This window comes from Paroedura picta, chromosome 3 (genome assembly GCF_049243985.1).
Source record: "Paroedura picta isolate Pp20150507F chromosome 3, Ppicta_v3.0, whole genome shotgun sequence".
Classification (NCBI taxonomy): domain Eukaryota; kingdom Metazoa; phylum Chordata; class Lepidosauria; order Squamata; family Gekkonidae; genus Paroedura; species Paroedura picta.
The window spans coordinates 89,377,561-89,449,649 of NC_135371.1; the positions used below are offsets into that span (position 1 = coordinate 89,377,561).

General features: G+C 44.6%; 1 protein-coding gene across 1 annotated transcript; it reads right to left on the reverse strand.

Moving 5' to 3' along the window:
- Positions 1–11,099: 11,099 nt before the first annotated feature.
- TGFBI (transforming growth factor beta induced) lies at positions 11,100–57,410 on the reverse strand. The gene is made up of 17 exons (XM_077326766.1): positions 57,201–57,410; positions 53,600–53,698; positions 36,950–37,014; positions 35,055–35,212; positions 33,936–34,100; positions 33,465–33,611; positions 33,182–33,323; positions 29,737–29,949; positions 28,365–28,502; positions 26,024–26,160; positions 24,908–25,044; positions 23,390–23,520; positions 20,464–20,588; positions 18,850–18,952; positions 15,889–15,968; positions 14,979–15,003; positions 11,100–12,891 (listed from the first exon to the last, which is right to left on the reverse strand). Exons 1-17 carry the CDS (start codon positions 57,317–57,319, stop codon positions 12,845–12,847), a joined length of 2,031 nt encoding a protein of 676 aa, XP_077182881.1. The 5' UTR covers positions 57,320–57,410; the 3' UTR covers positions 11,100–12,844.
- Between the last annotated feature and the right edge of the window lie 14,679 nt (positions 57,411–72,089).

Here is a 72,089-nt window from a genome sequence, read left to right on the forward strand (position 1 = left end):
AGAAAACAAAGATATAAATGAATATATGACTTGAAATTACTGTGAGGACAGTTTAGGCAGCTGGTTTACCAGGTAGCTGCATGTACTTCACAGTAAATTGTTATTTTATAAGCTATTTGTGACACTTTAAATGAGATGATTATGTTTTTCACATGATGGAGAAGCAGGAGCATCCTCTACCCTGACCCTTGTACCTAATGTCATATGTAATGTGGGAGCTACACATGAATTCAAATCAGAAATCCATGTGACTAGTTATCTAAATGTTAACTCTAGTAGAAGGAAAGGAGTTTGCTGGGTCTTCTACCAAACCAATACCTAGAGGAGGCCATTATTCAAGGTCTTTCACGCTTTATGTGAACTGAAGTGAGAAGATCAGCTCCAATGCTGTTGTAGATGTGAATGGGACCCCAGTACATTCCTCAAGTGCAGAAATATAAATTCTTTTGATATGACTTCTGTAATCAGTAACACATTTTATCAGGACGAAATCCACCCAAACCTTAGTTACTTGTGTCATTATTAACTAATTTTTTATACCACCCCTTCCCATGGATGGGCTTCATGGTGGTTCACAACATAAAAGCAAACATGTCATGTAGAAAAGAAACCCAGACCAAGGACACACAAAAGGAGCAGAAATGATTGCTAGTAAACCTGCACTGAAGAGCATAGCAGGTTTCTCCAATGTGCTAAATGATTTTTCTGTCAACTATGTGACACTGCTGCAGGCTACTTATGGGATTTATTGATGCAGTCATCAAACCATGGATGAAATCACGCGACTCTGGATGGTATTGGCTTAGATCCTTGGGAGGAAAGGAATATAGAAGACTTCTGTGGCTATGAGTTACTTACAGAAAAGAAGAACTGAAACTCAGTAGGATAGAAAAAGATAGCTTTCTTCTGAAGCTGGAGTAGAATAATGATTAAGGTTTTTATGAAGAATGCAAATGTTTGTTCCTCTTTCATTTCCCTCTTTAGCCTAAAAACATCTGTGACTGAACGTATTTTGCTGGGCTGTGATTTTTTTTTTTGTGAAATTTGGGTACATCCTGTTTCGTCTGCTCTTAAATGTATATTATTCTTTTGAAGATTAGGCTGGTTTTATTGTTCCTCCAAAGTGCTGTAACACAGAAACGTTTTTTTCCACAGCTATAGTTTACCAGAATTCTACTACTTAATAGCTCCATCCCCATTTTCCACTCGGCTCCCCTTTTTACAAATTTCAGTATTTTCAAATTAGAGTATTTCATATTTTCCTCTGTCTCTGGAAGTACAAGGAAGATGTGCGGTATATACCATACCTTAGAAAACCTGTACACAGTGGGTTTCTAGAATCAACTCTTCAGTTTACAAAACGAGTTCACTAAAGTTATCTGAAGAATATAATGACACAATATTTCCTATTAAGTTTAGATCAGCTTATACCATCAAGTGAAGCAGATTGGACTTCAATTTCAGGGGGTTTGCTTGTTTTAGATCCCCCCCCCCCTTTTTTTTCTTTAATAAATAAAAAAGGTCTCTTTGTACATCCAAAGCTAGCATTTCAGGTCAAATGATTCTGACTAGCTTTTCTTCTGATATGTTTTTTTTTTTTTTTTTGTGCAAGGAGGATTTTTGATGTAGAAACAATTCTACTGGCATGGCCCCTGAAACAGGAATGATGACGAATGTGATGTCCATTTGTCCCACTCCAGGGAGTGTGCCAGTAGATGGACGGTGGCTGGCCAGGCCCGGCACTGAGCCCTGCTCACAGTGCCACTGCTGCCGCCCATCTTCCATAGCCAGTCCCTCTGTCAAGAGTGTGGGGCTGGCCTCGGAAGATGGGTGGTGGAGGTGGTGGCAGTTCAGCAAGTAGAGCTCAGTGTTGGGCCTCAACAGCTGGCCCAACATCCATTCATCCTGTGGCCAAGGAAGACAGGCAGCAGAGGCATTGCATGGCGAGACCCAGCACTGAGCTCTGCTCACTGCACTGTCACTGCCACCCATTTTGCACAGCTGGTCATGCTGTCATGAGTGCGGGGCCAGCCACAGAAGATGGGCAGCAGAGGTGACAGCTGGCCCAACCCAGCACTAAGCCCTGATCGCTGCACTGCTGCCACTGCTGTCACTGCTGCCCATCTTGCAAGGATAATCCCACTGTCCTGAGTGCCGGTCTGGGCATGGAAGATGGGCAGTGGAGAAGGAGGCAATGCAATGAGTGGGGCTTAGTGCTTGCCTTGCCCAGTCACCGCTGCCTCCACTGCCCGTCTTCCGTGCCCGGCCCTGCACTTCTTCCAGAATAAATTTGTTGTAGATTATGTGTTTCTACATAATCTGCGACAATCTGATTTTCAGAATTTATTTTTAATGAAACAGCATTTGAACAGTACAATCTAGGAAAAGCTCTGCCACTTGTTGATTTTTTCTTTTTAAAAAGGGAGGTTGTATTTAAAAAGTAGTATGACAGATTATATGACCCGGACAACTACTGCCCACTCATGCATCTTGTGTTTCTGGGCAAGGTTGAAAAGGCCACTGTGGACCAGCTCCTGGCTTCCTTGGAGGAAACTTTGATGCTCGATCCATACAAGCCTGGTTTCCATCCTGGCCACGGGGTGGGGACAATGCTTGACAGATTATCTTAGGCGCCAGCTGGATAGGGGTGATTCAGCTGTCCTCATGTTAGATCAGTCGGCCATGTTTGATGTGGTTGACCATGAGACAAGCCTGCCACCTTGTCAGAGCTGGGATTCGGGGGACAGACCTACAATGGCTGTGCTCCTTTCTCCAGAACCAGATACAGAGGGTGGCAGTAGAGGAAAAGCTGTCGCATCCCTATCAGTTCCCTTGTGGGGTTCCTCAGGGCGTGGTCCTCTCCCGCACTCTATTTAAGGTCTGTAGTTATGGGCTGGACTGTCACCAATATGCAGATGAAACCCAGCCCTCCCTCCTGATGGACGACCTGCTGGATTCCCCACTGGATACATTTGCAAGTTGTTTGGAAGCTGTAGCTGGATGGTTAGAGCAGTCACCGGAAACTCAACCCCTCCAATACAGAGGTCCTGTGGCTCAGCAGGAAGGTGACAGACCAGGAGGGTTGTTTATCCATGCTTGGTCAAGAATTTTGGGAGTGATCTTGGATGCTTCCTTATCAATGGCCCAGATCATGGGACTAGCCCATATGGCATTTTTCCACCTGCGCCAAGCAAGGGTACTAGTGTACTACCTGTCATTGGATTGCTTTGCTACAGTCATCCATGCAATGGTCACCTCCAGACTGGACTTCTTGTAACTACCCTTGTCCCTGACCTGTAAATTGCAGCTGAAATTGCAGCTACTGGGGAGAGTTGATGCTGACCAGGTGAGGCTATTGTGCTGCCTAGGTGAGGTGATTGCTGGGTAATTGTTGGGAGGATTAAAAAGGGCTGCTCCTCGCCAGTGGCAGAACTCAGACAACTGAGAGCACGTGGAGAGAGCTACTGGGGAGAGTTGCTGCTGACCAGGTGAGGCTATTGGCAGGAACCTGGGGAGATTCATCAGGAGAGCTTTAAACTAAAGCCACTAGGGGAAGGAGACGATCAACATAGGGAGTGTATGGAAGGAAAACGATCGGGGGCAGCCCAACTGGCAAGGCCAGCTCATAGGGAACCAAAAGTAAAAGGATTCAGATGTCTTTATACTAACGCCCGAAGCATGAGCAATAAAAAGGAAGAGCTGGAACTTCTCATGCTGATGGAGAGGTATGATCTAGTAGACATCACAGAAACTTGGTGGAATGATTCTCATGACTGGAATGTAATGGTGGATGGATATGAACTGTTCAGAAAAAAACAGAATAGATCGAAGAGGTGGAGGAGTGGCACTGTATGTGAGGAAAGGGATTACCTGTCAGGAAATTCTAGTGAAGGAGAGCATATCTACAGTGGAAAGCATCAGGGTGAAAATAAGCGAGGGGAAAACAAACAGTGTGGTGGTTGGTGTCTGCTACCGACCGCCTGACCAACGAGAGGATGTGGATGCTGCACTTTGTGAGCAGCTTGAGAAAATATCCAAGCGTCAGGACCTTGTCATCATGGGTGACTTCAATTTCCCAGATGTGTGCTGGGAAACAAACTCTGCGAAGCGTCCTCAGTCATGCAAGTTTCTGACCTGCCTGGCTGACAATTTCACTTATCAAATGGTAGATGACCCCACAAGAGGTTCAGCAATACTGGACTTAATACTGACCAACAGGCAAGAGTTGGTGGATGAGGTGAAGGAGGTGGGGACCCTAGGGCGAAGTGACCATGTCCTCATAGAATTCCTTTTGAGATGGGGAGCCAAGGAAGCTTGTAGCCAGACGCGGATGTTGGATTTTCGTAGGGCAAACTTTAATAAACTCAGAGACATGATGAGTATCACACCATGGACGAGAATGCTGGAAGGGAAGGGAGCATGTGAAGGGTGGGCGCTACTCAAACAAGAGCTATTGCATGCTCAATCAATGACTAACCCAGAAAGACGAAAACACTGCAGGAGCTCTAAGAAGCCTATTTGGATGAACAGAGAACTTCAAGAGGAACTAAGAAAGAAAAGGAAAATGTTCAGGAAATGGAGGGAAGGACAGAGCTCTAAAGAAGAGTACCTACAGGTTACTAGGCACTGTAGATCAATCATAAGAAAGGCCAAAGCTGAGAGTGAGCTAAGATTGGCCAGGGAAGCCCATTGTAACAAGAAAAGATTTTTCAGTTATGTGAGGAGCAAACGTAAAGTAAAGGTGGCAATACGCCCACTGTTGGGTGCAGATGGACAAACTCAAACGGAAGATGCAGAGAAAGCAGAAAGGCTTAGTGCCTATTTTACATCTGTTTTTTCCCACAGGTCAAAGTGTTTAGGCACATCTAGAGATGGCCAAAGCCAAAGGACAGTGTCTGGGTGGCAGGTTAACATGGATAGAGAGGTTGTCAAGAGGCATTTAGCTGCACTGGATGAGTTTAAATCCCCTGGTCCGGATGAAATGCACCCGAGAGTACTCAAAGAACTTTCCAGAGAACTTGCACAGCCCTTGTCCATCATCTTCGGAACCTCTTTAAGGACTGGAGATGTCCTGGAGGACTGGAAGAGAGCAAATGTTATTCCGATCTTCAAAAAAGGGAGGAAGGATGACCCGGGAAACTACAGACCAGTGAGTCTGACCTCTGTTGTGGGGAAGATAATGGAGCAGATATTAAAGGGAGTGATCTGCAAACATCTGGAGGACAATTTAGTGATCCAAGGAAGTCAGCAGGGATTTGTCTCCAACAGGTCCTGCCACACCAACCTGGTTTCCTTTTTTGACCAAGTAACAGGTTTGCTGGATCGGGGAAATTCGGTTGATGTCATTTACTTGGATTTTAGGAAAGCTTTTGACAAGGTTCCCCATGATGTTCTGATGGATAAATTGAAGGACTGCAATCTGGATTTTCAGATAGTCAGATGGATAGGGAATTGGTTAGAGAACCGCACTCTTGTTGTCAATGGTGTTTCATCAGACTGGAGAGAGGTGAGTAGCGGGGTACCTCAGGGCTCGGTGCTTGGCCCGGTACTTTTTAATATATTTATTAATGATCTAGATGAGGTGGTGGAGGGACTACTCATCAAGTTTGCAGATGACACCAAATTGGGAGGACTGGCAAATAATCCGGAAGATAGAGACAGAGTTCAACGAGATCTGAACACAATGGAAAAATGGGCAAATGAGAACAAGATGCAATTTAATAAAGATAAGTGTAAAGTTCTGCATCTGGATCAAAAAAATGAAAAGCATGCCTACTGGATGGGAGATACGCTTCTAGGTAACACTGTGGGCCTTTTCGCACAGGGATCTTTGTTGCAAATTGTTTGCGGAATGAAAAATCGCCATTTAAAATAGTGGAATTTGTCGTTATGCATACCTGCCTTTGTAGTGGAATCAGTTGCGTTTTTTAGCGTTTCCCACAGGCTTCCGGTCTCGGCAGAAATCGCTAGAAAGGAAGCGCTATTGCCAAGCTCGTCCCGCCCCTGTCCGTCAAGCAGCCAATGGGCAGCCGTTAGCATGCTCCCAAACAGCCCCTTTCCCTTTAAGAAAGGTTTTAAAAAAAAAAAACGACCCATAGCAACGAATCTAGGTAGATTCGTTGCTACGGAGAGACCCATCCAGCTGCCTAATGTGAGCTGTCGTTTGATTGTATGATCGTTTGCACGCTGCCTCGAGTGATAAAAAAAAAATCCCCCCCCCCCTCTCACGGGCCCGATTTTCGGCTGAATTTATTTGTAAAAAATAAAGGGACTTTATTTCAGCAAACGGGCTTTTCAGTGGTTTGTGCTTAGTGACTAAAGGTGAAGGACTGTAGCCAGGGAAGCCTCTAAACAGAAAGAGGCTCGCCGGTGCGTTTATCCCCGCTCGCTCGGAGAAAAAAAAATGGCGATCGCTTCGCCGGAAGTTTGGAGGAGAGAGCCAGGGGGAGGGACTTTGAAGAACCAGCAACAATGGTAACGCACAGGTCTTTAGCGCTACTGTTGCAGATTGGTTGCAGGAGTGTATCGCTATCCGGAGGGTGAATCCACTTTTCTGGATTCCCCTGAAAGCGCCACAACGAAGCGCTTTTTGCTGATTGGTTTCAGGATTGTTGCAGATTGTCTACAACGTCGTGGGTTATGGCAAATTAGTACCGTTTCCAAATAGCAACCATTGTGCTACTTTGAAGCCGTGCGAAATGGCCCTGAGTGTGAACGAGACCTTGGGGTGCTTGTGGATTGTAAACTAAACATGAGCAGGCAGTGTGATGCAGCGGTAAAAAAGGCAAATGCCATTTTGGGCTGTATCAACAAGGGCATCACATCAAAATCACAAGATGTCATAGTCCCATTGTATATGGCACTGGTCAGACCACACCTGGAGTACTGTGTGCAGTTCTGGAGGCCTCACTTCAAGAAGGACGTAGATAAAATTGAAAGGGTACAGAGGAGAGCGACGAAGATGATCTGGGGCCAAGGGACCAATCCCTATGAAGATAGGTTGAGGGATTTGGGAATGTTCAGCCTGGAGAAAAGGAGGTTGAGAGGGGACATGATAGCCCTCTTTAAGTATTTGAAAGGTTGTCACTTGGAGGAGGGCAGGATCCTTTTTCTGTTGGCTGCAGAGGAGAGGACACGCAGTAATGGGTTTAAACTTCAAGTACAACGATATAGGCTAGATATCAGGAAAAAAATTTTCACAGTCAGAGTAGTTCAGCAGTGGAATAGGCTGCCTAAGGAGGTGGTGAGCTCTCCCTCACTGGAAGTCTTCAAGCAAAGGTTGGATACACACTTTTCTTGGATGCTTTAGGATGCTTAGGGCTAATCCTGCGTTGAGCAGGGGGTTGGACTAGATGGCCTGTACGGCCCCTTCCAACTCTATGATTCTATGATTCTATGAAATCCAGCCTGTTCTGGTGCTAGCCATTAATGCCATCTGTGGCCTGAGTCCCATGTATTTGCAGGACTGCCTCTCCTTATGCCTCCCACAGGGTGTTGTGCTCTGCAGGTGTGAATCTGATGGAGGTCCTTGGCCCTTGGGAGGTTTGTGTAGCCTCGACTAGGGTCAGGGCTTTGTCAGTCCTGGCCCTGACCTGGTGAAATTAGCTCCCAGGGGAGCTGAGGGCCCTGATGGAAGTAGCCCAGTTCTGCAGGGCCTGGAAGACAAAGCTCTTCTGCCAGGTTGAGCCCAGAGCAAGGAAGATCTGGTCCCCTCCCAACATCAGCCAATCCATGGGGCTACCTGGCGTTTTCCTCCTGAGGCATTTTTAAGGAGTCTGTTGAGCAGGGGAGAGTTTTAACTGTTTTAATGTGATTTTATGGTGGGGAAGAATGTTACCTGCTATGAACCACTGTTAGTGGGAGTCGCAGGATACAAACTGGAAAATAAATGGATAAATTAAATAAGCCAGTCTGAGTAGACAATACTTGCTCTAGGGCTGTGTGCTCCGGCATGCTCCGGCTGCTTCAGTGATCACTGAACCCAAAGTGGCCAGCGCCACAGCATGGAGGGGAGGGGGGTGGCAGCAGGCTCTGCTCCTGCAGGTGGGCACCGGCTGGCACGCCACCACCAGCACTGCCCCTCCCCTCCATGCTGCAGCGCTGGCCGCTTTGGGCTTCAGTGATCACTGAAGCAGCCGGAGCACGCCGGAGCACACAGCCCTAACTGGCACTCCTGGGTTATGTCTTTAAACTGCCACATAAGGAACTTGGCTAATTTTTTGCAGTTTGCAACAAATTAAAATGATTCCCTCCAATCTGAATGGGTTCTGTAATATGAAGTAAAGACAAACAAACCCTGTCATAGCAAGATGTACCATAGCATATGGGAAACAGTTCTGGGGTAATTAGAAAAGGAAATGGCTTGACAAGACCAAAAACAAACAAACAAGTGATTTGATTATCTAATTCTATAGAATTTAGATCTGGAAATATTTATTTGCCTCTAATTCCTGTACATGCTGGAAAGCAGAATTTTAAAAACGGCCTCTACATTTAAAAGCGGTATGATGTTGCACAAAAAATACCCATAAGAAATGCAGTATCGTCAGAGAAATCAACCAAATAAATCTTTCATGCTTCCCTTGCTGTTTTGCTTCGTCCACAAAATAATACCTGTGGTTTCACAATCCCATCTTATCCTTATTTTATTTATTGCTGCAGGATATCCTAGAAGCACCAACATTTTAAATAATAGTCTAAAGCAGGCTTTCTCAACCAAGGATTTGCAAAGCCTTGGGGTATTTTGATGGTTCTGGAAGGGTTTCAAATACTAGTAAAAAATGGGCATGTGTAGGCCGGGGGAGAAGGCTGCGCGGGTGGGGGCAGCGTCAGCGGCGGCGGCAGAGCGGGGGCATGACGGCAGAGCAGGGGCACAGCGATGACACGCCACGGCTGGCGGGTTGCGGCTAGGCCCCTCCGGGGGTAAGTGCCTGAGCGCGGGCCGTCATCGGGCCGGGGAGAAGGGTGGGTGGGCGGGTGGGCGCAGTGACAGGTGGCAGCGCGGCATGAAGGGCTGTGTTGGTGGCAGGCACACAGGCACCCGCGGCCTAGTGGGGCCAGGCGGCCGCATTAGCTGCTGCCAAAGAGCAGGGGTGGTGCGTGGATGCGGTGGGCCTGCTGGCTTGTGGCTAGCCCCTCCCCAGGCAAGCCCCATAGCTGGGCGGCCCTGCTTCTTTCCTGGGGTGTGGGCCTGTGGTGCCACCCCCCTCCCCGGCCGGCCCCCTCACTCCCCGGGCAAGGTTCCTAGGTGGCCGATGGGAAAGAAGCAGGGCTGCCGCGTCTTCGACGGCGGCCAGGACTTACCTTGGTGGGAGCGCAGAGGCGAGAACGGCTGACTCTGCAGATGGCTGACTCGCCGGAGCGCTCAGCTGCACGTGGCTCACCATTGGCCACTTGGCCCTTGAGTGCCACTCGGAGGCTCCTGATTCACCCCTCTGAGTTTTTATCATGGACAGGGGCCACTCTTTCTCCTCCCCTTTATCCATTAGCATTTTATTTATACCACTCCGCAGGAGCGGTTTAAGATGTTTTTTTTTAATTGTTAAACATTTATTGGATGATATGATCATATATGGCCATGTTGACCTGACCCTTCCCCAATGGCCAATGATGGGCTAGGAGGTGGTGGGAATAGGAGTAGCCCCTGGTGGGCGTGTACACAGCTGTTTCCCAACCATATTCTACATGATCATGCCACTTCTGGAGTTTCTCAAAGCGTGAAGAATGTTTCAGAGGTTTATCAACAGTAAACAAGTTGAGAAATGCTGGTCTAGTCTTCATCCATAGCTTGCATGCCTCAGCCAATTCAAGCAGATTCACCATCTGAAGTGGTACAGTAAGGTGGCCTTAACCTTCTAAACATTTTATGTTTTGGGGCCAATATATCTGAAGGACTGCCTTATCCCTTCTGAACCTGCCCAACCATCTTTGGAGGTTCTGCTTCAAGTACCCCTGACTTCTGAGCTGAGTAGCAACCTGGTAGAAGTCTTCTGAATCTTGCTACAAAAGCTCTAGATCTCTTTCCCAGGGGAGATTTTCTGGGCCACTTCTAATGCCATCTCCAACCAGCAGGTTAACCAAGACCTTTGTTTTGTTTGGCATTCCCACAATCATTCCCCCCTCCTAACCAATGTTTTATATTTTGACCTTTTAATGTGTATTTTAATTCTTTTAAAAATTGTTTTAATGAGGTTTCTTTTTAAAGGTTTTATATGTATTTTATTGGGCATATTTTAAGTTGTTAGCCATGATATAAATTTTGTAAATAATATTGCTATGTGGCTTTGTCATCGGATTTCATGCACAAATGGGCTTGTTTTCTATTGATTACACATTAAAAATATTAAGATCATTTCAAAATTAACTGCATCAGAGAGGTTACAGGTATATACAAGAGAGTAAATTTGAATGTGGATGTAATTTTCTCAGACATCCTTCCAAACAAGCAGCTCTCCATGTGTAAACTGAGTTTGGCTGACTACCATTTCAGCCAGCCAATGCTTAGATTGGCAGTCAATCACTGGAGAGCCCAAAAGGTATCTTGGCTAGGGTGTTGGACTAATTTGCACTAAACCCTGAAGCTTACTGGGTATCCTTTGCCCAGTTACTCTGTCTCAGGCTAACCTGCCTCATAGGGTTCTCTGGGGATAAAAGAAGTATGAAATCTGCCTTGAGACTTGACCCTTTTGGAGGAAGGGCAGGACAAATATATGATACATATATGATAAGACAGTCATTTGACTGAAACAGAACTTAGATCCAGGTACAGTAGGTAGATTATCCTAATGGAATGGGATCTACAGTAATACTACTATTTCCCATATTTCCCTTCCTCTGCTTTTACTACTGCTATGGCAGTTCTACCTCATCTAGGCCAGAAAAAAGAGTAGTTGAAAAGACAGCCCAGACCCCCCTCCAATAGCATGCCACTTCAGAGACCCCGTGGACCCCCTTCAAAACTCCTGCAGACCCCCAGGGGTCCACAGACCCTTGGTTAGGAATCCCTGTTCTAGCATATGAATAGTCCTCTCAGATAATGAAACTGGTTGTAACCATTCTAATATTTACAAGGTATATTTCGATTGTAAAAAAAAGCCAAGTTTTATTACAAAGGAACTGTTTATTTGGAAATTCTGATGAGGGAGAATTCTATGATCACATTACAGAGAAGTTGCATTTTTTATTTTCCAAAGAAGAAATATTGAAGTCAGAACCACATGTGTAAACAAAAACTAACTGACAACACTGATCAAACCATATCTTATATAATGCAAATTCTCTAATATCATTTAAAGTCAGGCTTTAAAAAAAAGTTAAAATGAAGAATTGCATGGAGGATTTTCAAAGGACAGGAGGGAAGAAAATAAAAACCACATGTTCTTGTAAAAGTGCACCAGTGACATTGCTCAGAGAGTGCTTTGCAGTGTCATTCAGAGTCCAGGCCACAATTCAGGGAGCTCTTTTCAGTATGTGCTTCACAGCAGCCTCCCACATTACATCACAAAACACATCAGAAAAGCTCCTGAAATTCAAAAGGGCTTTATACTGGGAAGGGAAAGACTTGCAGAGGGTGGTAGCATATCAGAACGAAAGCTCCTCAGGCCACCCATCCCTAAAGATAATCTAGCCCCTGTAAAATGTCTCAATGAAGCTTTATTTGCAGTGGTGGCATGTCTGGAAAGAGACACTAAGATTTTCGGTTGAAATGCCTGGCCTTTGTTTACAAAACACATCTAGAGTTGAAAGTTCCAAATGAACCCCCCTTCTCCACAAGAAAAGCCCTCCGTCATAATGCCCCAGCTGGAAGGCTGGGTTGCAGCCTCCATATAAATACCACGAAAACAGTGTCATCCTAAGCAGCCACATCCTTTCCCCAGTGATGTCAATGGACTTCAGCCTAACTCTATTTAGGGCGACAATGAAGAGAGTCACAAAGCTGGGCTTTTTCTCAAGTCAAGGTTTCTTTGCTAATAAATGGTTCATGATGGTTACCTACCCATAACTTAACATGAGCCAATGATTCAGTGCCCCTTGATACAGTGTCTTTCAAATGAAAACCTTGTGAAATACAGAAGTGTTATTACTATCTCCTTACAGAAAGCTGGCAATTATCCCGCTGCCTTCAGTTTAGGTTCATGAACTGCATCCAACTTGGAACATGTCGAAGTGCAGGATCAGACTAAACTCAAAGCGACGCAGGCAGAATATTATGGAAAACAGAAGCTAACTTTGGTTTCCTTGAAAGAGTCCAGAATGTCCAAGAATCTCCCAATTCCAGGGTTAGAGCTGAAGAGTCTCGATTTAGAAAAGCCTCCCATTGGAGACAGTTCGTATCGCAAGGGCAGAGCACAGAGCGTGGTGAGTCCCAGGTTCAAATGCCAGTGAAAAGGATCTTGGTGGAGGTTGGGGGCGGGTGGGCTTTGCTTAGAGCTGCTATAATTTAGACTAGACAACACTGATTGGCTGGAGACACAACCTGACTCACCTGCAAATGATGTACATGAAGTGAGGTGTGTCTTTCAATTTCAGCCATTCTTTGCTCTTGCACACATAAAATTTAGGACTAAATAATTTTGTGGGTGATGCTCATATCCAATCCCGCCCCCACTCCCCAATCTCAGCTATAGCTGGGAACAAAAGTACCCTTATCAACCAATGATTTAAATATATATGGCTTTTATTTTCTCTCCGTCATTTCAATTGGAAAACATTATATTTGTGTAATACTTGGTTTATTAAAAAAGCAAAGAACAAAAACAGATGAACAACAAAGTCCTTATTTTCAACAAAGCCAATGAAAAAACTCTGGCTGAATCCCTATTTGTGCTTTACATGTAGAATGGCTTTAACTTGAATGCTTCATCCTTGCTAACAGTCTGGAATACACAGGAGCTGAAAAAGGGGGAAAAATGCAATGAAAAAAGCAATTGTTTAATGATCCTTGCAGGCTACAACTCAGAACGGGTCCTCTACTTGAATTAAAATCAATAATGAGGTTTTCTATGTTTCCATATAGTTCTCTGCAACATTGATCAGAGTTTGATGAAGTTTGAGTTGATCTAAACAGGCTTCAGAATATGCCTACATCATTGGGCTTCAACACAGAATTTGTGATTACAGCCTGCTTCACTGAACAATTAAACTTTTTAAGCCATAACCAAAAACTCTATGGAGCTCAGATGGGTTCGTGAAGTTGCACCAAATCAGGGAATGCTATATGCATGTCCCTTCACAGTGGAGAGAATGGTCCTTGTGCACCCGTTGTGCACCATGGCTCAGAGGTGAACACTAAAGCTGCTGATCAGCAGGTGGCAAGGAACAGGTAGAGTCTCAATGTTACAGACTGCACTATTTTATTCAGATTTTACAAGTTCAGGGTGGGAATCACATCTCCTGCATAACCAACTCCTTGCTAGAAAGAAATGAAAGAAATCAGGATATAGAGACTGGGCTATAGCCTCACTCCATGATGGTTTTAACTTGCAAGGGGTTTCATAGATTGGGAAGCATTCAGAAATGGCATGTGCCAGCTATCGTCTCCAGTAGCACAGTCCACTCTTCCAGTCAGGATTCTTCCACTTCACTTTGTTGTTGCATGTGTAGCCTAAGGCTTTAAGCCCTAGCAGGCAGAAGAAAGAATCCTGAGAGAGAACCATGACATGAAACCTTCTGCTACTGGTAGTCAGTGGACAATCATATAATATGGGTATTCATATTGCAAATACAGTAACTGATTAAATTCACGGGACTTTGTGTGCAGAAGGACTAATACCTTATTTACTGTTTGGGCTACTGCAGTTTAGGAGGGCTGCTGCTAACATCAGGGACTTTAGCAATCTAGTGCAAGGGTAGTCAACCTGTGGTCCTCCAGATATCCATGGACTACAACTGTAGTCCATGAACATCTGGAGGACAACAGGTTGATTCTAGTGGGCTTGGATTGCTTAACAAGCCCTGGCTGAACACCTGGCAAACGATGGACTATACATGGACAGGAAAAAGGGAGTGGGGGTGGGGGAAAGGAACTCAAAACTATATCTGCTTCCATAAACTGTGAAAAATAAATATTTTGAAACCTGGACAATGTATTCTATTTATATCTGCATAGTTGACAGATCAAAACCACTTTGATATTCATGCCAGGACTACACTCAAGAGCAACAACAGAGAGCCGTTTTCATCGACCTTAACAATATTTGAAGAAGTGGATGAGACGACGAAGTAGGAAAGTACATATTTGGGTAGGAAAGGAATATGTTTAGACAACATGTGTTCCCTGGGTAATAGCTACAAGCCATACCCTCCCTGCAACCTTGCTGTATGTTAACTTAACTAGTGGCCAGCCGTACTGGAGAAAAGGAGGTTAGCTGTGAAGTTCTGGTAATCTGAATATGGTTAAAAATGATGCTCATCAGCTAAAATTAATTCAAGCTATTTTCTACAGCAGTGGTCCCCAGCCGGGCTGCGAAGGCCTCGGCGCCGGGCCGCGGCTCCGTCTTCCCTCCCCCACCGAAGCGAGAAGCTTGCCAGGCTGCGAGCAAATCGGCCGCCAAAGCAGCCAATTAGCTTGTGGCCCGGCAAGCTTCTCACTTCGGGAGAGGAGGGAAGAGAAGCTTGCCGAGCCGCAAGCTAATTGGCCGCTTTAGCTCGCGGCCCGGAGGGGCCGGGAGGGGAAGCCACGGCCGCCAACATGGCGGTGGTGCAAACGCGCATTCGCGGACTGCCGCGCAAACACGCGTACGCGGCAGTCCGCGCACGTGCGTTTGCGCTGGGGCTGCCACGCGTGCGCGGGCCCCTGGGCCACCCTCTCCGCTCACCACTCCGCAGCGGTCCGCAGCAAGCAGAAGCTTGCGGACCACTGTTCTACAGTATTTTAAGCCAGTATGGAGGCAGGGTAGTATGCAATACAGCATGTACCCACAGAATGCCTACAAGGTAATATATAATTAGGAATCCAGAATCCTGTCCACCTTACTTACCCAACCGAGCACTCCTTTGAGAAATCTGCAAATGAAAAAGAAAAGTTAAATTTGCATCATTTAACCTCCCCAACACTTACGTAGTGTATACAGCAATTAAAACAAAAATAGAAGCATCTTTTATGCATATTTATCATGAGATTAAGAACATGTCTTGAGCTCACTAGTGCTCTCCCCCTCTTAGTGCATAGAACATAACCAACTGAGGAGATGTTATTTTAATTTGAATACAGGATTTATGTTGCCTTGTAATTAGGCTTGTGCACCAGGGGCCCTATCTGGATTTGGTGCCCATCAAAGCCAATGGTGCCATTGAATTCAATGGGAATTCCAGTGTTTCCACCTTTCCCGGGGCCTAGGGGGGTGGGGGTTTCAGGTACAGCCTCCATACTTTCAGGGACAGACTCTCCATTGGATAGAATGGAGAGATAGGGAACCCTCTTTCGGAACCCCTGGAAGTGAATCCGTGGTCCAATCATTGTGAAATTCGGAGGGGGGTCAGGGGAGAGCTTCCCGGAGCTACCCTGAAAGTTTGGAGGCTGTACCTGAAACCCATACCTGTCCTAGGCCCCGGGGAAAGAAAGAAATGCAGGAATCACCATTAAAGTCAATGGTGCCATTTACTTTAATGGGCGCTGAAGCCAAATTGGGCCGGATTGGGCCCCTGGTGAACAAGCCTACTTGTAATCCAATCCAGGTGGCTCAAGAGTAGCGTAGACACTTTGCATGCAGAAGATATCATGTTCAATTACTGGCATTCCCAGTTAAAGGATCTCAGGAAGGCAGAAACCAGTCTCCTTCCTGAGATATCACAGAGCTGCTACCAGTCAGAGTAGACCAGCATTATAACATGATATAAGGCCACTTCTTTTGGAAGCATCCCTAAATGTTGGCTGAGCATTGCATTTACCTTGGATGTCGCAGAAGCATGCTTGAAGATTTCCAGTGCAGGATCTGCAGGCTCATCTCCTCTTTCATTATGTCTAAAAGCTAAGGGACACAATTCAAACCACCATTAAGGAAACACAAATATTTTCTTCTCCCAGTAATTGAGTAGAGGCTATATCAAAAGAGTGTTCCACAAGTCCTAAGCCTTCTTTTTCTTTTAAGGTTAGGACCATGGCATGGAGGATGGGGCGTAAGACTCCCTACCTTAAACTGGCTTAAACAGCAGATGCTGTTCAGGCTGAAAACTGATGCAGGGTAATGGCTTAATCTTTCTAACTAGCCCCAGTCTGTATCAGGAACCTCTCAGTATCAAGGGCAGTTTGTGTTGGAATATGCAAGATCTGCAGTGCGTAGCCTACATGAAGAATATCCTACATTTTAAGTTAACTTCCTCCCTGATTATCTCCAGAACAGTTGATGATCAAAAGAATGACTGCAGCTAGCGAGATAGTTACCTTATATACTCACATATAAACTGAGTTTTCCAGCACAGATTTTAGCACTTAAAAGGCCTCCCCGGCTTATACGCAGGTAACTGATTAACAGCCTGCCCCAGCCAGCCAATCGCAGCATTGCATTTACAACCTAAGCTCTTTGCAAGTGAGCTAATTGCTCCCAGCTAACCATTGCCTTCTGCAAATATCTTGAAAGCTTACTCTGGCAACTTATAGGACATCAATGGTTTGACAGGGATTCTGATATTTTTTCCCCTTCTTTTCCTAATCACTTCTTCCAAACTATTCTTTTGGTTTCTATGGGTGGGGTGGGGTGGGCTTTGGGGGTGCTTTGAGATTTACTGTTTTTTCAGTGTTTCTTCTTTTATCTGAGAAGCAGCATTGTTTGCCTTTTCTTCTTGGGGTTGTGTTTCTTTCAACAAATTGGAGACTACCTGCTCCTTTGAACACACTTCTTCCCTGCTTGCCTCAACAACAGACCAGATGAACAGAACAGGATTATGAGGGCTCTCTTTCGCATCTTTTTACACTAAGTTAATTTTATTCTTTTAAGCACCCTACTGTTACATTTAGATGCTATATACTCGTTGACTACTGCACTCCCTATGATGAATTTTTTGGTGCAGAGTGAAGGATGTGGCCACACAGGATCTGGTATTTGGGATGCCTCGCAGATTTGAGTTTGAGGCTCCTGGACTAAACATAGAATGTACAACTAGGGGCATACATTCAGAATATCTGAGCCCCCAAAATAGTTTAAAAATACCTTGTTGGGTTTTTCTAGCTATTTAAGATAGATATAGATCACGTCTACATTTTGGCTATTTGATGTCCCACTGCCTGGCAAAGTCTGGGATTTTTTGGGATGGCTGGATAGTTGAATTTAAAGGGCATTTAAGGAGAATACAGTCCCTTTAAATACATTCCAGGTGAACTCACTGCTTACAGAAGGTATTTAAAGGGAAAGTAAGCCCGTTAAACATCTTCAGAGTTTATTTGTGACTTGCAAAAGCCACATTTCTTTTAAAACATTGCCCCCCCTCCCACTGAAGGAAATGGAGGATGGGGGAACTGTTTCAGGAACCCAAGAATTGGACTGCTGGTCTAATCTTTTTAAACCTGGAAGTGTTTTTTGAGGAGACACTAGCAGAATTGCTGCTAATTTGGTGTCTCTATCTCAAAAACAGCCCCCCCCCAGGCCCCAGATACTCTCAGATCAATTATCTATTATACCGTATGGGGACCATTGACTGTAATGTTCCCCATAGGGTATAATGGAGCAAAAATATTTTGGGATTCTCTAATATCAACCAAATCTGATTACAATACCTGTATTGGGATTTGAGAATATTGGGAAATACCAATATATTTTGGGTTCAAAAAACCAAACCCAAATAAGTACTGGGTAGTCTTTTGGTTTGTTTGCTTGTTTGCACACCCCTAGTCTTAACCATTCTAAGTGCTACAAGATGGACAGAATTCTATGCAGTATGTTAAAGGTTTACCAGAAGATTTGGGTAGATTTTGAGCATATAAATTGGAACTCCATAAAACAGGCTGATGCTCTTCTGTATGCAGACATGGTATAAAGTCCACATAGGCTACTGCATATATGAAATAGGTCATACCAACCACACTCAGGACCTCCAAATTATTAACCCCAAAGTGGTCTTCTTTACTTTAAAGTCATGACAAGGGACTGCAATTGCAGAACTACGGTTTCCAGGGAGTCTCTGCACATTCTATTTCTATGCAGTCTCCTTCACACACATAAGCAAGTCCCTGGAATTCACCCAGGGAGCATCCACAAAATATCTCTCTAGCCCATTATGCACGGGGGGATAGCGCACATTCGGGATGGAATGGCGGTGACTAAAATTACCGATAACGCATGGAGCCGGCTGCAACTGGCCGCAGATTTGGTGCATGCCGCCGAAAAAGCCGCGTTAGTGAAACGCGGAAGAAAGCGCAGTTTCCGGGTGACCGGGGCGCAACCAGAAGCAGTGCTGGGGTCGCCGCGTGCATAATCGGTTACTCTGGGTTTTGCTGACGTTGCGTCCCATCCCGTTCATAAGGAGCTTGCTTTGCTTCTTCCCCCTCCACGTTTTCCATGTGACCCGAAATCACCATTTAGTCGGCCGTGCATAATGGGCCTTATTCATACAGAATTACTGACAAAGGAAATAATAATTCATGGTATTGTATAATCACTTCCCTTCTCCCTCCCCCAACATTTCCTCAACAGGTATACATTACATTTCCAAGTCTCATCTCTGAAAATTCAGCCAAAGAGTTCTAATGCTGCATGCCTGTCCCACTGGAATCAATGAGGAATTTGGAGACTGAAACTGTGGTGTTTCTCAGGAAAGTAAGAGTTCCCTGCTTATTTCCCTCTGCACAGGAAATGAACTTCCAATTGAGGAGGATAAACACTCACTGTCTTTTAGGCAGAATCCAATGTTACCTACCTGGTGGCTGCAAAACTGTATTCACAGCATAAATCACACCATTAGTGGCCATAATGTCTGCCTCTGCAACAGGCTCCTTGTTGACATTTATTACATGGCTTTTCTGAAGTTAACAAAAAGAAGAAAAAGTAGGAATAAATTAGGGAACAAGAAAAACAGAAAAAACAAGAAACATCATAGAAGATACAAATATCTACCACTCATCTATCCTTTACGGGTAGCAGTTTTATGAACTCTTCCATAAACCTCCAGACCAGTGGTCCCCAACCTTTTTATCACCGGGGACCACTCAACGCCGGGGACCACTCACTGGGGACCACTCAACGCCTTTTACTGAGGCCCGGTGGGGGGGGAGAGTTTACTCCTCTACTCTCAACCACTGCCCTAACGCTCTCTGATCGCTATGGTAATGTTTAAACATCCCTTCAAAATAAGATACAGATACGACACAAAAATGAAGTGTGTTGTAAAGGGCTGGGGTGGATGAAATAAAGGGCCGGGGGGGGGGAGAGAAGGCGTCCTTCGGAGCCCACCTCCAATTAGTCGAAGGACCACATGTGGTCCGCAGCCCACAGGTTGGGGATCGCTACTCTAGACAACCGCCACACCAACAACTAGAAAGCATTAGATTATGACAGTCAACAGTGTGTTCTGAATCTGTGAATATTGGAAAGAGTCGCTGGAGTGCAGTATTAAGATCTGGGACATGCAGATTCAAATCCACGCTGGGCAGTTCACACACTCCCAGCCTAACTTGCTTCACGGGGCTGGTGAAGACGAAGAAGACACAACTGTGTAAGCTGCTTTGGGTCCCCACTGTGGAGAAAGGTGGGGTTTAAATGAAGAAGAAAGACAGAAGGAGAGAGATTTGGCCAGATCACATGCAAATGTGTTTTAGGGCCCAGGATAAGTGGGGGGGAGAGTAAGGTTAGCAGTTTCCTAACTACACCCACTGGTATTATTGATCCTGCCTGCCTCTGCATTCCTTGATTTGTTCTCGCTCAAAGAAAACGGCAAGAATAAGTTGTTGTGCTCATGTTTATTTTTCAGCAGAACACCCCATAAGACCTCTACTACCAAGGGAAATCAATGAATGAGCCAAGAAGAGCCTGCTATGAAGTGGAATTTGGAGCTGGGGATTACCCTACAAGATAAACCAGGTGAGGAGCTTAGGCTAGGAGCCTGCTCCTAACCTTCTCTTCCTGCCCCCAGCACAATTTCAGGAGACCAATATTTTATTTGCTACTCAGTATTAAGAATAGCTGTGTTCTTTTTCTACTGTGCTGAAATACATTCCTGCTATCATGAGACCAGCAGGAAGGGAAACAAGTAAAAATCAAAATAAGCTATTTAACAATAAAAAGTCTGTCCACTTTTCAAGGTATTTGTGGAAGATCAGCTCTGTAATGTCTTGTATCAGCCATCTGGGATGGAAAACAGATTGCTCCCGATGTGGGAGCTCAGTGTTTGAAGATTCCTCCGGCTCCGTATGGCAATGTTCAGTCAGTTGGGACCTTTGAGTGGAAGGGATGTAAACTTGGAAGCTGCTCTTGAAAGTGCATTAGAATAGAGTGGCTGAGCATGAAATAAAAACAACAAAAAATAAGGGCTTACAGTGCTGACTTCAAGTTTATCACCCTGCAGAGACTTCAGCCGTACAACAGCGCCAACCGCTCCACTAACCAATATTTCATCCCCTATGTGGTACTTCAGAATGTTGGCGAGTTCTTTAGCATTACCTGGGGAAGAAAAGTCAACAAGCATGCATGAATGTTTATAGTTTCTTTCCCATGTTTCATGATACCTTAGAAAGAAATGAAAACACCAAACTGCAACCTTGGGCAGGGAGTTCAGTGGTTTGGACAGGGGGGGGGAATGCAAAACGCTTTCCTGTCCCACTAAAAGCACACAGCTGATCCATGGAAGCCATTACATTCTTATTTCTCTACAGTGCTGATTCCCAGATTCATTTGGATGCCAATAAGTGTTCCTTCCAGCTAATCGACTGCCGCTTGACTCACGACTGTTGAGAGATTACATTTAGCTGAAGGACTATGATTCTGAGAAATAAATAGCACCGGCTGTATCAGACATTCTTTCATTTAGCATTTGAAGTTCAAATACAAGTGATCTCAGCAAACAGAAATTTTATGGGCCACATTTTTGCTCAGTGCACAAGGTTAAATGAACATGCAGAGGTGGGAGTGATCCAGTGTGCATGATTCCTGCTCGGGCTCCTCTCCCACTGCCTATGGAATTTGTTAACCGAACATCACTGTTAGTATAGCCTTGTAATCAAACACTTGATTCCAGATTTCACAAAGGAAAAAAAAAGCCATTTATTCTAGCTCAACTGCAAGTGGAAACTTGAACTGCCTCATTGTCAGTTATGTACATTTAGGCACTGATGCATTTACATCACTTGAAGCATCGCATATGGTGATATCCTGTAGTTGTTACTTAAAAATCATTTGGAGGAATCAGTAATCAAGTCATTGGCCAGTTTCATATGCCATTCACTCAGCTGGGGTCTCCCATTCTTGAAGACAGACCATGCATGTATTTACAAATCTTAACTTTCTCTAACTGACAGCAGGGTGCAACTGAACTTGAATGATAGCTATTGCATGGATCTAAGCCCCACTTAAATTGGTAGTAAACACAACATTTAAGACACACAGTCAGTTCAGTAGGATTCCTGTCATTAGAAAGGCCCATTATGCACGGAGTGGAAAGTCTGCATTCGGGGTGGAATGGCGGCGGCTAAAATCACCAATTATGCACGCTGCAGGCGGCAACCGGGTGCAGAGTCAACGTATGCCGCCGAAAAAGCCACATTAGCGAGATGCGGAAGAAAGACCTATTATGCACGGCCACTGAAACGGTGGCATGGAGAACGAGGAGGAGGAAGAAGCGAAGCAAACCGATTATGCACGGGACAGAACATAACGGCGGCAAAACCCAGAGTATCCGATTATGCACGCAGATACTCCGGAGCCGCTTCTGGTTGCACCCTGGTCCCAAGAAGCTCCACTTTCTTCCGCATCTCACTAATGTGGCTTTTTCGGCGGCATAAGTTGACTCTGCACCCGGTTGCCGCCTGCAGCGTGCATAATTGGTGATTTTAGCTGCCACCATTCCACCCCGAATGCAGACTTTCCACTCCGTGCATAATGGGCCAAAGTGGAGCTTCCTGGGACCAGGGCAAAACCAGAAGCGACTCTGGAGTATCTGCATACATAATTGGATACTCTGGGTTTTGCCGCCGTTGTGTTCCGTCCCGTGCATAATCGGTTTGCTTCGCTTCTTCCTCCTCCTCGTTCTCCATGCCACCGTTTCAGCGGCCGTGCATAATAGGCCAAACAGAAGCCAACTTTCATATATTGCAAAGACCATCCCAGAATCTAGCAAACTTTCAATCCCCATGCTCGTTTATGGCACAATAATTAAATTTTATGATTTGTGGAATATCTGCTACATTAAGTGTCAAGAAATAAAACTGATTAAATAAGGAGACGCAGCCACTTCTTCTTTCTCACACACATACACACACACACACACACACACACACACACACACACACTGCCTCTTACATAAGCCTGCTATAGATTCCCACCAACTGTGATTCACTGTTTCTACAACCATAAGCTAAATATTTTGCTTATGAAGTTCAACAACATTTCAACTGTTTACATCTGGGACATTTCAGTTCCACAGCTGCTTATGGTAGCTGCAAATCACTTATGAAGTCTTTGTGCATTAAACAATAGAACAAATGTGCAGACTGCTGCACAACGAACACAAAAAAGTAACTCCCAGAAGCAAGTACTGCATTTTGATGTCACAGATTGGTCAGCCTTTAGACAATGAAATGCTACTGTTATCAACCAACTCATATTCTTTCTAAGACACAACTGTATTCCAGCTCAGGAGAATGTATATGAAAGATGGTTGAACATGACCACATACCTATGCCATACGGAGCATCAAGATGGTGCTTTTTCAGGTGACTGTTCTTATGACTACTTGGTCTTTACCTGTACTAGCCCAACTGACATACAGATATTGCTGTCTATTACTTCTCTCTCACTTGCAGTATTAACCACATGCACACTGGTAAATATGTATATATGAATTTTTCAGCATCTTTATTCAACAAATAGTTGCCCTTCATCCACTTTCTCTAACTCTCAATGGAGGAAAACATCATTTCCTAGAACGTTTCAAGAGTTGTTAGGTGTTGTGTTGTATGCATTTGTTCACTAGCGTTTTTGGATGCCACTGTTGGGCAAAGACTTGGTCCATAAGTATCACAAATAAAGTAAATGTCGTACTCAGTCCATCAACAGGACTGTTAAACATTAGAAGCAGTGACGATGGTAACATTTTTGTGTTCTTTTCATGATGGCATCCATGCAGAACTGAATTGCTGCAATTGATTTGTCTCACTGTGAACTAAGTGCATGAAACCCATTTAAGGAGTCAGTACCTCGGTACAACTAAATACCATACATGGCCAATAAGATCAATGGATATTTACCCATAAGTTTGTTCAGCTCTCCCTGTGGCATGGCACGGAAAGCTTCATTTGTTGGTGCAAATACTGTGAAGGATCGTGGCCTGTTCAGGGTTTCTGTGAGGCCTGCAGACTGGATCGCAGCCACTAAGGTACTGTAAAACATGCGTAAAAAGACACAAACACATACACCTTTTATAAGTATAATTTGCTCAAATCTACACCCAACTTTCTTTTGGGGGGCGGGGGAGGAGGGCAATTATGCACAAGTAAAGGATTTTTCAAGAACTTATAAAAATGTCTCAAGGTAGTATAGAACTCTCCAGTCTAAAACTTCATGTGTGCTCCAATGTGTACATGAACCTTCTGAGCATTCATATTTTTCAACTGCTTTTGTTTGAGGATGCAGCTCTATTCAGGGAAAGCTTTTCAGCACAATTCCTTCCTTCCTAGTCTGCCTTTTCCCCCAAATGGCTTGCATTGCTTTATTTTCCTCCATCATCTCATCATAATCATAATAATTCTGTGAGATAGGACAGGCCAAGACAGTGTGACTTGTCCAAGGTGATCTAGAAAGTTTCCCTGACAGAGTCAGAATTCGGGTCTCCCAGATTCAACACCTACACCAACCACCTCTACGCAGGACTTCCTCAATTGTAAAATGGAATGGACATTGACCCACTAACTTGCATTCGTTCCTGGTGAAGATAAAGTAAATAATTATAGGAAATTTGATGCCTAGTTAAATCGTAGGAGCAATCTTTGATTCATTGATTTTCTTGAATGGGTGTGAGAAAAAATCCTCCTTTTATTCTCAGTTCTAATCCAGTCATTAAAGGACATGTTTCCCCCTGCCCCCAACATGAAAGTATTTTGACTCAATATTACAATAAGTTAGGCTTAATGCTACAAGACGGATTTCATATGAAAGTCCAGAATTCATTTAAAAGGCTTCTGCCAAATCCATTATGGAGTGAAGGTGAAGCAGGAAGGCAGTGAACTCTCTCCAGCAATACGCATAGAGCCAGAATTTTACAGCGTATACCCAACACAACTTCTGATATTTTTCTCTATGACACAGAACATAACAAAAACCCTGATGGATCCAACTGCTGGAGGGCCTACAAACACAGTGTAGAAGCCAAGACTTCACCCTGATGTTATCCCCAACACTTGCATTCAGAGGTCTGCTGCTTCTGAAGGAGGTTACTTTAAACAACTACAGCTAACTAGTAGCCATAGATGGACCTGATTTCCATAAATATGTCTGAAGCCATACATATTCACAGCCATCACTATGTCCCGGGTAATGAATTGCACAAGACTATGAGAGAAAAGGGATTCAACTGGAGAAAAGGGATTCAACTTTTAGCCTCTATAATACTGATGTACTTCACAGGGATCTCAGAATTTCTGTTATAAGTTGCAATTTATGCAGCACTGGAAGGTGGGGAAAATCTGTATGTGCTTTTGTGGCATCAGTGCTTTGACGGTCCAAAGTGGCTTTTGGGGGAGGGGGGAAATGGTAAAAAAAAAAATTACCTGAACCGATCATCTGCTTTGAGGACATCCATAACAGTTCCTACAGGAGGAGTCAAAATCTTATCCACAGTGAACAAGGTGCCAAATCTTCCTCTTTTGTCATGGGCTGCAATGCAGGCATTTTCTATGCAGAGATTCTGCAAGAGAAACTGAATTTTAGTTACAGTGTGGCTATAAAATATTCTAATTGGTTGCTCCCATGAGAAAGACAGAGCAGATAAGGGACAAATTAGTGTTACCTGAAAGCATCTGAACCTGGATTGTCTACCCATATAGTAACACTGCCATCAAGGCCAACAGATTATCCTCTGGGCCCCTGAACCTCCATCCCATGCAAATCATCACCTGAACTGTTCAGCCATGGGGCCATCAGTATGCTGCAGTTGAATTACTGTTCACTACTGTTCCATTGTTCTACTATATTACTGTTTATTAATATCTGTTTACTATTACTATTATTTATAGCCACTGGTTTTCTGTATTGTTCCTGTTCCGTTAAATTCTATGTAAACCGCCCTGAACCTCAGGGGAGTGTGGCATATAAATGTAAAATAAATAAATAAATAATATGACCCATTGCTTTCTATGTTGCTTGACAAAGATCCACTTTGAGTCAGAAATTTAAGATTATTCATGGCAGAGACATGGATTAAAATTCTTGTTCCACCATGAAGTTCACTTAGACATCTTGCACTTACCCTTCCATATAAGGTTATTGTAAGGATTTAAAAAAATCTTTGTGAGTCACCTTATTAAGGATATACATAATAACTCTTATTGTAACCCAGTAACTATTATTGTCACTATTATCTTGCCGTGGATTCTTAGGAAGGCTAGACTAGAAATGCAATTGGACAGACAGATTACTGAGGTACAAAACTTCATGTTGATATTCCTACAGAGTTTAACTATATTTGTTCTTTGAGAGCTTCAGGCAATGGTTCAGATACATGATGTAGCTACCTTGTGGACGCTAACTAAGCAGGTCTGCAGCTCATTAGCACCTGAGCAGGGAGCCTTCTGAAGTGCCCACCTATGCTGCTCTGTTTCACAGTGGAAGAAAGATGGCAAAGAAGCCAAATAAATAAAGAATGAGATGCTTCGATGGAAACATACGTTGCGGTAGGCAAATACTCGCAGCTTCTTGCCACTCAGTGTTTCCAGCTTCTGTCCATGATAGAGGTATTTAGAAGAAAGCTGTTCTTTAACAATGTGATCCAGGAGCAAGTTTCTATCTGCAGGCACAGTGTGATCTGGAACACAAAACAAGATCAGGACACCTTGACTTACAGCAACATAATTAAAAACACCTTAAGAGAAACTCTTGGAAAATACAAAAAAAACAATATGGAAAAAGTCAATTATACTATGCTTTCCTCTTAAAATACAGCCTGTAGAAAACAAAATCTGCCTCTGCACCCATACCAGAGAGGTTCTACATGAGTAAAGACATCTTGCAGATGGAAAACTTATCATTTACAGTGGGGCTAGTCTTGATGTATCACTCAGATAATTCTCAGAAGAATTTTTTAAAAATAGCTCAGTTTTATAATAGAATGTATTTCACTAACACCATTCTCGCCTTACTTAATTTAGCTGAAGGTCTTTCTAATAATCTATGAAGAGAAAAAATTTATTTTGGTGATCATCTCTCTTCTAGCTGATGGCCAACCACACATTTACTACATCCCTCCATTGTCCTGCTAACTCCCACAATCATAGCATTGAACTATCATTCTATAGGGAAAAGAGTGATAATTTTATTGCCACAAAACAAATGGAAAATAGACTGTTGTGGCCCTTTAGCAGCTCACTGAGGGATTACCCACATACTACAAAGTCTTTCATTCACACACATCTGTCTTTGGCTCATATAGGAACTATGACATGTAACATGCCTTCACATTAAGAGCCTCCACATGCAGCCAACGGGGTGATCTTGAGCTAGTTACAGTTGTGTTAGAGCTGTTCTCACAGAGCAGTTTCTCTCAGAGCTCTTTCAGCCTCACCTACCTCACAGGGTGTCTATTGTGGGTTGAAGAATGGAAGGTTTTGAGACTCCTTCAGGTAGTGAAATGTGGAGTATAAAAACCAAAACGTCTTCTTCTTTGATCCCTGAGGCATAATCTTTAATAAGACAAACTTTTCCCATAAACCTTGGCAAGTACTGACAGAGTTCTCTCTCTAAAGCCAACGGAGTCTAACAGTAGGTAAGCCTTGGATGAGAGGCCTCAGAAGAATCTCTGGGCTCTTGAAAGAAAAGCCAGGACCCAAATGTAACAAATATGGAATGCTTCTTTACACTGGGAGAGAACTCTACTTGCTATTACTGACACTAAGGAAATAAGTATATACACCATGCTGCTTATCTGTATGTTTTCCCAGACAGGATCACTAGCAGCATCAGGGAAGGGAGCCATAGCAGATCAGAAAAGGCACAGAAAATGATTACATTTCCCCCCATCCCAAGCACTATTTCTCACACACAGGGATAACTTGTGTGGTGGTTCACTTGGAGGGCTGTGGTTTCCTAAATGCTGCTGTGGGGGTGGGGGGAAGATTTGGTGTCTTTACGAGGGGGCACAAGAAGGCAGTGCTATCAAGGCTGCTCCTCCTGCATTATGAAGGTGCCAAACTACTACCTACCAAACACAACTCTGCTCCAGCTACCCACCTTCCCTCCTTCGCTTTGCTACTTCCCGATGCCCTCTGGTTAAGATTCCAAATCCCCTTCCCCCACCAGCTGGGATCAGTGGCAGTTAATATAACCCACCCAGCAAGGACCCATGAGCTGTCCTTGTGCACAGAACTGCTTTGAAAGAAACAAGACATGAACGCTGATCATTCAACAAAGCTGCAGTTTTCTAAGCCCATTGACTTCAATGGACACAGAACGTTTTAACTCTGGAAGATGTGTGTGTTCTGGCCCTAACTGAAAGCCTCCCCAGCCTGCTCACCTCAGGACTTGAGTTATGAGTTCATGAAAACTGTCAAGTAATTGATCAAAATTTCAAGATGTCTTCTTTCAGCCAATGAGTTATATCGATCAATCAGCACATTATGAACCCCTCCCTACAGGTGCCTTGTTGCTGATAATGAGCAAATCCTAGCACAGGCTTTTGGAAGATAATGCCATTTTTAGTTTGACTTGGTGTGACAGTCAAGCACAAGAAGTAAGAAAGGCTTAAGAAACAAATAAACATGACTGCCAGAACCAGCAACTGAAACTGGCTCTCTCTGATCAAGATGGGTTCCTAGGTATCAAAACAAGGACTCAGCATGGGTTCAGATAGTCCAGGCTCTTTCTCTGTAAGACGTTACTGTGAGTACAACTTTCTTTCTCCATGTTTCTGCCCACACCGAATCCTGGAGTAGACTAGGGCAGTCTGAAATACCAGCCTGGACTGAATAACTAATAACTAGCAGACTGTACTGTGTACAGATTTACAAAGCTTACCTTTGTAAAAGGAGTTGGTGGGGGCAAGAAGTGTCAGTCGTTCTTTCCCAGTGAGGTGTGAACTGAGACCAGCTTGTCTAAAAAGGTCAATGGACGTTGAGACTTCAGACTCCTCTCCCAATTCCAACAAAGTTTTAGCTTTAAAAAAAAGTAATAGTTAAAACTATTCTTTGTATAATAAATTATTGTTAAGTATTAATTTATGACTGACCTCTGAAGGCGACAGAATTACAGTTGTCAAGCTAAAAGATATATTAAACATGAATTTTCAGTGCTATACAAACTATATGGATTATTTAAACAAGCTATTAACAGCTCTAATGAGTTATTTCTCACTGTCAATTATCACTTGTCAGTATACCCCTTAGTTTGTTGCTCTTTTAAAACAAAACAAAATAGAATTCCTAAGTTTTTTAAAATAAAAGCTTCTAAATTCTTTTTCTCTGTAATAAGAACCAATCATAAATGCCCTCATTTTTGCAGTGGGGGGGAAGTCTTGTTAGTTAAATAAGCTAGACATATCTTCTGTAGATACAGGTCAGCTCACATATGTGAACTGCGAATCCAGGAACTTAGTTCTGAAATTTGACTTTACTAACACACTTATCTCTATCTGTCAGTGAGAGGGATGCAGCAAGTTTTAGTCGAGAAGGCAGGGGCTCATGGAAATTGTAGTCCATGAACATCTGGAGAGCCACAGTTTGGTCACTGCTGGTCTAGATGTTATTACCACCTATGTAACCTGATATTCTTACAGTCACCAGGGGCCCCAATAAGATATTCCCCTAGATCCTAGATTCTACCCAGACTAACAAAAACACATCCACAAAATTAAAAATATGTAACTTGCCACAGGACCCTCAGAATCTCCCCCCTCCCCATAATTCCCCACCATTTTAGTAGCCTTGTACCCAATAACTGATTGGTGCTACTTCTTTAACAGCACCAATCTAATCTCAAAGAAAGGGAAAACACAAAACTGAAGCACCATATGGAAGAAAGTGGCTGGGGGGGGAGGTAGAGCTGAGGTAGCAAACAATTAGCAGACATAGCCTTTCCCCCACCAAGACACCAATAAACTATTTCTGTGTATATGTAGATCTATGTAGTATCCCTAAATGAAGAGAAGCTAGAAATTCAGGTCAAGAGGTCTTCCAATATAGCTAAGTCATTGTGTTGTTTCTCGTAGAAGCCCTTCATAATTTGGAATGACAAGGACAGAAGTGACTGGACAAAGCTGTGGAACGCTGCTTGGCTGGCAGGCTCTCACAGTCTGTTCTCCCTAGATCCAGGGGGGAAACCCCTGGTGATTAAATGGTACCATTTACATTTGGTAGCATACTCACTTTGAGGACTATTTTAAAAGCTTTACCTGAATCTGGAATTAGGAGTTCGTTGACAAAGTGTATCACACCATTGGTTGCTATGACATCCTTGTTTGCAATGATGGGCCTTCCGTTGAGAGTCAGTTCATCGCCATTACAGCCCACTTCCAGCATGTGACCCTCCAGCGTTTCCATTGATAGACCAGCAATAATGGCCTCAGCGCACATCGCCGATTTCAATATGTGGTGGCTCAACAGATCTATGTTAAGGAGAGGATTTGAAAAAGATGGTTGAAAATGACCAGTCATGTACCACAACACACTGATTTTCCTTTCTACTCTCCTGGAGGAAAGGTGTTATTTACAGTGCAGCATTTCAGTACAGAGGTAATCTGTGCATAGGGAGTCAATCACAGCCTCCATGAGACACAAACCACCCGAGGCTGGAAAGGAGGGAAGTTCTGTAGACATGGGCACTCCTTGTAATGTTCTCAGGTGGTGGTGGTGGAAAATGCTGTTGAGTCATAGCCAATTTACAGCAACCACGAAGGGTTTTCAAAGCAAGAGATATCTCAAGGTGGTTTTGCCATTGCCTGACTCTGTGTCATGACCCTGGACTTATTGGAGATCTTCTATCCATCTACTAGTCAGGGCTGATTCTGCTTAGCTTCCAATATCTGACGAAATTGGGCTAGCCTGGGCTATCCAGGGGAGGGCTCATAATGTTCTCTAGTAGGCAGAAAATGTAGATCATTTTTATTTACATGAATCATTCCCTTACTGGAAACTGGTTTGTGTAGGCTTCCCGGGAGCCCACTAATAGCAGCCAATTTCCAAGCAATTCTGGTTGCTGCCCACCAATGCTCATCTGGTCAGTGAGCAGAAGGAGGCCAATTAAATTGGGGAGGGCAGCGATCATCACCATTGTCTGATGAAATCTCTTCCAATGTGACCAGAAGTTACTGCACTGGGCAATGCTCTAGAACTGGTCCCAGAACTCTATGGTTGCCACAGAGTTTTGGGATGTGTGAGAACATCTTCTTGGCATGATACTGGCACTTCAGGGTTATGTCAGGAGTGAAATCATAACATGGTAATGACTACTGCTGCACTCCACCATATAAGGTCACATTTCCAGTGGTTGCTAAGTCATTCCTGGCAACCCTAGGTATGTATGTTCAGCATGCTTGCTTTAAAAAGCAGATTACATATTTTTGTGTGTGGGATTATCTACATTGTTATTTTTGCATATTAGTTTGGCTACATTGCACTTTATTCCCATTTAAAGACACAAAGCACTTTAATTGTGCATTGTTTCTTATTAGGGAATAAAAAGATCGTATTTAATTTTTTTTTAATTGTATTGCCTTGCTGTTGCAAAAGCTGGTACAGCCAGACCAGTGCTGACTTGGTAAATCCTTCAAAGTGCTGAGTAGTTTGTGGCTGCTGCTAGTTATTGCTCATCTAGTTCCCCATGCCCAGTGCCAATAATCTTACTGTTCCTTATCTAGTTCCTTCTACTTTTGGGTTCAGTGGGAGTCCAAAAGCAGGGGGAACTAGATGTGCAACAGTCTCCTGGTTAATGAGTCAGTGCTACCACAGTATTTCCTCTTGGCTGTCTCGGTCTCTAAGGCATGGTGTTTAGGAAAAGTGGTATCACATGTTTGCACAAACACAATATATCACCCTGGCACTGGGGAGATGGATTTGCATGTGTGGTCTATCAGGCTCCTGCCTTTGGAAGGAAAGAAAGTGCAGCACTAGGGTGGCTGCATGACTCAGCTTTAAATGGCCAAGGCTCCAATGGCAAGTATAAGTGGACATGTTCCTCTTCTCTTAGCTGCTCTTTCCTGCTGAGTTGTTAGCCCAAGGATATTGCCTGTCCCTTTCAGATAAACTAGCAAGCAGCAAAGACGGACACAAACAGTCCAATTCTAAACAGAGTAGCATCTTTCTAAGTCCAGTGAAGTTGATGAACTTGGAAGGGTATAATTCTGCTTAGGACTTAACTGTGAAATCCCAATTCACAGTTCATATTCCAGAAGAAGCTTTTGAAGAAAAATCATGGGAATCTCAATTCCTCATTATTAGAGAACTATCATCTTTAATTCACATGTTACGCTGTTCCTGGCTTTGGGGAAATAATGGTTTACTGCCTTCTTTAATTATTCAGTATTCAACTGGAATTAACAAATTTGGGGCAGCATTTGAACCTCCTCTTGAGGACACAGGGGTAGTCAAACTGTGGTCCTCCAGATGTGCATGGACTACAATTCCCAAGAGCATTTGCTGGCAGGGGCTCAAGGGAATTGTAGTCCATAAACATCTGGAGGACCACAGGTTGACTACCCCTGCTTTAACAGAGACACATAAGCCACAATCATTGTTTGGACAGCTTTTAAATAAATTGCTAGGCCAGTATAAGTGTTCAAATACTAATCCAAATTTATTTATTTGTTTGTTTGTTTATTTATTTATTTATTTATATACCGCCCTCCCCGAAGGCTCAGGGCGGTTTACATCAAACAGAGATAACTGTACAGATAACTCAGTATATAATAACATAGTAACTATAACATTATGAGCAATAGAACATTGGGCAGAACAATAACTCAATGCTTACTGATGGCTCAGTGGGTTGGGTGAGCCCGCAATGCTGGTTGGAGGAGGGAGGCTGAGGGGGGCCGATCGGCAGAGTTCAAATAAATTGCTGGGTCATTCTTATGGATTTTAGTAAGGGAGAATGAAGCATGTGCATCTCTCAAAGCCAGCAATGGAACTTAGAAGAGACTACTTTAGGCTGGATCATGTCCTTTATTAATTTGGGCAGGTTCAGATTTGCAAACAGTATTCTTGAACTATGAAACATGCTTTTAGAAACCTGTCTAAAAGCTGGCTTTAATAATGGAGTCAAGTGAAACAACCAGAATGCTACTGAACATCTGTTCAAAAATTCCCACTTCATTTTGATTTATCATTTCAGTAAACTAAGTCTTTATTTTTGCATGACCTTCTGTCCCTCACATGGAACACTAATTTTGTTTTTGCATCAATTATGTATAAATGGCATAGAACAAAAATAGCGTAACATGGGAAAATGGAATGAAAGAAGCAAGCAGATTAGGAAGAGAAGCAATGAAAAAGTGGGTGAAACAAAAGGCTAGAAGCCAGCAACGGGCTTATTAGTTTATCCTTAAGGGCAACTACCCAAGCCATTACCCTCTCAGACGCTATTCCAGTGACCTCTATGGCTGCTTCTACTTCTAAAGCTACTGATTGCTGTTCTTCTACCAATTGGTTAAAATTGGCAGGATGGAACAGCTACAGAATGCCTGCAAAACAGTAGCACACTCCAGAAATACTTCCTGCCCACATTGTTCACTAACTATAGAGTACCCTTATAATATTATCACATTTCCTGCAAAGCTCAGAGTCCAGGTTTATCACATTCATTACAGCTATATACTAGAGACTTGTCAAGAGACTGTTCACCTTTTAAAGCTTCTGGGTCTCCAAGGATCCTGTTTAGAGTTTCCTGTGGGATCTTCTCAAAGGCCTCATTAGTAGGAGCCAACAATGTAAACTGGCCATCACTTTCCAATAGATTATTAAGACCAGCAGCTGCCACAGCAGCCTGTAAATGAATGTGAAAGAGATGGAATTGGAGACCTTAAGAGCTCATTCTGTGACAAAGCAAACTAAATAGTGTGCCAAGAAAATAATTCCACCTTCTGCAGGCATCAAAGGATCCAATGGAACAATGACAAAAACTCACCCTAAGAGTCTCAAGGCTTTCTTCTATCTCAATAATTTGCAGGATACTGTTTGTTGTTGTAGAAATGACTTTGTCTATAAGATGAACCACTCCATTAGTAGCATGGTGGTCAGCCTTCAGTAACCTCGCACAGTTCACAGTCACAATCTGCAAATAACATGGAACAGCTAAGTCCAAAAGTGAAATGAGTATATATTTTTAACACTGAAATATTTATGTAGTAACATATTCATTAGTTTGAAGAATGTCAGAGTTATTTCACCAGGATCTTCACAATTCCTTTCCCAGATAGAGGGAAGGGGAGAATTTTCACTGATTCTCCCAACCCACTCTACATCTTCAACTCTAACCAATTCATCCAAATACCACAGTGGTACTCCTAAGTTTATTTGTCCCCAGAAGTTTAATCATTGGTACTAGGACAAGAAAACACTGCTTCAGTAGTGTCAAAGAGTTCTACCAAACACTTACTCCATTTGGATAATGATGGATCTGGATATCAATATTCTGGTACATTGAAGGAAGGCTTGTTCCATGTTTCAGATCATCAGTCAGGACTCGTCTATTCACCATGTGGTAGCGAAGAGCATTTAGCAGCTCAATATTGACATTGCTCACCAGAGAATCCAACATTTCCTAAAAACAAACATATATTCCACTGAACATTTTCTGCAAGAATCACGAATATACCCGTCCAATGGTGTTGAATATCTCTGTTTCCTCTGTAAATGGAAACAGGGGAATGGGTGCCTGGGCTACATCACAACCTGCATGGGACTTTTCCAGTGTAGATGCTGCCCCACTCATAGGGGCTTTCTAGGGACTTTTCCTGGATGTGAAGGATTATGCACACTCCAGTAGATTATTGTGCTCAAGGGAAAGAAAGGATTATCAATACACAGATTCTGGCCAACTGATCTAGTCTGCTGTGAATAAAATTATGCAACTGCAGTTACTCCAGTGTAAGTCTTGTGGTAGCAGAAGTGCTCCCCAAAAGGACTCATGGTTTCGTTGTTAGCCCTAACTGACCTGGATAGTCCAGGCAGGTCTGATCCCATCAGATCTCGGAACCTAAGCAGGGTCAACCTGCCATTTGGAAGGGTGACTTCCAAGGAATACCAGGGCTGTGATCAGGGCTGTGGGAAGGCAATGACAAGCCACCCCCAAACACATCTTGCCTGGTTGCTAGACAATCTTACGGTCTCCTGGCTACATTACATACAAGCCATAAGATAAATAGATAATGATGATGTTACCCTGTTATCACACTGAGTATGGAGCTTCCCTTCAATACCATGAACCTTCTCTGGAAGTAGATTTCTTCCAGTACAAGAAGTCTCCTTGCACTGGAAGAAGGACCTGCACAGAGGTGAGTGGAGTGCAGACTCTAGCCTGTGAAGTTTGCATGGCCTATTCTTGTTATTGATGTCTCTGTCTGGTGTGTTACAGCAAAGGGCCTTTCCAACACTTTTTTAAATTTCTATACTGCCCTCCCAGTGGACCGGCTCCGGGCAGTGTACAACCAATAGAGGATTGCATGTTTTCCCTACCGGACAACCTCCAAGATAATGAAGATGTGATTTTTCTTACAGCAGGCAAAGATGCCCAGGCCTCATTGGTTGGAGCAAAAATCGTGTAGCTTCCAGGGCCGGTGATTTCAGCACTCAGGTTAGAGCTGGCAGAATAGAGCTGAGTGGTAGTGGCCCCAACAACGCCAAGCGTTTCATAAAGATTTGCAAGTGGCAAAGCTGTTTTCCAAGAAAAGAAAAGAAAAAAATAACAAGACATCAGTAACATGACACTATTTCATAATCATATTTCATATAATTAAAATGATGGCCCAGGTTTAGTGATGTGTAGCTGCAGAACAAGATAATGAGACTCAGCATTGGCCTGAGACTGACAACCTAATAACATCCACTGGTCCCCCTCAGACAGTCTGACCTTTCCATGGCCTGAACCAGTCTGACCTCTTGGGGGGGGGGGGGTTTATCTAAGTTGTAGTTCCTGTTATGTTATTGTTGATCAAAGCCACTAAAATTACATTAATTTAGAAGCTCTGTTGAATTATTAATGGTGTTATTCTGACTATGTTATATACTTAGGTTATTCCATGTACTACTCCGCGATGTTATATGTAAACCACCATGAGCCATATGGGAAGGTGGTATAAAAATCTAAGAAATAAAAAAATTAAATTAAATAACAGATTTGGGACCAGTTTGAGAGCCAGATATAGCTGGAAAAGGTGCTCTTAGCAATAGCACCAACCAGCTTATTCATCAACAAAGCTGGGTCAGTGCATGGTCTTGCACAGATATTGAAAAGTACTGGGGATTAAAATGGGCCCTTGTGGTATCCCACAGATTAAGTCCCCAATGACTGGCATTTTTTTCCCTTGGGTAACACTCTCCACCCCCAACACCACCAAGAAAAAAACAAAACCAGCAAAGGGCAATTCCTATTATCCCAAACACTTATTGCAGTCAAACCACCAAAGTATCACAGTTGACCATATTAGAGACTGCCGATGTATCTAAAAGCCTCAGCAGTGGTGGTATGGCCTTATCCAACTGTAGCCAGAAACCATTCACCAAGGACAATAGAACTGTTTCAACCCTGAAATCCTGCCTGAAGACAGACTGAAATGAGTAAAGATGTCTGATCCCAAAATGCTTGCAGATGATGTGCCACAACCTGCTCACTCACTTTGCCCAGAAGGGGGAGAGTGGCTATGGGCTGACAGCTGCCCATCTTCTTCTCATCCAATGAGTTTATTAAGAAGTTTAATCACAGCTTATTTCACCTGTGAAGGAAACCTCTTGAAATAAGGATATACTGTTTAAGGATGGGCACAAACCAGGGCACCAACCAGATTTTCTGACAAAAATGCTGTGGTTCCTGCCTCACAAACCGTGATTTGGGGGAGGCACCTTTCCAAATATTTCATAAAACTTTGAGGGTTCAACTGGCAGCCATTTTAGGGTGGCAGCAGACAGGTTTGCATGCCCCACTTATCAGCCTAAAATGGTTGCAAGCATTTCAGCATGCAGGATAACTTCCCTCCGTTTGGTGGTGGTGCGGGAGCGATCAGCGCACTGAATTGTCTTCTAGCCCTTTTGGCCTGACAGTTGAGAGTTCTGAAGGCACAGCTGTCAGGCCAAAAAGGCTGCAAGGGTACCCCAATAACCCCTTTCACCAATTGCTAGGCATAAACTGGCAACCTTATGATGAGGATTTTTTTTTAACCAACCCTCAAACAGGGTCAAGTAAAGAAGCTCCACTTTCCCATCCCATCCCAGTCCAGCCTGCTTCCTTCTGGTAGCCCGTTCCTTTCTACACAGGTGGTAACTACTAGCAGTGGGAATCACGGGGAAAATTTACAGCGGGTATGTAATCTGCAGTTAAGGAAATGGCTAAATACTCACTACCAACCATTCCAAAATTTTGCATGCTTTAATTTTTGTTTTGCTCTATTTATTTACCAGCTGGGCATCCTTTCTCTCCTGGAACCTCTTCATATCCAGGACAGCACTCATAGGCAATCACTCTGCAATGTAAAAAAGACACAGAAATATTAATAGAAATTACTGATTATAACTTGTTCAGAAGGACTGTAGAGTACCACCCTCCCAGGGATATACTGCTGGGCATGGCTGGATCATACATTTAAATGCTTTCTTGAAAAAACAAAAACAAAAAACAAAGTCCCACTTACACAGGAAGCAAACAGGTGAGGTAGAGGGTTATGTTCTCCCTGAGATGCTAGCTTTCTACATGCAGGTTGGTGGCATTCAACCCAGAATTGCTGTTTCTAAACATTCAGCTAGGAAGTACTGTATATTGGGTTGGATCCACTAGGCATTTTTACAAAAAGGATTTCTGATTGTAGAGTGAGACATTATCATCTCCCTGCCACAACTCAAAATGCCCTCTGAAATATTGCTGGGGGAGGGAGTTTATGTTGATGCCTACGATTGCATAAGCTTTGGCTTCACCAGATTTCCTACATGCAGATTTTTAAAACTCATTTGTAGTGTGAACTGTAAATATATGTACACTGAAACACAAGCTCTTAGTCTCATCAGTATAAACCCTAATTTCAAGGCCAACATCTGTGAATTAGACAAAACCAGAACAGTTGCACAAATCTTCTTATTCTTCATCTTTTAGATTTCTTTTTTGAAAGCCATAGACATGGGTATAGAGTTCTGCTGGGCACTTAAGTCCCGCCAAGGTCAAGAAGCAGCCTAAGCATGCCTGTGATTGCCACAGATTATCACCATATGCTGGGGGGGGGGGCATAGTTTAGATCTCTAGTGTGTTTCCAAACTCCCAGATTTCAGTATTAAAATTGACTGGCAGTGCAGGCTAGTCCTTAGAGGCCTCTCCAACTCCTCACCTCTTACCAAATTGTACAAGCTTTAAGAACTTTGTTTAGCTGTGCCCTTTGTGTTGACTTTGCAGGGAACCAAGTTGCAAATGCTATGTTTTGTTAGCAGATTAAGCTATTTTGGGAACCCCTGGGCTTGCACACCATATTTAATCACTGTTTGGATAACACCGTAATTCCATTATGTTTATTATCTTAACAAAGCAACCTCATGTTTTCTCTCCTCAGGTCCCAGAGCGAAAGCAATAATTCTCTCCTCAAGGGGATCTTCTCACTCACGGACCTCAAAGAGTAACAGAGCTCCCATTGGACAGCACCAGGAGTTTATCCCTAGGCACTGGTGTCTTTTTGTCTTCGGTACCTATTGTAAGGAGCACAGCAAAGATCTCCTTTATGCTATCAGCAGTGAAGAAAGCCAAATAGCAAATGTAACCCTTTGGAGTAAACTAAACTGCCACTTCAATTAGGCATATTGTAAGGGCTTTACAGGAAAAAGTTGGTCAATAATACACTAATGAACAGCCTGATACATTTAACAGCCAGCAGCTTGTTCTTTCTCTGTCCTTTATTTATTTAGAGTATTTACATAAGCTGCCTTTTACACAACAGGACCCTTCCTTGTACAGTTAAATCCTTCTAGCTGACTACTTAATTACCTTGAAGATTAATTAAACTCCAAAGTATACAGTTGGCAAAAAGCATAAAAAAACTATTCTTATTCATCAATACAAAAAATAGGGTCTAATTTGCCCAAGAGTAGGAGGGAAAATGAATAAAACTGTTTTTGATCTGCCGTACTGCTCATATTTCTCAATCACTACAAAGTCTTGTTGTTTTAACCTCCCCATGTTTCATCTTCTTGTAAATATATCCTCAGAATAGTTTTACCTCCAACTGTATCAAATGAAATTTAGCATGCAAAGTGCAATAAAAGAGAAAGATGGGAGGTTAATGAGTTTTCATATATTTCCCCCCTGTTGTTGATGCTGTTCTATTCCTTTACAACCAAAGGGAAGTACTTAATAAACTGAAGGTTTTCTAGGCTGCGGGTGGACGTTCAATATAACTTCCAAGGCTTCTTTAAAAAATTGCTTTAGGGTCTATTAAAACAAGAAGATTAAGACTATGGTTTCCTCAGCGTGGTTTTAGGTCTGGGACAAGGTTATGGCTTTTAGAAGCAGACAAACAGTACAATCCCAGTGTCAAAACTGTAAAGAGTGATAGCATGTGTGCTGCTGATGAGCTTTGTAGAACTGGCTTTAAGACAAGTACATCCAAGAGCTGAAATACAAGGACAGAAAGAAAAAGGGTGGGGAGTGAATAATCCAGCCCGTCTGATATGCCATGATCTGGACCTATAAATCACCAGTGGGAAGGCTACAGGCTGAAATAAAATTCTTCGACGTAATTAAGTGTTAGTGACTAAAATGTACCTGTGCTTCCATTACAGAAGCAAATAAATTTGGCGTCACAGTTTCCAAGCAAACCGACATAGAAAAACCCAGACCGATTGTCTAGACATTATATATCACACGTGGGAAAAGGTTTGCCTAAAGCAAATGGCTTTCTTTAACTCCTGGAGGTCTCAACACCCTGCTGGCCCCCATTTCAATCTCCACTACCCTACTTGTCTCATTAGAAAATACTCATTCATGCCCCCCTACCCCAATCTTGGTTGTATGGCCTAGGAGTCTTTTTTTTTAATCTCACACATACACACACTTAAATCCTAACAGTACATTCTCCCAAAGTCTAGACAGCACTCTGGATCAAAACTGGAACTAAACACAAAGAGATTAGTAAAATCAATTCCAGAGTTTAACATAAAGAATTCTCCAGATATGACATAGTCTCTCAAAGGCTTATTTGTACAGAGATGGGAAGTTAATGAGTTGTGACTAACAGACTTGGCACGTAATTTACACAAAACAGAGGAGGGCAATCTAAACAATCTGGGGACAAATCCTGCTGGGAAGACCTGCCAGAGGGTGGGGGAAGCAAACCAGGATGCAAATTAATTTGCAAGGAGAAGAAAGGCCCCAAACATGAGGCTTAAGGGTAGCTGCTTTGATATGGTTCTGAGGGTCATTTCAGAGAGGCAAACCTGAATTCGTCAGCACTGGCAACTGCAGCCAGTCATGGGTCCCTGACAAAGGGACCTGTGTCTTTTGGCCACACTCATTCTTAATAGTTTCACTTGGGACACTGAAAACATTTGCCATGTGAAGTACTTGTTATGGTGCTACCATATAGTTCCAGCAAATGCCTTTCTCAGTGTAAGGAGCAATGGTGGTATTTTTAAAAGTTGGTGTGTCTAAGGACCACAGGTGTGCAGCAGGACTGCAGAGTGCTACCCAGTTTTAAAACTGCTGTTCCGCTGCATCACTGCACTCTAACACGGCAGTCAACTGATGGTCCTGGAGTTGGCTTTGTCGCGCTGTCACCAAATGATTTTATGTGTCCCCTGACACTGTCACGGAAGTATAGCTCACTTCTGTTCTTACCAAAGGGAAAAAAAAATCATTTCCTCAATGTAAAAGAGACAGATCACACTTTATACTTACCACCCTGGGTTGGATACTATGTACAGCAGGTAATGGTATTAATTCTTGCACATGCTATATTTGAATTCGTACATGCTCTACCTATGAATCCTTTTGAACTGGGGAACTCTTACTGGAAACGGATATATGTCTGTGTGGCAGAATCCACAGCGATCCCCCAGACCACTGCCTGAAAAACAGAGTTGGCCTATTGGTCGTCCCTGGCTCTGCTGCATCTCATTAAGATGGACTAGCTGTCCATCTTAAACACCTTGAGCCCTAGTGATGGAGGACATGAGCTCTCAGAATAATTCCTTGTACATTATACTGTGCTCTCAGCTCAGCTCTCTTCTGCACTGATGTTCTAAGGCAAGTCACATAAAATCACAGCCTGGGTTGAAGGAATGACCATTTCCAGTCAGAATGGCCAAAATCTTATCACCTCTGGCTCCCTGCCTCTGTTCTTTTGGCATGTTTCCTGCCTCCTTTCTCAGCCTGATATGCTGGTTTCTGAATTCATCCTGGCTGCCACTGTAATGTTTATCAGCTTTGGGACCTGTTAAAATTACTTCAGCCAAGCCTGTATTTGTGATCTTCCCAAATTATGTCTTCATCATTTCTAAGTGGTCATACTTTCTCTCCCAGGCATGAGCTCTACCTTCTTCAAAATATATATCCTGAAATTCTCTTTGCAAACTGAGGGCATATTCAACTAAAGTAGGAACCTCCTCACTGCAGGGAACTGTGAGAACAGTCAAAACAATGCCATGGGTATTTCAACAAGAGATAAAGCCATCGGAGTTCACTCTCAAGCAAATACTTTCATTGCACGCAGCAGACATTCTGTTTTATAACGTCAGCATGACTGCAATCTTTTGTCCTGCATCCCCCCAAATTCCAGTATCTCTATGCCTCTGAGCTTATGCAGAGTTATTTCCCCAGGGCAAAAAAGGGGCCTAAATGCCCGGGTTGTTGGCTGGCAAGGAAATTCTCAAATTTTGTTCTGGATTGTCAGGCTTAACACAGACCATCAGGTAACAGGGAACATTCTTTAAAGCATTCATTTGCCCTGCAAATAGTGGGAGATGGTAGCCAACAAGCTTAAAGAAAAGGTGGTACCTCAGGAGGTGGCACCTTGGGAGGTGGTACCTCAGGAGAGTGAAGTTTGAAGATGGGCAGGAAGTCAGTGGACAGGCGATACAGTTTCTCTAGGACTCTAAACTCCTAAGTAACCAATAGAGTTTGCCCTCTGAAACTGCCAGTTTTTTTCCAGGGGAATTGATCTCTGTACTATGGCAATCGGCTGTAATTCCAGGGGTATCCAAAGCCCTGTGTTGAATTTGGCAGCTCTGACAGATATCAGCAATACTGGAATCAAGCAAGACATTAAGAATGTAATTATGAATGTGTCCTCACACCAACGGTGTTTGTCTTGCATGCTGTAAAACCTTAGAATTGAAGGCATGCACCTTGTTTTTGCCAAATGGATCTCCATCTGGGTACTGGTTCCCCAGAGTGTTCCACCCTATGCCCAATTATCCTCCGTTCCCTTCTGCTCATCCAGTGGGCCTGTACGGGAATAGTTTTAATCGCCATCATTGTGACTTAGTCATTGTTTTAATGGGGTTTTAATGGGGAATTTTAATGATTAATATATTGTATTGTATTAAAATGTTGTGAACCGCCGCGAGCCGGTTTCCGAGAGCGGCGGTCATACAAATCAAATAAATAATAATAATAATAATAATAATACTGCTAAGAAACAGAAATCCCGAGGAGGGGGAATGCCAGCCTGCTAGCAATCTTGATCTCACCACAAGAGGCACAGCCAAGACTGAAAACCTTTTCTCTGAAGCCTGGCTGCCCAGCAGAGTATTCACATAACTCTACACCCCTTGGCTGGATGGCCTATATGGATGCTGATGCCCTGCAAATAGTGGGAGATGGTAGCCAACAAGCTTAAAGAAAATGTTGCACATGTACATGACAGCACAGTGGTGCTAGTGATAAAATTCATTGGCAGCATCAAAATTCATTGGCAGACTACTGGAAGGTCAAGAAGCTGGCTGAATTTGATATCTTCCTAATGCCTCGGGCTGGCCTCCTGATAGATCAGTTGGTGGCAAATCAGTTTCTGTCAGCCTTAGACCTGATGAAATGATACTTGCAGGTTCAATGCATCCTGGTGACCAAGAGCAGAAGGTATTTGGGACAACCTACCCTTCCAGGAATTATTCCAATTCAAAGTCATTCTACTTATGCTACACAGGCCATAGCCACAATTCAAAGGTTGCTGCCCAGGTCCTAGAGCATAGACAACATTATAATCAGTTAACACTTGTCTTTCTACCTGCAGCCCCTGAGGCCAGTACTCAAGGCAATGAGGTTGGGGAAGCTGTGTGCTAACACTCAGAAGATTCTCATGGTGTTTCAAAAACTGCAATACTTTGGGGGGTTCCTGCTTGGGATGAGCCAGCTTTGCCCCTACTGTGACAGAATCACAACCTGAAAGCAGAGTCCAACCACCAATAAGGAGCACAGTTTCTTACACCTTGTGGGTACTACAGTAAATTCATTGCATGCGTTTTCTTTCTTCCTTTCTTCCTTTCTGTATCCTGCCTGTCATGACTTTTGTCACCTCAAGGTGCTTAACAATGAAAACAATATCCCATAAAACCCTATTAAAACAGCAGAACAGTGCACAGGGTGTCCCATAAGATGGCAGAAACAATGTACCCCAACCCAACTCTACTGAATCCAGCCACAATGTAACTCAACTCTAATTTATAATTATAGTCCCGGGATGCTCGGCTAGGGTGGGACCCCTGATCGAAACTGCGGTCAACCCCCCCCCCCCCGGCCTCAACCAAATGCCTGGTGGAAGATCTGTCTTGCAGGCCCTGCAGAACCTTGACAGCTCCATCTAATCAACTGTGCAATGAGACCAAGTGTCCGATTCCCTTTAGCACCTTGCAACTGCCTTTATCACAAGTGCTGAGTCAACAGAACCCTAACTTGGATGTGCCTTTCACCATACATATCAACCTTTCAGAATCAGGCCTAGGGTCAGACGTATCACAAGAGGTAGATGGTCAGGAACATTCCATATTCTTCTTTAGCCAAAAGCTACAACTCCTTAAGCTGAAGTACACCACCATGAAAGAAGTCCTGGCCATGACCTGGGCCATAGGTGGGTGCCCTTCAGTACTACTAAATTAATAACCCACTCACCTTAGTAATGGATCATGCTCCCCCCTTCTGGATGGCCTGCATGAAAAATCACAATCCTAGGATTCTATGATGGTATCTCCAACTTTTTAGGTTAAAAGTTCAACACTGACCAGGCAGGTTACAAGCAAATGTGGGTTACATGTTTCAGCTATTCAAGATGCCTACCCTGGAATCAGCAATGTCACCGCAGACAGGGGTGCATCTAGCAGAGTGATCAGGTGTCACCCAGTGACAGAAAGATGACACAGTGGCACAAGGAGCCTCACACTTTGTATTTAAAATGTAGCACAGCCATAAAGGGTGTGCAAAACCTTCTTGTGGTTTATACAGTTCTATTCCCATTTTTCTTAGTTTCTGAAAGCTAATTTTAAGTGCATTTTGAAGGAATAAAACAACATTTCAACATGTTTCAGCCAAATTAAAATGCAGCAATAAAAGTCTGCTATAAAATCAAGACTTTATTATGTTTTAATGTCAAGATGTTTTAATGTCACTAACAGTGTCATGTAAATGAGAAAAGAATTTAGTGTTCTGTGATTTTATTAGATCCTTAGAAGACCCTCTCTGTTTCTAAAGAGGTCCCTTTCCACAAGCCTAGTCTGGCTATGAGCTCAGCAATGCTCAAGCCCTGCTTCAAGGGAAGGCAGTTTTAAGCATGAGCTCCCAGCTCAGAAATGTCTTCTGTTCCTGCCTGTTGGTTCTTTGCATCCATTTGAGTCCATGACCATGTGCTCTTAGGGGAACTATGACTTTATAGCAAATCACCTGTTTTACATGCAGATTACCATTCAGGGCATCACCATCATAAATACTAGAAAGTTTGACACTCCTGAGAGTTGCTGCCAGACCATACTGAGCTAAGTGGATGAATTGCCTGAATTCATATAACTTAGTTTCTCATATTCATGCATGTATAGACAATATCAGTGCTGTTTGTCTGCTTGAACAACCCTTAGAAGTAGTTTAAAGGCTTCAAAGCCCATCTCTCTGAACTGCCTCTACATCAGGCTCTCAACCAAGGTTTTGTGCAACCCTGGGGTTTCTCGACTGCTTTGGGAGGATTTTCCAAATGGGTGGGAGTTAATTTTCATATATTTTTAAAATTTCTTATACCTTTTGGGGGTGATATGACCATATATGGTGATGTTGACCCCCCCCCTTCCCAAAATGGCCAGTGGTGGGCCAGGGGTGGGTGAGAAGGGGAACGTCCCATGTGGGCATATTCTAACCATAATGGGAGCATCCCGCATGGGCATATTTCTAACCATATTCTACATCAGGGGTAGTCAAACTGCGGCCTTCCAGATATCCATGGACTACAATTCCCAGGAGCCCCTGCCAGCGAACGCTGTACATCTGGAGGGCCGCAGTTTAACTACCTCTGTTCTACATGATCGTGCCACTTCTGGGGTTTCTCAAAGCCTGAAGAATGTTTCAAGGGTTTCTCAACAGCAAAAAAGTAATGCATTAGGTACTTAACATTCTATTTCACAGAAGTGCAAGTTAATTCCAGACTGAATGGAGAAAACATTATGTCCTATGAGTACAATCCCTAGCTACGCACTAACATATCAATATTATTGGTAAATCATGATTCAAGATTTTTATCTAGCCTAAAGGTAGAATTTCGCCACTAGGTGAATGGAGGATTTGGGGAAACTACTAAGTACAGAAGTACCCAAGTATCAGAAAAGGCAACATCCAACTATGGAAAGTTTTTATTTTGTGGATATACTTTAAAAAATGCCATGAGGTCACATCAGCTACAGTTTCTCTTATGCCATATTACACATATCTTTGCCAAACTTACTATGTCAATGTCAGATCATAGAATCATAGAATAATAGAGTTGGAAGGGACCTCATGGGTCATCTAGTCCAACCCTCTGCACTATGCAGGACACTCATAACCCTATCGCTCATCCACTGTAGCCTGCAACCCCCTTAAGCTTTCACAGAATCTGCCTCTCCATCAGATCCAGCCTCTGTTTAAAAATTTCCAAAGATCTACAGCCAATCAAAGCATGTGCTCCAAAATGTGGATTAGCTTAAATAATATCTTGTAATTCAGCGGTCCCCAACCTTCTAGTAGTCGGGGACCGCCTCCGAGGGTTGGAGAGAGCCGGCGGCCCGGCCGCCACCGCTGCTCGCAAACGCGCATGCGCAGTTGTCGCTAGATGTGCAGAAGACCCAGACATAGATAGACTCTGCCAATCAGAGAAAGTCAGAAGTAATAAAACTTCAGCCGGTTTGCAAGAATCCTGTAGGTTCTCCAGTTCAGAGTCCACTGCTCTTCACCACTATACCATATTGGCTCTACAGAAAGAGAACATGGTCATCTCCCATAGCTGTCCAAGCTGAAGAAATATTTAGTGAAATGGAAGCTGTATATCAAGCACTGACAAAAGACTGCCCCACCATTGTCACCCACTTTCCCAGGAAAGGAACATTTTGGGTTGTCTTGTAAATGTCTGAGCTGCTTCTACCTTCACTTTTTCCCTCCAATCAACAACTCTGGTAAAACAACACAACAATCAATCACAGGTGCCTCATTTTCAGGGATCCAGCCTGGAGGCGCACAGCGCTGAAAAGGATCATGGCCCCGCTTGCCATCTCCCATTCTACATTTCCCGCCCATTCCAATCATTGTTGCCTAGCCCGGCATAAACAGCTCATTGAGATGGATCTCCCTGGGGGGGGGGGTGGTTCCAAAATTGTGGTGCCATAGCCTTTCTCAGATGATGGAGACACCTAAACCAGGGCCTCTGAAGATGACTGGTGTGGATGGGCAGGTAATAGGAAGTCCTTCAAGGATTCAGGTATTTCTTCTATGGCATGTGTATAACATAGCCAGGAGATCCTAAGATCGTCTGGCTGCCAGGCAAGAGATTTTGGGAGGTGGTTTACCATTGCATACCCCTGCACCACAACCCTGGTATTCCTTGGTGGTTGCTCTTCCGAGTGCTCAAGTACTAGCTAGGGCAGACCTTGCTTAGCTTCTGAGATCAGATTGGATTGGGCTTCCCTGGCCTGTCCAGGTTGAGAATGCTGGCCCCATATAGAGCTTTACAGGTCAGTCTCGGTACCCTGAATTGGGCCAGGGAGTCAATGTTGCTGGAACTGGAGTGAGATGATTCCTATGACACGCCAATCAACATCCCGGGTGCTATTACGTTTTTCAGTGCCTAACATAATTTTAACAGCGTATGTCTCTATCAAAACTCTGCTAGCTGAAGTAGGATAATAAGTATTTGTGTAAATAAAGGAAGCCATTAAAATAGAATTCATATTCTGAATTGGCTTCTACAAGCAGGAACCCATATTCCCTATACAAAGGTACTGGGGGAACTGAAAAGGCTCAATCAATGTGCTTGATCCTGTAAATTATATTCAAATCAACATGCCCTAAACTAATTTAACCATGTCATAGTACCCTTATTTAAATGCAGGCCCAACAAAATTTAAACAAGTACATGCAAGTCAGATAATTACTTTTATAACTAACATCAACAAAGTGCTTAAATATAAACAATGCTTTTAGCCCAATGCTTCATGAAAATTGTGTCTGATGAAGGAAAATAATGCACTAATGACTCCTGGTTAGGAGACACACCCTCCAGCTGCTTGAAATGGACACACACATTTTCTTACATCAAAGGGTAATTAGATCAAGTGTTTGAATGGAACCAGAGGTCTTAAATACAAGCAATCCTCTTCCTTTCTCTTAGACCGATTATGCACGGTGGGGGCTGCTCTGGGCCACTGGTGGTTCTGTATCGCTTCCCATGTATACGTAGGGGATGAAATTCTCTGGTGCACACAGTCCGCCCCAGTGTTGTGCATGCATATTGGGGGGGGGAGGGGGGCTGTTCCTGCACAAAGGTGGATGAATGCCCCATTTGGCTCTGTGATGCCACAAAGCCAAATGCAGCATTTAGTGTCCCTGCTGGATCTCCGTAGGTGGAGGAGGAGCTGGGCCTAAACACCTTGGCTCTTCCCTGTATGCACAGGCTTAGCATGGGCGCTGATAGTGCTCACATTAAGAAAGGTAATGCTGTAAAATTGGCATTTCTTTAACGCGGAGCTTCAGAGGCCATAACGTGGGCCAGGGCCAGGAGGGGGCTGGGCTGACGGCTACATTGTATGTCTGCAGGGATTTGCCCCCTGATGTCTGAGCACTGGTCTGGTGCACTCCTCCCATAATCGGTCTTATAAAAAAGGAATACCTTGGGAAAAGATTGGAGTTTACCTAATTGCTCTCATAAATGAGTTGCATTATATGAAATCTTTGTACTATTTGCTCCCAGATAGTTGTATTATGTGCATGAATGTGTTAACTGGCTCTAATCAGCAGAGGGAGAAGGTAGTAAGTCATGGTGCACACCTAAGGATGACATGCACAGCTCTAGTTTTAATATATTTAACTTTTATAAGCATCTCAGATGCAATTCTTCTTGGGCAAACAGATCTTTAGGGAAAATGCTCATTCTCATATGCATTTTTTATTGTTGGGGATTACGTGATTCACTGAAAACGTGCATGATCACCAAAGAAAAAGAAACCACAGCACTGGTAGAACTTTCTTGATCTGGGTCCCACAAAAGTGTTTACCACCTGGCCAGTGACAGGTGCTTTTTTTTTACGCTGACAAGATCTCATCCTCTTCTCAAGCCCAAAGATGGTAGGAGATCTCACTGAACTGAGGCATAAAGTAAGGCCAATTCTTGGAGAGGGGTAGTTTAGAAATCCCCAAATAAATAAAAATAAGACATGTTGCTTTCCGAGTCCGTCCTTGTTGACTTAACGCAGGAATTCCCAACCAGGGTTCCCAAAGGGTTATGCGGCCTTCCCCAGAAGTTCAGATGACCACTGATGTCACTGGAGCCCACTTTCTCTGTGGCTCTATAGGCCTAGTCCCTTTCGCTGCAATGGAAACAGTAAATGATAAGATTGATGGATTATCTGGCTCCCACACCTTACTTTCACACCCACTTCTCTGAATGGGGCATGTCACCACTTCCAGGGTTCTTCAAAGCCTGAAAATATTTTAGGGTTATCTCCATGGTCAAATGGCTGACTTAATGTGGAGTCTGGCATATTATCCTGCCTCTCTCTAGACCTGAGAAAGGGACGCAGGATCCCACCCACTTTGTCCTGCGCCTCACAAAGGGACTTGGACAGCTTAGATATGACATGATGCTTTATAAAGTCAGTTCAGGGTCTGGGAGATTCCACCACCCTTCTCTTAAGGCTACAGTAGGTGTAGTAAAACCCAGACCTTCAGTATCACAGGTGTTCAGATACTGAACTATCCATGAGGCTTACTGCTACAATGAAAAGACAGAGGGTAAGGATATAACATCACCAATTATGCTTCAATACTTGTCAAGTTCAAGTTGTTCAAGCTTGTCAGTTGGGTCACCTGATACATTTAGCAGCCAATCAGGAAGTGTACAGTAAACAAGACTAGAAAAAATCAAGCAAAGTTTGCATATCCACAAACGAGACTCAGAATATGCACTTTGGGATTCTTAATAGAAAGTTGCATGATGGAAATAGCAGGCTAGTATAATGGCATGCCTAAAGAAAGTTGTAGGTTTATTTAAGTGATGTTTGAGGAAGAGGACATGGCACAAAGACTGCTGGGTTTGACTTGGGAGTCCCAGTAACAGTTAAATTTCCAGGTGGCTACAGGTAAGCACATCCATCCTGAGGTCAAAGCTGCCAAACTGCAACCAGTCACATGATTTTCCACTCAGTCTGGTGGCAAACCACAGTCCTTATTATCAAGGAAAGTGCCAGATGCTAAAGTACAAAGAAACTCCTATCTTAAGGATTATCTACAGGAAACAGTACTGGAACAGATGAAGTGTAAAGCTTCTGACCTTTTGGATTTCTGTCTCAATAGTTAACAAAGGAAAGTGATGCACAGCCGACGGACAAGCCTGCTTATCCCAAAACAACAGATTGCATAACTGCTCCCAATCACTCCCATTCTGATTTGTATATGCATCTGAGGAATGAACTGGCGCCTGAAGTGAACTGAAGCACACTCAGCATTCCCTGGCAATTTCAGGGACTCCTGACTCACATCTCTTTCATTATCAAATAAGGGAATCAGGTAAACAAGAGCCAGAACGTTCTCTGGTTACTGAGTTGCCAACTACATAAGACGTTGTTTACGAGTAGGGTTGACAGGCCGCCATGACTGTGTCTTTATCTTTTAATTCCTCTGAAGCAGCAACCAAAGCTTCTCCACAAGTTTCATAGCATGTCCTAGCATATCACATGCCTGCTCTATGCAAAACTGGGATCCTGCTTATTCTATGAGGCCGGAGAGTCAGAAAAGACAGTTACTTTTTCTCCTACTCACAACTGCAACTTATCTTGCACATAAATGAGTGGGAGGGAGGCTCAATGAGAATCAGCGAGGGAATGCCAGACTACAAAAGATGGCCTTAGTGGTTGGGCAGGTTCATATGACAGCAGACAGTCCTTAAGGTAAAAGGCTTTAAAGGGTCAATACAAGTGAGCCAGGGTAGATGGTACAATATGGTCCCTACTATTCACTTAGGCCAGAATTCTGGCCAAAGCATTCTGTACCAACTGTAGCTTTCCAGAAAACATTCAAGGGTAGTACCATGCATAATGCATCACAGCAGCATAATCTACTTCATGAATGAGAGGCATTTAGCTATCCTAGACTCATAAAGAGGAAGGGGGTTTGTACCTCACGATTTACTATCCAAAGGAGCCACAAGTAGCCTTTTTTCCCTCTCCCCACAATAGACACTCTGTGAGATAGGTGGAGAGAGAAAATTCTGAGAGAATGTGACTGGCCCAAGGTCACCCAGCTGGCTGTATGTGGAGGAGTGAGGCATCAAACCCAATTCTCCAGATTAGAGTCTTCTGCTCTTGACCACCACACCACGCTGGGTGTCCAAATGGTATTTACTCTGGAGCGTTTCAGTCCACGGATGTTCTGTCCTAAGCTATTAAGATTCATTGGTCACAAAGGCTGGGTCAACACGTTAGCTGCACATTAGCTGAATGAGGTCAGATGGCAGGCACGGTCATATTTTTAATGTTCTCCCATGTAAATATTGCCAGCAAATAAAACTTAACTCATCAGGAAGATTTTAACCTATCTTTTCCATTCTGTGTTAGTTTTCTAGTTGTGGGGAGGCATTCTTTTTTTCCTGTGAAAGTCCAAAGCCCACTCTTCATTCTACGGCATCCCTACGATTAAGCTGAAAATCATTGGGGCCTAACATCAGGACTTTGCAGTAGTTTTATATAGAGCATAAAGTGTGTTTTGATTTTCTACTATACCCAACGGTAGCATATTTTCTATTGCAATGCACACACATAAAAGGCAGATATATCCTATTTATATAACTTCTCTGATAAAATATTATTCTCTAATGAGCTCCTGGCAAGAATCCTTCAGCAACTCTTAAAACAACCCTGTGAGTTAATCCAGGTGGAGAGAAAGTGATTGGGCCAAGCTTTCATGGCTCAACAGGAATTTGAAACTGGATCCATCTCCTCCACCCAAGGCCAGCGCTCTTTACTGCATGCAGTATTAACATGTCGCTAGCTTACACACACTAGTTCTGAAGAGAGGCTTGTTCACTTGACATGAAGCTCACCATTTCTGCTTCTGAAATGTCCAAGGCCGTGTTTGTCTCAGCTCACACAGAAACTTTCATTTATGGTTGTTTTGCTTACAAACACAGAAATTGCTCAAATGCAATTAGCTGTCTGGAGTCTTTCATGTATATCTGTGAGACTGTCTCATCCCCCAGATTCCACTTGGTGGGAGTTTCTTTGGCCTTTCGGAGTCTACACCTTCCACTGAAGACTAGCAGACTTCAGCTCAAGACTGGCAGTCAGCCAAACATGTATACACTCTTAATTAGGTGCAGACCACCTCTTCCAGAAGTACATGTCTAGGCCACTTACATAGGATGCTTTATGCAATGTCCATTGAGTGCCAACATCTGCAGGCATGAGCCTAAGTTCAATGTCTAAATCTCGCTCATGGCGGCTGATGAGGTTGTCAAATAACCAGAGAAATATTTGGCACACACTCTGTGATACAAACGTGTGTCATCATGACAAAATAAACATTTGCCACGTGCTCACGTATCATAATGTAAATTATTTTTCCTGCAGCGAAATTGCATGAAGTAGCTAACAGGGTTATCAGTGTAAGTGGAGTGTTATGCAGTATAATTTCTGTGTTATGCTGTATAAAGAAATGAATGAATACCCCAAGGGAGGAAGTAATAACTCATCTTGAGAAATAAGATTGTGATTTGCCCATGTTTCTATAAAAATTGAAATCTTGTATATTCAGAAAAAGCATACATTTTGAAATACTCATACTCAGCTAAAAGGTAGATTCCCCTCCGCCCACACCTTAATATCATCAATAAATCTCATTCTCATCACGGCCAAATCTGAAGGTATTTAAATCAAGATATTGGGGCCATGAACAAACAAGTCAGATTTTTCTCCAAACCTGAGAGATGCCAGTTTGCAGAGAAATCTGAAATCTAACGAAAAATACATTGGTAGTTTACAACCCTCCCAAAGTGATGGAAGCAGCAACTGCAGCTTCAAGAAACAAATGCCTTCAGGGACTGTTGCTAGCCCTCATGGTTCTGCTTCTGTCAGTAAAAGGCAGGGGAAGGGCATGGCTACTTACAGGGCTGTTTTTGGCCTTTGAAGAGAACTCATCTTGGATGGGCCCAGCAGCAGTCACTGGGCCACTTGGTACCAGCTATTCAAAAGCAGACACCTCACAACAGCCAGTATGGTGTAGTGGTTATTAGGATCTAAGAGACCCAGATTCGAATCCCCATTCAGGCATGGAAGTTCACTGGATGACTTTGAGACCATCACACAATCTCAAGCTGATCTACCTTGCAATGCAGTTGTGAAGATAAAACGGAGGAAAAGATAATCATTTAGCTGCTTTGGTTCCCCACTAGGTACAAACATGGAAGATACATGAAGTACATACATAATAATTATAGCCATGGATGGTAGGTAGAAAACAGTTAGGTTGGCTGATGGGAAAGAGAAAAGGAAGTAGGGAAAAGAGGGAGGATATGGAGGTGGCCAGGAGGAGGGAAAGCAAGCATAATGGAGGATAAGAGACAGACAAAATAGTTCCCACAAGTTCCTGAGGAATCCCAAGTTGTCAATATATACTTAAATTGACACTTAAATAGATATTTCTATAAAATTAGGAGGCCCTCCAGCTTTGCAAAAAAAACTGAAAACTTAAAATGGAGGGCGGATTAATTCCTCCGAAATAGAAGACGCCGAAATAGAAGTCTGTACCAGCACAGACAACGCAGCCTAAACATAAACCTTCAGCAAAAAGGAGAGAGCCAGTTTGGTGTAGTGGTTAAGAGTGCAGACTTCTAATCTGGCGAGCCGGGTTTGATTCTGCACTCCCCCACATGCAGCCAGCTGGGTGACCTTGGGCTCGCCACGGCACTGATAAAGCTATTCTGACCGAGCAGTGATATCAGGGCTCTCTCAGCCTTACCTACCTCACAAGGTGTCTGTTGTGGGGAGAGGAAAGGGACGGTGACTGTAAGCCGCTTTGAGCCTTCTTCAGGTAGAGAAAAGCAGCATATAACTCTTCTTCTTCTTATAGAAGGGAGACAAAAGAAATTTCAGTAGCTACAAAACTGTCTCCAGTATCAGCTCACAGAACAAATGTGAAGTAACAATTTGTCTTTGAATGATTCTGATGCCCTTCAAAGAGTTCTTACCAGGAACTCCCAAGAGTTGGATAATCATCTTGTTTTTACCGTCTGCCTAGGACTGGGGAAAAAGGGGCGCTGTGTTTGACTTAGCGGTTAAGTTGATGTCCAGGCTGCTGTAACACCTCCCCCCACTCAAGTTATTACCTTCATAGTCTTTTCCTTATGCCCCTCAAGAACTTACGTGGATTTGCCACAGATTTTCCTCTGGTACCAGAGTTTGCAGTTTGGCAAGTATTTCCTGTTTGTTCCAATAAGCTTCAGCACAGCACAGACATTGGGACTATGGATAAAGGAAATAGAAAAGGACATTGTAAATTTCCCATTTGTGCCATGGTATTTAAAGATGCCCTGTCAATAATAATAACAACTCTAAAAGCTTCAAATAACAAAAGAACCAACTTAAAGGATGCTCCTGTACTTTCCAGCCCTGCTGACTTATCTCTTCTGCAATACAGTACAAGCTCTTTTGAAATTATTGGGGCTTATATGATTCACCATTTCAATAGGAGTATCTGTCCTTTATGTTTAAAGCCTTCCAGAACTTCAGTCTCCTGCATGTATCAGCTTGATCTGGTTTGTTTCAAAATGGGTAATTTTCTTGCCACCCTTTAACTCAATGTTTTGAAGCAGCAAGCACTGGGATCAGATTTCAGATGAATCAAAAGATGGTTCTGAGTTTGTGCGCCAACATCAGGAAACCCATGTTTCAAATGAATAACTAGATGGCCATATTGAAAAGTTGATTTATGATCTCATTTAAAAGCTCCTGATCTCAGGAGAAGTATGCAAAAGATGACACCAATGTGTGATGCTATTCTGGGTATAGAAATGTTTCATCAAGTCAAACTTCTTGGATGGAAGAACCAAACTGCAATCACGTACGGTGGTGTGGTAGTTTACTGTAGGGTGGGGATGGGTGGTGGAGGGAAGGTTCACAGATTGTTTTTTTACTGCCTGCATGGTTTTATGGCATTGTTATGTATTTTATGTGGGTTTTAAACGTTATTGTAAATGACCACAAGCCAGTAGGATCTGGGCGTGGCAGTCAATAAATATAAATAAATAAAATAAAGTCCTATTAAACCAAGCACATGTATGAATGGGCAGGAGAGGCACACTTATTTTATTTTTCTCTTCTACACGTAGCACTTTTTACAACATGGAAGAAATGCAACATCACCTTTCTTGTCATGTTGCCTCAGTTCACATCACCCTATGCTTTGTCTAAACTTTAAAATTGTATGGTGTTAAGGGTGCTTTGAATCCCACACATTTCCCAGTAGATTTAAGGGGGACTTAAGAGCCTCTTGTGGTGCAGAATGGTATGGCAGCAGACATGCAGTCTGAAAGCTCTGCCCATGAGGCTGGGAGTTCAATCCCAGCAGGTGGCTCAAGGTTGACTCAGCCTTCCATCCTTCCGAGGTTGGTAAAATGAGTACCCCGCTTGCTGGGGGGTAAACGGTAATGACTGGGGAAGGCACTGGCAAACTACCTTGTATTGAGTCTGCCATGAAAACGCCAGAGGGCGTCACCCCAAGGGTCAGACATGACCCGGTGCTTGCACAGGGGATACCTTTATCTTTAATGATTCCTAGGACATTCCCCTGTTTCTTGGAAATAAATGAGCGCAGTTAACATTTATGAGTGAGTGCTCTCACTTATTCTGAAACTCATCCAACATCAGTGGGCCCAACTGTATCCCACATATTAGGATGTTAGCTTTTTCTATTATGTAAGCATTGCTTGATACTCTGTTATTTAGGAATGATCTTTAAAATACTTTGTGACTAGAACCCACATAGCTGAGGGACTCTCTACCTCTGTCATGCTCCCACTGCAGTACTAGGGCTATTGCGTTCTGGGTCCCCCCCCCCCTTAAGGTGGCCCAACTGGTTTCTACTTCAGTTAAGTCCTTCACCATAGTGTTTTTACCTGGCCAAATGTGCTTCTTGAGGAAGTAAGGGGGGCACGGTCCCTGGAAGCTTTTTAAAGGAGGTGCTGTAAGGCTATTAGATAATGTTTTTTCATAGGATTTGAGCTGCAGGAATTTTCTAAGCAGGGGTGTTGATGGGGCTTTATTTTATTATCTGTGCCTGTACTTTGGAACTGTAAGCTGCTCTGGACCACAAGGCATAGCATAAGTATTTTAATCAAATATACATATACCCTTAAATTAACACAATTTTAATATTTATACCAGTTCAGCAGAGAGCAATAGGTTTAAAGCAAAGTGTGTCTGATTCCCATTTTGAGTCATGTTGGGATGTTTGTTCTCCATAAGCTTGTAGGCATGGTCTGAAATCACAGCAGAGACTCAACCTGTTCCAACCCAAATGTGCCCACACAACAAGGTGACTCATTTTGCCAAGTGGTGTGCAAACTGGGCAGCTGTGCTGGGTAAACTTGTGGCCCCAGGTGAGAGAATAAGTTCCAGAGAAGAGTAGAATTCTAAGGCAAGGAGTTCCTTCTTCCCACACCAGCTAGTTGCAGACCACTGATCCTCATGGGGCTATGGAGCATTGCTCTTATTGACTCATCATCCCAATGTAATTTGGGAAGAAGCAGTTCAGAGAGACCTCTGAATATGGCTTAAGAAGAGGTCAGCAGTTGTTTGTGTGGATTACTGTTTCACCCACAGATTCAACACCCGACTGAATACAAAGAGCTGTGCCCAAGGACCTCTGCCTTTCACCTGTGAAACAAATAAGTAGAATTGGGATGAGAGTCTCCAGAAATTAAATTCCGGTTAGGAAGGGGAACACAATTTGGACACAATATGATGCACTTTGTTTGGCCCTTTTACATTAAAAAAATGTTGGTTGTCCTGAGCAGGATATTTGAGACCACCTTGATCTCATCAGAGCTCAAAAGCTAAGCAGGGTCAGCATGGGTCAGCACTTGGATAGTAGACCACCAAGGAAGTCCAGAGTCACTCCACCAAGGCAAGCAATGGCAATCCAGTCCTGTTAATCTTTTGCCTTGGAAACCCTACAAGGTCACCATAAGATGACTGTGACTCTACTGCGCTTCCGACCACCAAATGTCGGCCAAAAATTTCATTGGGCTTTTGCTGATTTGCTCCCAATCAACTCATCTCTCTCTAGAATACAAAACTCTCTGAAGATAAATTCATTAAAAAGGGGGGATTTATGCACATTCGCTTCAATAAAGTTCTGCTTAAGCATCAGTACAAGCACCTTTCCAGGCTACTTTCAGTTTTAAATACAGTCTCAGAAGTGGCAACGTTATTAATCATGCTTGGCAGGAAGATTACAACTTGAAAACTTCCCACAGAGCCTGCTAACAGAACTTCTTCTCAGGCCCAGGAACAAGGGAGAGCTTTCTCATCTTTTCAGGCAGGGCAACTCATCTTGATAAGCCACATCGTCCTCAGACTAAGTAGATCCCTCGCTTGTTCCCAGACAGGTCAGCCTCCTGGAAATTGCTACCGGTATCACAGGGACGATTTTTTTCCTTCCCCCATGTCCCTGCAGCTCAGCAAGGCAAGTTGCCCCTGCAGCCTACCTTTCTCAACAGGATTAGCAGGTAGGGCTCAATGCAAACTTAACAAAGGAGCGGATTCCCTCCCTTTCTACCTGGCCCAACTACCGAGTCGCAGTGCTGAGGCTCTAGTCTCGAGCCTCCTGCCGTCGCCCACGCAAAAAACGGCGCTGCCCAAAGGCAAGCGGGGCATTGCACAGACTGCCCGGGACGGTGGGCTGCAGAATCAGAGACCGCCTCCTCCTTCTCCTCCTCCTCCGCGGGCTGCTCCGAAGCCTTACCCTTGGTGCCTGCCCCGGATCCGGCTGTGGTGCAGGATTTGTTCGTAAGGCGTCCTGGCCGCGGAGGCGAGGGCGGCCCAGACCGCCAGGAGTGCCGGCAGCAGGAGCTCTGCGCGCATCTTGACGGGGGCAGACCGGCGAGGCGAGCAGCGGCTTAGGCGGGCGAGGGCGAGCGAGCTGCGAACAAAGTTGGGGCTCGCCGTTAAATAAGGGCGTGAGCGAGGGGGCGGGGGGCGGGGGGCGGGGAGAGGCCTCTGCCGCCCGGGCGCTGCTCTGGGGCGGGGCGGCCTGCTGGGTCGCGCCTTGTCCCGGCTCCGGGAGAAGCCGGCTGTAGGCGCAGGAAGAAAAGGCGGAGGCGAAAAGTGCTCCCGGGCTGTTTGAAGCTGGTCGGGGGGACGTGGAAGCGGCAGAGGGGCATCACCGCCGCCCTCCCGATTTGCCGCCTACGAACCCGGCGAAGGTTCCTTTGAAATGACAGGGAGGGATTGACGCTCCAGCTCCGGTGCCCTTGAGCAAGCCCCCCCCCCCCCGCGCTGCAGTTCGCAGGCCGGTCCTGGGAAGCGGTGGGGAGGCTCTCAGCCCTGCTAATAATGGGCAGAGTACGGCTTCGATCCTACAGGCAGAAGGATTGCAAGTCCGTCGTCCCGTCCCCGTCCCTTCTCCAGCAGTCCTTTCTGACCCAAGAACGTTTGTTCCTGGCATTGTGAGACCGGCGTGGGTGCCTAACTAGGCGGATCAGAAGGCTGCAGCGAGAAAGAAGAGTGAAGGTACACCGTCTAGGGTGACCAGATCTCTTTTTAGAGACTATGGCCTCATTTTTTTGATGATAGATCAAAATAGGTAGCCGTGTTACTCTGTCTGTAGCAGTTGGAAGGAGCAAGAGTCCAGTAGCACCTTAAAGATGAAGAGTTGTTTTTCATATCCCATGGTTTACTACCTGAAGGAGTCCCAAAGTGGCTTACAATCACCTTTACCTTCCTCTCCCCACAACAGACACCCAGTGCGATAGGTGGGAGTGAGAGAGCTCTGACAGAACTGCTCTGTGAGAACAGCTCTAACAGGACTGTGACTATCCCAAGGTCCCTCAGCTGCCCACATGCAGAGGAGTGGGGAATTAAACCTGGCTCTTCCGATTAGAGGCCGCCACTCTTAACCACTATACCAAGCTGAACAACCATGTTTATGGCAGAGTATGAGCTTTCGTGAATTACGACTCATTCCTTCAGATACAGCTAGAATGGGAGTCCATCTGTCCTATAAATGGGAAAGTCGGGAGATTTCAGATGCTGAATGACATTAGCAGGCAAATGACAAGAGCAGAGCTGATTGGATTGCGTGTGATATGCAGAGGGGTAGTAGGTGTTGGAGAAATCAGCATTGGCTGTAAGACACGAAACAGCTCTCGATTCCATCCTGATGGTTGCATGGCCCTGAGCATCATTATTACTTGCAATTCAGGAATCTCTCTCTGAAATTCCTTGGTGAGAGAACTGCTGCTCTTAGATCAGCAACTGAATGTCCAGAAAGGTTAAACCCTTATTGGTTTCTGAATGTTGTGGGTAGCCTTTAAGGTGCTATTAGACCAGGATTCTCAGCTTTTTGACCATTTAGAAACGCCTGAAACATTCTTCAGGCTTTGAGAAACCCCAGAAACCGCAGAATATGGTTGGGAAGCAGAGCAGTGCACATGCCCATCCAGGACCCCTCCCCTCCCCACCCTCTCCAGGCCCATCACTGGTGATTTTGGAAGGGATATGACTATATATGGTCATATCACAGGTACATGTTTAACAGATTAAAAAATGAAATTAACTCCCATTCATTCAGGAAACCCTTCCAGGGCCATCAAGAAACCTTGAGGTTTCACAAAACTCTGGTTGACTAGACTCTTTTTTGTTTGTTTGTTTTGGGGGGGGTATCCATCTTGTTTTGAGTAAAATAATGATGAAAATGTCCTCCTTTTGGGCTGGAAAATTAGTATTCCTAGGTAGTAGCAATTATTACAGCTTAAATAGTAGAGATATTTAAAAAGATTTATTATAGTGGTCATTTGAAGTTGTCAGTCAGAAAATATACCTTTCCCCCCTGCTTTTCAAAATTTGGTAACCCTAACACTGATGAAAGAGGCAGAAAGGGTCATTTTGTCCCCTTACCCTTCAGAGGCTACTCTGTCCATTTGACTTCTTGTGTTAGCCTTGTTTGCCCCATTTTCCAAATAAAAAACTAAACTGACTACATGTGTCATCTTAAATGAAGAATTTTTTGGTGTTGCAGATTATGCTCAAGTAAATAATAATGGAGAAGAGGACAATAAAGAGGCATATGGAATGAGAAGTAAGCCTCTTGGGGGAAAGGGAGGGAAGAGAGGAAGAATGCAAGGCAAGAATTTCTTTGCCAGCTTAAAAAAATTGGGTAGTGATGTGTAGGAGCCATCATTCATACATGAGATAAACACACCTGGGCTTTGTTTAGCAAACCCTTCAGAGTGTAGATTCCTCATTATTCAGAGAACACAGGGAGGCCTTCCTCAGATCTCTTTCATTTAGGGTCTACCTGAACACCTGAGTTTACCCATTTTAAAATGTGTCATTTTCTCCTCATCTATGTATATTGGAATAATGGATGTCAAATGTATGATTTTAAAGAAACCTATACAGGACATCAAAATTAAACATAGTATATTAAGATTTTACATCTTTCAAAGAAAAATGTACAATTTGATTCACAAAATATAGCATTCCATCAAATGAGATACAACCATTGTTATTGGACTTTAGACGACAAAATAATGTGACTGCAACTTTTGTCCTTCCTTACATTCAAACCTGTCATTGTTTCCATATTCTGGAAAAACGAAATCCCTTGACCCAGCCTTTGTTATTTTACCACATGATTCACCTTCTCCTTTTCCCCTCCTAGAGCCTAAGCTTTGTTGCTCATTCTCTAAATTCTCTCTAGACCAAGGATGGTTTGGTTCATGATGCGACCCAAAGCAGTGCAAATCTGAGAAGCGGTAGTAGGCATGAGCTACAGCCATTGCTTTTTCCAAGTACCTGCGGCATCCCCAGCAGGTGAAAAGTCATGCCTGTTACCATCTCTACTTTTTGGGGCTTGTGACACACCAGATCAGTTCCAGTACAATCCTAAGCATTGATTTCAGTGGAATTAGAAACATGTAACTATGCTTAGGACAACATGGTTGCAAAATCAACTTTATGTCCACACAAAAAATCACTGATTTCCTCACTGTCATATTTCCTCACTGTCTTTTTTGTCCCAACTCTCCTTGATCTCTGTGTCACTTTTAACCACCATTCTGTGACTCTGTTTGTTGGAGGTTCTCTTAATTCTTGTCTAATTGCTCATTTGGTATTTCTGTCAAATTTTCGTTCCATGCAGCAGGAGGAAATATTTAGAAAGAGTATTTCCAGATTATAAATTTGGAGTCAGAATTCTCAGGTTTTTCCTCAGAATTCTTGAACTGGGAGGGAGAAAGAAGAGATGTTCAATGGGGGAAGTCATCCAAGGGTGGTTAGGTCATGCCTCTTCTTGTTCAGAGGGCCATTCAGATTAAAATGAATTGGGTGGCCTTACTGGGCCACCAAGGGCTGGCCTTCCAGTGTTTGGATAGCCCTCTGTTCAGGTGGTTAGGCTTGTGGCTAGCTCCACTCAACAAGTCCAGAAACCAGGGAGATCCCATACCTTTGCATCTTTAACTTTGAGAAAGTCTTCAACCCTTTGGTTGACATGGAAGGAAGAACTGCTGGGGCTGCATCTGCTGGCTGTTCTGGCCCGGGAGCCCCAAAGCTGAAGAAGGACTCCAGAGAGGTCCTGAGGCTTCTGTGGGGGCTCACTCAGCAGGGCCACCGTGACCTCGCAAATGCTGCAAACGGAGTCTGCAGCCCAGAAGTTTTAAACTTCAGCTCAACACAATCTTTGAGGTCCTTCTTTTTCTTCTTCTTCTAATATCGTGGTTTAATCTTTATATCCTTCATAAGCACCTCTATCCCCCCTTTGGGAGGACAGCACTGGAAGGTCCAGACCCGAGGTTTGAGTGACAGGAGAGCGGGCTGCAGTTTCCATGGATGGTGGACTGGTTCCTCCTCCTGCAAAAATGCTGAAAGAGGCCACAGTGACTCCTAAGACTACCAGCCTTCTGTATACTGTGCCCACTGTAAGCATCATGACAGTAGTAGGAGAAGAGGATCTTGAAGTTGCTTCCCTGGCTTATCATTCCAAGTTTGGGGATGCAATTTCAGTGTCTCCATCAATAGATTTGAATTCTGACAAGGAAGAAGGCAAATTGTCCCGTGATGAAGACCAGCCACAGGAGACCTCAACTAAATTGTTTTGCAAGGAACATATTCAGGTATACTGACCAAGGTACTGACTACAATCAAATATCTGGTTCCACAAGTGCCTTCAGTGGGCCTCGAGCTTCCTGAGGGAGTGGTCTTAGTTGAAAGACTTTCCAGGGACCCTCCACAGCTTCACAGCATCTTGCTCTTCTCTCGTCACTACGAGTGGCCCAGGTGGTCAGAATGGGGCACCTTGGGGGGAGGATCATCCCTTGTCTCCCTCACTAAGAGGATACTGATGAGGACAATGGAGGACCTCAAAATCCCTTTAGTCTGTACTCCAGTGGTGGTTCTGCGTTCTGTTGGAGTTCTCTCCATAGATGGAGATAATGCTTTGAAGGACAGCATGGACAGACGGAATGAGACGGCATTTAAGAGGGCCATAAGACAACTTCTCAAGTGATTCATATGGGGCCATGATTTCCAACTTTGCCAGGGCAATTGTAATCAGGGCAGATGATCTGCTAAAAATTCCTGGTACTGCCAGTTGTGAACACAGGTCAATTAACCTCAAGATCAAGAGGGTAGCAGTGTTCATCGTGGATGCAGTACAGCAGTGGTCCCCAACCTTTTTATCACCGGGGACCACTCAACGCTTGACAATTTTACTGAGGCCTGGTGTGGGGGGGGTAATTTACTCCTCTACTCTCAACCACTGCCCTAACGCTCTCTGATCGCTATGGTAATGTTTAAACATCCCTTCAAAATAAGATACAGACATGCCACAACAATGAACACAAGGAACATTTTATTTTCATGGAAATTTTAACTCATGACAATGACAAATCAATGGGAACCCTGAGCTTGTTCCTCTGCAACGAGATAGATGGGAGACAATGACATCCGAAGTGTGTTGTACAAGGCCGGGGGGGATGAAGTAAAGCGCTGGGGGGGGGGAAAGAGAGAAGGCATCCTTCGCAACCCACCTCCAATTAGTCGAAGGACCACATGTGGTCTGCGACCCACAGGTTGGGGATCACTACAGTACAGGATACTATCCAGTTTGGAGCCAGGGCTCAAGCAGCCAACATCATTCATTGCTATAATGTATAGCTGAAACATTGGAAGGTGGACATCTCCTCTAAAGCCACCCTAGCCATGAAGAAGTCTCTGGCAGCTTGCTCTCTGGCAAGTCAAACCTAGAAAAAGTCTGGGTTGAAACTAAAGGTAAGAAAAAGCCATGCCCTCAATGTCAGCTACCAGGCCAGGGGATCTCAGGTGGCCATCGACTCCTTTTGGCCCTACAGGTCAGCTTCTGCAAGACAATCCAGTGATTACAGGGCCTGAGCACAACCCAAGTTCCAGTCCAGAGCCACTCAACGTCAGCAGCACCAGCCCTTCCATCAGAAAGATGCTCTCCTGAGTTCTGAATTCAGGGTCAGCTGAATTTTAAAGTTTTGCAAGGAGAGCTGGGCAGACACCATTTCCAACAAATAGTTCCACTCAATCATTGCAGAGGGCTACAGGATAAGAAGTCTCTGCATTACCACTCAACATCTTTGTCCCATCCCCAGTACCAAAGCAGTATCTCAGGAACAATGTTCTGCAAGAAGTAATCAGCACCTTACCAAAATTGGAGCCATAGAACTGGTACCAGAGGACCAGCGCTCAAGGGCAAGTATTCTGTCCTGTTCATGGTCCCAAAGTAGTCAGGAGACTGCAGACCAATCCTGAACCTGAAGGCACTCAGTCTGGGTGTCATGCAGCAGCGTTTCTGCATGGAATCCCTTTGACACATTTTCAGTGCCCTCCAGCACAGGGATGTGTTGACTTTGCTAGATCTGAAAGAAGTTTTCCTGCATATCCCTCTACATTCAGCATTTCACAAGTACTTACACTTCTTCTTCCTGGACCACCACTATCAGTACAAGGTGTTGCCTTTTGGACTCTACTCTGTGCCCCAGGTGTTCACCAAGATTATGGTGGCCTTTGTGACATACCTGTTACAGGAGAGGACACATATCAACTTATTTCTCTACTAGGAATTAAGCCCGCTGTGGTGTAAATACAGCGGGCGCTAGGTTTGGGACTCCATGTTAGCGGGTGGTTTTGTCATAGCATGGCCTGGGGTGGTGGTGGCCGTGGGTGTGGGGGCGCGTTTCGGGGCTGCAGACTTACCGAGCGGCAGGGAGCGGCGGCGTTGAGGAGGCGAGGTGTCCAGCGAGAAGGCAAGCGGCTGTGGGCGGGCAGCGAGAGCTCGGCGTTGCAGCGAAGGCAGAGCAGCGGGCTCCTGTTGAGCACTGCCATTTTGGGGCGTCGCTGGAGGTGTCAGCGCAGCGCGGGCCACAGATCGGCTCACCGGCGTCGTCTTCGGCAGCGGCGCCATGTTGGATGGGGGGGGTTGTCGGCGGTGAAGTCTGGGGGAAGGAGTGAAGCGGGGAAGTGGGCTTGGAATGTGTGGCGTGGCCGCAGCAGCGGCAAAGACCGGGGAGAGGCAGCGGAGGCAGGATGTGTAAGTGGGGCATGTGAGTGGGAATGGGGGCCAGGGATGGACTTTGGGGATCCATGTGGGAAGGGCGGAGGCTGGGCCGGTCAGGGATGGACGGGTCAGGGCGGGAGTGGGGCGGCCGGGTTAGGCGGTGGACATTGAAGTGCACGGTCGTCAGCGGGCGGGGATGTGTGTTGTCAATCGGGGTGGGAAGGGCGGGGGCTGTGGCGGGCGGCAACGGGCAGTCGGGGTGGGGGCACGAAGGGCTCAGTTTGCGGCTGTAGGTTCGTTGGTGGGCCAGGGCATGCGGTGGGCCGAGGGGAAGTTTTTTCCCCAGAGCTCATGGCCGTGGGGCAAGGCTCGTTCCCAGCCGCCATCCGGCAAGGATGGCGGTTCAGGATGAGTGTTGAGTTAGCGGCAGGCTGTCCTGGAGACGGGCCAAGTGGCCAATAGGGAGGCGCGCTTTGCGCGCCTCCCTATTGGCCACTTGGCCCGTGAGTGGCAGTCGGAGGGGCCCAATCAGGAGCCGCTTTGCGGCTCCTGATTGGCCCTCTCCGAGTTTTTATCCCGGACGGGTCCTGCCCTAACTCCTCCCCATAAGCCCTTACTGTTTTATTTAGTCCGGGGCGCCCATGGCGCCTCGGGCGGTTTTAAGATGATGCGCTGATCAGGGCATTGGATCTTCCTACCATGGAGAAAGTCACAAGGTATACCAGCAATGTGTTGAAAGATTACAGCTTCTTGGTAAACTTACACAAGAGTCATCTGTCCCAATGTAGGATCAGGTCTGTCTATGGGCCAGGATAGACATACAGTGGCCCTTGGCGTTCCTGCCCCTTGAAAAAAAGAACAAGATTGTCAGCCTGATTTGGGGTCTCATGACTGCCGACACAGCTCCTATCATGCACCTGACAGTGTTCTGATCAACACAATCAACATGATTCTGTAGCCAATTTTCACTCCAGGCATTTGCAGTGGGCTCTTCTACCATATCAGAAAGCAATAGCCTGGAAGGTGCACTTCCTGCCGCTTTCAGAAGTTTGCTGGGTGGAAGATGCGCCAGCCTCAGAGCATACCCTGCTGACTGTAAGTTGCCTGGGCCTCCTGGCCTCTTTCAACTTCAAGGACATGAAAGGGGGGAGCTGGGGCAGCCTCTGCACTCCTTCTGGAAGTGGAGGGCTGCAGAAGGCCCAGAGACGGCCCCCTGCCAGCCCTCTGGGAGCCAGGGTGCCAAGGAAATGCCTCTGCCATGGGAATGTTTATTCATTAGTAAGTGATGACCCTCATCCAGGAATGTCCTGCCCTGGTAGTTTAGTCCCAATCAGGAGTTAGCCCTCAGCCAGGAAAGCCTTAACAAAGGGTCAGCTCTCCACCTCCAGCCTCCATCCTGTTCCAGAGGTTTGCTGGGTGGAAGAGGACCTGGCCTCAGGGCATGCCCTACTGCCAGTAAGTTGCCCCAGCCTCTTTCAACACAGAGAACATGGGGGGAGCTGCGTGCCTTCTGAAGGTGGGGGGATGCAGGAGTCCCAGAAACAGCTCTCCCGCTGGCCCTCTGGGACCCCAGGAAAAGCCTCTGCCCTGGGAATGTTTTGTTGTTGTTGTTGTTGTTGTTGTTGTTGTTGTTGTTGTTAGCTTTATTTTCCACCACTCCCTGCAGGCTCGAGACGGGTGACAATAATCTCAAATCCATGAAACCCCCATTAAAACTATAAAATACTAACATGACAGCAGAAAATCCCCATCCCTCCCCATACTAATATCAGAGATAATGTAGGAGTCCGATGTACACTTCCTAACTCCCGGGGGGGGGGGGGGTGATGTCCCTATTTTGCTGATCCCAGCCTCAACCATAAACCTGGTGGAAGAGTTCTGTTTTGCAGCCCCTGCAGAAAGCTGACAAATCCCACAGGGCCCGCAGCTCACCTGGGAGCTCATTCCACCCGGTAGGGGCGAGGACCGAGAAAGCCCTGGCCCTGGTTGAGGCTAGGCCTGGGGCTAGGCTAGGCTAGGCCTTAGGGCTGGGAATGATCAATAGGTTCTCACCCGCAGAGCGTAAAGCTCTGCGGGGAGCATAGGGCAGCAGGCGGTCCCTCAGGTATGTGGGTCCCAACTCGCGTATGGCCATAAAGGTTAGAACCAGAACCTTGAACCGGATCCGGGCAGCTATTGGTAGCCAATGCAGCTGCCTTAGCATGGGCTGGATGTGGGCCCTCCAAGGTGTGCCAGTGAGGACCCTAGCAGCTGCGTTTTGCACCAGCTGAAGTTTCCGGGTCAGGGACAAGAGTAGGTCGTCGTAGAGCGAGTTACAGAAATCTAATCTGGAGGTGACTATCACATGGATCTCTGTGGTCAGGTGGTCAGGGGACAGGTAGGGCGCTAGTAGCTGGGTCTGGCGAAGATGGAAGAATGCCTGACTCGCTATTCTCTTAACCTGCGCCTCCATAGTCACTCCGCCATGATCTTCCGGCCACAATTGATACAGTAAATGAACTGGGGGCCTGTTGGCCATCCTTGGTGGTTACGTTTTAGGGCTTCAGGCGGCTCTCTTTACCCAAAGTGGTGAAGGTGAGGGCAACCACCTGTCCCCTAGATCCCTGTCCATCTTGGCTCCTTAAGGGGGGCAGGATTCAGATAGTGGATCAGCTCAGGGATATTGTCAACTACTCCCTGCAATCTGGGGAGTTCCCTGAGCTACTTAAGGAGGTGGTGGTCTGCCCACTCCTTAAGAAACCATCACTGGACCCGCTGGACCCGGCAAACTACTGACCAGTTGCGCATCTAGCGTTCCTGGGGAAGGTAGTGGAAAGGGCCACGGTGGACCAGCTCCTGGCTTTCCTGGAAGAAACTTCAGTGCTCGATCCATATCAGTCAGGCTTTCATCTGGGCCCGGTATATCTGAGGGACCACCTATCACCCTATGCCCCCTGCAGGGCCTTACACTCTGCATGTATGAACTTATTGGTCATCCCCGGCCCCAGAGAAGCGCCTGGCCTCGACCAGGACCAGGGCCTTTTCAGTCCTGGCCCCGACCTGGTGGAATGAGCTCCTGGAGGAGCTGCGGACCTCGCGGGAGCTCTCAGCATTCCACAGGGTCTGCAAAACAGAGCTCTTCCACCAGGTCGTGGGGTGAGGCCAGGCCGCATGGTAGATCTGGCCCCCCCTTACAGCGGCTTTAGCGTACTCCATCTGGTACCCTCTGCCCTCCCTCCCCCTTGATAGTGGGTTACCAAGGGGTAGATATGAACTGAGCTTTTACCACATCTTGTTCTATTATCTGGGGATTTATGTATGATATGCTTATATGTTTTATTGTATGTTTTTATTGGGGTTTTATATGTCTGTAACTTGCCTTGGGCCTCCGAGGAGCGGCGAGGAATAAATCTAAATAATAATAATAATAATAATAATAATAATAATAATAATAATAATAATAATATGTCTTACTCTCAAAATCCCTCACCATCTTTGTTGTCCCCCTTTGTTGTCCCCCTGTCCAGTTTCTACATCCCACTTCAACTGTGGTGCCCAAAATTGAACACAGTACTCCAAGTGAGGCCAAACCAGAGCAGAGTAAACCTCCTGTGATCTGGACACAATTGAATTTCATTTTATTTAGTTTAGCCCAGTTCTTGAGCATATCAAGATCTGATTCTGTCTTCTGTTGTGTTTGCTACCCCTCCCAGTTTAGTATCTTCCTTAAATTTAATAAGTACCCCCTAGTACCCATTGTAGTCCTAGGTACAATGGACTTTACCTCTAGTCTACTATAAAGATGAATTCCAACCTTATATAAGAACATTTGTGTGTGTTTGTGTAGATCTAGAATAGCCATGTCAAATTAACTAGTTTGGATGCTTGAACATACAATCAGATCCGAAGCACAATGAAATATTGCTCACCCTGCCACCTGACCATTGTCGTCCAAGCTCTCATAAATGGCAGTCTGTTATGGCACACTTGCATCTATCCTAGTAAAGGAAATGAATTCAGAATGGAAAGTATAGACTTTCAAAGTTGCTCAGACAACACATGAAAACAGTGATTTTGCTTTATTGAAAAATAAGCTGGAGCCAAACAAAGAGAATAACTACATCAGGCATCTATAAAACACTGACATCACTGAAAGAAAACCAGAAACATCTTTTCTTATCTGGTTCAGACCAGGCCAACCAATTACAAATATGGCTTTTTTCCAACAGTGACATAGATTGCTCCGTAACTAACACAGGAGATGAATATCATCCGGTGGTGGCTAAGGGTATACATTTTGCTTTCCCAATTTTTCCTTAACTACTTATTCATTGAGAATGAAGGGCATATTTCAGTACAAAATCCCAAATACTAGAATGAGCAGAAGGCAAGTATTTTTAGACTCAATTTAACTATTCACAGTTCCTGATGATCTGCTGGGTACTGTGAACTGAAAACATAAAACTGAAAACTTAAAACTGAAGCTGGACATAGGGAATGCTGGACAAGTTGCTGGGGTTGGTGAGGGTACCACATGTCCCCTTGATCCCTGCCCGTCTTGGCTCCTCAAAGGGAGTGCAGCCCGGATAAAGTTCAAGGTTTTGGTACTGACTTTTAAGGTTATCTGCAGCCAGGGCCCCACTTATCTGAGGGACCGCTTGCCTCCTGAGGGACCGCTCTGTGGGTGCAAATTTATTGGAGATCCCTAACCTGAGGGAGGTTTGCCTGGCCTTGACCAGGGCCAGGGCCTTTTTGGCCCCGGCCCTCAACCGGTGGAATGAGCTCCCAGGAGAGCTGAGGACTTTGACAGAGCTCTCACAGTTCCGCAGAGCCTGCAAGACAAAGCTCTTCTGCCTGGTCTGTGGTGGAGGCCATCTAGGCTCCTCCCTCCTGAGCACATAAGATCTGGCTGCTCCCTGTTAACCCCCCCCCCCAAGATGTTTTTATGGTCTTCTGTGAGTGGAGGATGGGATTTTTAGTCCACTACCATTTTTGTTGTTCAAGTCTTTCTGTTGTTTTATGGGGATTTTTATTTGTGAGGTTATATTTATTGTTACCTGCCACAAGCTGGTCACTGGAGTAGTAGCATATAAATTATATTATAAAAAAATAAATACACTCTGCAAGGTAGGTCATATTGTGGTTGGATAACTGATACCAAGAGAGTAATTTGGCTAAGATCTGATTATATTGCTATTGGATCTCTGGATCTAACCACTGGCATTGGATAAATGTGATTGGATCTCCTAGTAATAACAGAAGTAGCCATAAGGTAGAAATATTCATTGGAGCTGGAGCAATGGGGAAAGGGAAATGTTAACTTTTTGCTTCTGCACTGTTTTTTGGTACTGAACTATCCCTGTGGCAACAGTCTCATTATGATGAAAAATCAGGTTTAATCCAAAAATTAAAAAGAGTATTGCAACTCCTTGAAGATTAACACATATATTATGGCATACTGTTGCATGAGCCATAATCTACGTTGTCTGAAAACTAAAGTAGGCTCTGATCTATGCAAGTCTGAGGTTGTTAGTCTTTAAGATGCCACAAGAACTTTAGTTATTTGGGCTGTAGCAGACTAACATGGGATTTTCCTCAATTAAAGCAGCTTGGGGAAACAGTTCTGTCTGAAGAAACAGTATGTGGGGAAATAGTTAACTCTTCGTCCCAAATACTCAGTCCACACTGAGGTTCCCCCTGGCGGATTCTGAGGCCGCGGAGCGTCCTCCCCGGGGCCTGGGGAGCGATTTTGCACGTCAGGGGGGGGGGAGGGAAAACGCTCCCTGGGTAAGTGTCCTCTCCAGGGCCTGGGGACCATTTTTGCCGCGCTGGAAGCTCCGGACCCCGCCTGGAGCCTGCCAGGCCCGTCGCCCTTCGTGCGTTGCACCTGCCCCTGCTGCCTTCTCCCCAACCCTCCACATGCCCATTTTTAAAAATGGGTTTTGTTCCTAGTCATAGAATAATAGTGTTGGAATGGGCCTCATGGGTCATCTAGTCCAATCTAGCACTATGCAGGATACTCACATCTAGCACTATGCAGGACACTCAAATCCCAATCGCTCATGTACTGTAACCTGCCACCCCTTTGCCTTTACAGAATCAGCCTCTCTGTCAGATGGCTATCTAGCCTCTGTTTAAAAATTTCCAAAGATGGAGAACCCACCACCTTCCGAGGAAGCCTGTTTCACTGAGAAACCGCTCTAACTGTCAGGAACTTCTTCCTAATGTTTAGATGGAATTTCTTTCGAATTAATTTCATCCCATTGGTTCTGGTCTGTCCCTCTGGGGCAAGAGAGAACAATTCTGCTCCATCCTTCATATGGCACCCTTTTAAATACTTGAAGATGGTTATCAGATCCCCTCTCAGTCATCTCCTCTCTAGGCTAAACAGACCAAGCTCCCCCAATCTTTCTTCATATGTCTTGGTCTCAAAACCCCTACCATCTTTGTTGCCCTCCTCTGGACATGTTCCAGTTTGTCTACATCCCTCTTCAACTGGGGTGCCCAAAACTGAACACAGTACCTCAAGTGAGGCTGAACCAGAGCAGAGTAAAATGGAACCATCACCTCCTGTGATCTGGACATGATACTTTGTTTGATACAGCCCAAAATCCCATTTGCCTTTTTAGCCACTGAGTCACAATGCTGACACATGTTCAATGCATGGTCTACTAAGACTCCTAGATCCTTTTTGCACATGCTACTTCCAAGACAAGTCTCCCCCATCCTATATTGGTGTATTTGGTTTTTCCTACCTAAATGCAGAACTTTACATTTGTCCCTATTGAACTTCATTTTATTCAGTTTAGCCCACCCTGGTAGTTTAGCCCTAATCAGGAGGGAACCCTCAGCCAGCAAGGGATACTAAGAGAGTCAGCTCTCCACCTCCAACTTCCTGCCAGTTTCAGAAGTTTGCTGGGTGGAAAAGAAGGCAGCCCCAGAGCATGCCCCAATGTCAGTAAGTTGCCCTTGTGTCCTGGTGTCTTTCAACTTAGATAACATAGGGGGGGGGGGGCAAGCTGCCTTCTGGAGGGGAGAGCTGTGGGAGGCCCAGAAATGCCTCTGGGACCCAGGGTGGCCAGGAAAATGGCTCTATCCTGGGAATGTTTAGTCATAAATAAGTCCTGTGAGGTTTGCAATGAGAGAAGGGTGGAATGCTTTGAGGGTAGCCATCACAGGCAATTGCGGCAGGGGGGAAAATGTTGATATGAGTGGGACCGGGAAAATGTAGACCTTCCCTTTCCTTATGGATACCACCTTGGTCTTGTTGCAGTCTTCCCGAAACCCTCTCAACAACAACAACAACAAAAATGGCAGCAATGTCATGGAAGATGGGGAAACTGTAGAGGGGGCACAGAAACACCATGAGGACATGTGGAGAGGGGAGATACTGTTTTCCAGTAGAACCTTCCCAGTAGCACCTTCTCAGCAGAAGAAGGGTTGGTTTTTAAACCCTGCTTTTCACTGCCCAAAGGAGTCTCAGAGTGGCTTCTAGTAGCCTTCCCTTCCTCTCCCCACAACAGACACCCTGTGAGGTAGGTGCGGCTGAGAGATCTCTGAGAGAAACAGCTCTGTGAGAACAGTTTCTAATAGGACTGTGACTAGCCCAAGGTCACCCATCAAGTAGAAGAGCAGGGAATCAAATCCAGCTCACCACATTAGAAGCCACTGCTCTTAATCACTACACCGAGCTGTACACATTCCCATTGCCTTACAGAGAGGGAGCTAGAATACAGGCAGACAAAGCTGTTGTAGGAGGATACTGTAAGTCTTTATTGATTTACTAATTGCCTGTTATGGGATTCTTTTCCTTTAAATTTGAGCCTTCTGGGCAATGGCTTCTCAGAGCAATCCAAGGAGGGAGACACTCTGGTATTTCCTACATGGAGAGGTGATTGTGTGGTTAATAAGGTTGCAATTTGAGAAGGGAGGAATGCTTTTGTCTTCTGTGTTCTGTGTGCATGTGTAAGAGCCCCCCATCCTAAGCAGTTCTCTGTAATCTGTTTCTCTGTAATCTGAAGAGGAGCTTTCATTCAGGCATCCCTGAACTGTGGCAGGGATGCCAGCCTCCAGTTGGGACCTGGAGATCCCACTTCTGGGGTTTCTTCAAGTCTGAAGAATGTTTCAGGAGTT

Coding starts and splice junctions, on each gene's coding strand:
- TGFBI (XM_077326766.1), bottom strand. CDS start 57,319: ATGCGCGCAGAGCTCCTGCTGCCGGCACTCCTGGCGGTCTGGGCCGCC. Junction 53,699..57,200: donor ATCCGGGGCAGGCACCAAGG/GTAAGGCTTCGG, acceptor CTTTATCCATAG/TCCCAATGTCTGTGCTGTGC. Junction 35,213..36,949: donor AGAGAAAGGATGCCCAGCTG/GTAAATAAATAG, acceptor CTTGGAAAACAG/CTTTGCCACTTGCAAATCTT.